The sequence below is a fragment of the Oryctolagus cuniculus genome, chromosome 4 (assembly GCF_051225735.1).
Source record: "Oryctolagus cuniculus isolate XC-2025 breed Fujian yellow rabbit chromosome 4, ASM5122573v1, whole genome shotgun sequence".
Taxonomy (NCBI): Eukaryota; Metazoa; Chordata; class Mammalia; order Lagomorpha; family Leporidae; genus Oryctolagus; species Oryctolagus cuniculus.
Window position 1 is genome coordinate 16,869,769 of NC_142870.1, and position 72,089 is coordinate 16,941,857.

The 72,089-nt window shown below is 40.2% G+C and overlaps 1 long non-coding RNA gene and 1 pseudogene across 4 annotated transcripts; one reads left to right on the forward strand and one right to left on the reverse strand.

Annotated features, from left to right (window-relative positions):
* Nucleotides 1-11,457: 11,457 nt before the first annotated feature.
* LOC149126921 (uncharacterized) lies at nt 11,458-43,743 on the forward strand. Of its 4 annotated transcripts, none has more exons than XR_016232068.1 (4): nt 11,458-11,618; nt 19,718-19,839; nt 25,319-25,450; nt 43,601-43,743. It is a non-coding gene; the product is annotated as an uncharacterized LOC149126921 (long non-coding RNA). The 4 variants fall into 4 exon arrangements; XR_016232069.1 differs by lacking the exon at nt 43,601-43,743 and adding an exon at nt 27,137-28,267; XR_016232066.1 differs by lacking the exon at nt 43,601-43,743 and adding an exon at nt 27,134-28,267 and having other exon boundaries at nt 11,461-11,618.
* Nucleotides 37,930-38,685, reverse strand: LOC108177911 (nucleophosmin pseudogene; annotated as a pseudogene).
* Nucleotides 43,744-72,089: the final 28,346 nt, after the last annotated feature.

The following is a 72,089-nucleotide window of genomic DNA, read 5'->3' on the forward strand; positions in this document are numbered from 1 at the left end:
AATTAGTTTTAGATCCTTGATCAAATATAAGTTGGCTGTAGATGTTTGGATTGATTTCTGGTGTTTCTATTCTGTTCGATTGGTCTATCCTCTGTTTCTGTACCAGTACCATGCTGTTTTGATAACAACTGCCCTATAGTATGTCCTGAAATCTGGTATTGTGATGCTTCCAGCTTTGTTTTTGTTGTACAAGATTGCTTTAGCTATTCGAGGTCTCCTGTGTCTCCATATGAATTTCAGCATCATTTTTTCCAGATCTGAGCAGAATGTCTTTGGTATCTTGATTGGGATTGCATTGAATCTATAAATTGCTTTTGGGAGAATGGGCATTTTGATGACATCGATTCTTCCAATCCATGAGCATGGAAGATTTTTCCATTTTGTGGCATCCTATTCTATTTCTTTCATTAAGGTCTTGTAATTATCATCATAGAGATCTTTGACATCCTTGGTTAAGTTTATTCCAAGGTATTTGATTGTTTTTGTGGCTATTGTGAATGGGATTGATCTTAGAAGTTCTTTCTCAGCTGTGGCATTTCCTGTGTATACAAAGGCTGTTGATTTTTGTGCACTGATTTTATATCCTGCTACTTTGCCAAACTCTTCTATGAGTTCCAATAGTGTCTTAGTAGAGTTCTTTGGATCCCCTAAATAAAGAATCATATCATCTGCAAAGAGGGATAGTTTGAGTTCTTCCTTCCCAATTTGTATCCCTTCAATTTCTTTTTCTTGCCTAATAGCTCTGGCTAAAACTTCCAGAACTATATTGAATAGCAATGGTGAGAGTGGGCATTCCTTTCTGGTATACCAGATCTCAGTGGAAATGCTTTCAACTTTTCCCCATTCAATAGGATGCTGGCCGATGGTTTTTCATAGATTGCTTTGATTGTATTGAGGAATGTTCCTTCTATACCCAATTTGCTTAGGGTTTTCATCATGAAAGGGTGTTGTATTTTATCAAATGCTTTCTCTGCATCTATTGAGATAATCATATGGTTTTCTTCTGCAGTTTGTTAATGTGATGAATCACATTGATTGATTTGCGAATGTTGAACCATTCTTGCACACCAGGGATAAATCCCACTTGGTCTGGGTGGATGATCTTTCTGATGTGTTGTTGCATTCTATTGGCCAGAATTTTATTGAGGAGTTTTGTGTCCATGTTCATCAGGGAAATTTTTCATTCCCACTTTTATGTTTTACTAAGATCAATTTTTAATTGACTTTATACACATATGATTAGCTCTATGTAGTTTGCTCTATGTTAAGTAAAGAGTTCAACAAATAGTATGAAAAAACAAACTGTTCCTCAATAGACAAGACAGGGCTGTTCAAGTCATTGCTTCTCAAGGTGTCAATTTCACTTGTACAGATTGCCTTTTAGGTGCTTTATTAGTTATCATAGGTCAGGGAAAAAATAAATTATTTGCCCCTTTGGGACTGACTGGCTTATTTCACTAAGTATAATGTTTTCCAGAGTCTTCCATTTTGTTGCAAATGACTGGTTTCATTTTTTTGTTACCATTGTGCAGCATCTCATGGTGTGCAATCCCAAAATTTCTTTATCTAGTCTTCAGTTAACATGCATTTGGGTTGATTCCATGTTGTGGGGAGCAACTCGGACTAGACTGTTACTCGAATTAAGACTTATTCTATGCATCTGCTCTCCCACAATATGGCGCTGTGAGAGGAGGAAACAGCTTCTACACAGCTGCCTCCAGTTCAACCAATAAACTGTAGGACCTGCTCCTGATTGGAGGAGAGCAGCGTACTTGGCGTGTGGGTAGCAGAGTTGGGATTGGTGGAAGAGGACTATAAAGGAGGAGAGAGACAACATGCACCAGGAATATCTATCTGAAGGAACACCTGAGCAGCCCCCGAGAGAGCCGGCCGGCGGTGTGCCGCTCCCCCGCGGAAGTGGGGAAAGTGGCAGGGGGAACCGCCCTTCCACGGAGGTAGAAGGGTCGGTAGCCAACCCGGGAAGAACCAGCAGCAAACCCGGGAAGGGCCGAGCAGACAAAAGAACAGCGCAGGGTCCTGTGTCGTTCCTCCACGAAGACGGGGAGTGACATAATGGTGCCGTGACTCGGATATGAAGCTTAGGAGGCATAATGGTGCCGTGACTCGGATAGGAAACCTAGGCAGGGTTTAGTGTCGTTCCTCCACAAAGAGGGGGAGCGACACCATGTCTTAGCTTTGTGAATTTTGAGAGAGGGGGAGAGAGGAGAAGGATTGATTTTCAGTCTGCTAGTCCACTTTCCAAATGCCTGCAATAGCTGTGGCTCAGCCAACTCAAAGTCAGAAGCCAGGAGTTCCATCCAGGTTTCCTACATGGGTGGCAAGAACTTAAGTACTTGAGCCATCATCTGTTGCTTCCCAGGAGCATTAACAGGAACCTGAATTGGAAGCAGTGTAGTCAGAATTTTGAATTGACAATCTGATACAGGATATAGGTGTACCAGGTAGTGGCTTAACCTCCTGAGCTCTCTCCCATTGCAGTGGTCTCTGTATGTATTGTGATGGTCCTGAATGAAGTCTTCCTTACTGTGTCTTTGTTTTTTTTTTTTGACAGGCAGAGTGGACAGTGAGAGAGAGAGACAGAGAGAAAGGTCTTCCTTTATGCTGTTGGTTCACCCTCCAATGGCTGCCACGGCTGGCGCGCTGCAGCCTGCGCATCGAGCTGATCTGAAGGCAGGAACCAGGTGCTTCTCCTGGTCTTTCATGGGGTGCATTGGGCCATCTTCCACTGCCTTCTCTGGCCACAGCAGAGAGCTGGCCTGGAAGAGGGGCAACCGGGACAGAATCAGGCGCCCCAACCGGGACTAGAACCAGGTGTGCCGGCGCCGCTAGGTGGAGGATTAGCCTATTGAGCCGCGGCGCCGGCCCTTACTGTGTCTTAACAAGTATCATCGAATACTTTTTTTCCCCTTACCAACACTTATTTAACTTTCATAACCATAGGTTGAGTTAGTATGCAGGTATCCCTAAATTGGCTCTCAGTTTCCATGATTCACAGGAAGGACTCTCAGGACTCAACCATAACACAGTTACAGTTTATCACAGTGAAATCATACAAAAACCAAGGCAGCAAATGGAAAAGGTGCTTGGGACTAAGCACAAAAGAAATAAGCCTCAAGCTTCCAAAAGTAACCCCCAGTGCAGTGCACAGGACATGCTTATGTTTCCTCCTGTAATGAACTGAGACAACACATAAGTGTTATCTACCAGAGAAGCTCAGATGTGCCTAAGAAACCAGTTTTTTTTTTTTTTATTTTTTTATCGGTGCCTTCCATGTATGTGTCTGACTGACCACGACTCTGAGGCTCCCCACCCGCAAAGGCAAGCAGGTGTTTACCATAAATCACAATGCTTGCACAACAGTCTGGACAAACTGGTACACATTGGCTCAAGGCTTTGAATGTGCAAAACACTCTTAATTCTTGGAACATTCTAACGGCTCAATTTCCAGGAACTGGCCAAGGGCCAGTCATGAAAACAAACCCTTCTTGGAAATGTGTACAATTGGAGCATTTCAGGCCTGCTCTGTTAACTCTTTCCTGCACAGGTAGATATTGCTTTACTCATTTTACATATGAGGAAGTAGAGGTTTAAAAGAAGTTGCGTTACCTACTTCAAATGTAGTGAAAAAAGGATAGAGGGAGAATCCACACCTTTCCTCTCTGTTTCAAAGCCTGCACTTACAACTACTATGAAATAGTAGATAGTGAATTCAGTGTGGACAGCTGCATGTGAGTAGCAGCATAGTCAATCAATGTGAAATGATCTGTTTTACACAATCGATCTGAATTGTTTCTCCTTTAGAGAGAGGAGAAAGTGTTTCTGAGACTCATACTACTAATTTATGGTGATTCATGAAAAAATATACATGGAATTAGAATGTATTTAAATAGGATTAATGTCTTATATTATTAATACAAAAACAGACAAGCAAATAGGCCAATAAGCAGCAAAAGAAACAATTATCAGCTACTTCCCAAATGCCTGTCACTTTCACAAATATATTGATAAACAGTATACTTTCTTTTTTTATTTAGCAAGTTTTTATTTAATAAATACAAATTTCATAGGTACAGCTTTAGGTTCTTACCCCTATACCTGCCCTCCCACCCCACCCTGTCCTACCTCCTACTCCCTCTCCCATCCCATTCTTTATTAAGATTCATTTTTAATTCTCTTTATATATGGAAGAACAACTCTATATTAAGTAAAGATTTCAACAGTTTGCACCCCCACAGACACACAAGTATAAAGTACTGTTTGAAGACAAATTTTACCATTAATTCTCATAGTACAACTCATTAAGGACAGAGGTCCTACATGGGGAGTAAGTGTACAGTGACTCCTGTTGTTGAGCGGCATGCTTTCAAAAATAATATTATAATACAACAGGAACAAAGGTATGTGGTGGCTCCTGAGATAGCTTGGGGACTGGGAAGGGGAGGAGAGTGAGCAATAGAAGAGAAACAATTGGATATTGCTCTTGACACAATACCTGAAAAACGGTTTTGAAAAGAATCTTAGAGTCTATGAACCAAAACCAGTTTAAAATAGTGTTTGCTATTTCCCCCATAGGGCTTAGGAAGCATGAAAACTACAATTTCCAGGTCATGCTAAGTAGTAGACACTTTTATTAGATGGAAATAAAGCAGATAATCAAGGGATATACTTGAAAAATATTTTGATAATTATTTTACATTTACAATTGTATCTTTTATATTAATTATTATTTTTTTTGATAGACAGAGACAGAGAAAGAGTGAAAGTGCTCTCCTATCCATTGGTTTACTCTCCAAATGCCTACAATGGCTGAAGGGTCTGACATCACGAGCCAGACTCTATCCAGGTCTTTAGATGTGGCAGGAACTCAGCTAGTTGAGGCATCATTGCTTCACATTACCAGACATCTGGAACCAAAGAGCTGGAGCCAAGTATGGAACCCAGGTACTTTGATATTCAATATGGATGTATTGCTGAGTAGGCCAAACGCTCCCTCCCTCCAGTGGGTTTACTTTTAAAATTAGTAGTTTGTTTTAGATTGATGAAATTTTCTGACAAAATTTTCTGCTTATACTTACACAGTGATTGTTGGATTCATTTCTTTTTTTACTTTCTATGTTCAGAAAATCTTGTTTAGAATTAAAGTTGTACTATAGAATGGTTTTCAAGGAATATGGAGAATGAAAGTCACATGTTTCCTAAGGTACAAGTGTCCTGTCAGCATCAACTTCAGAAGATTTTTCTTATGGAAGAAAAATAAGGGATGCTATTTTGCTCTTTACTAATTATTTAGCAGAGACAAAAAAGATGATTGAGAACTTAGCATTGTTCAGAGCGGTTATAGCATATAGAAATGGAATTATGAAATGCATATTCCACTTTAGAAGCACTTTTACTCAAGTTTTAGACAAAGGTGTAGGATGTGGAATTTCTCTTTGGCCACATAACATAAAATCAAAATCAAAATCTTTTGGGTCTCACTAGAGGTAATGTGTCTTAAGTGTGGATATTTCCTTTTCACCACCAACCCTTCACAACAGTAATTAAAAATTATAGACACTTATTTATTTTTTCTTGATGAATGCCACGAATTTTGTGTTCAGCAGCATCAAAGAAGCACTGATTTCAACTACTGAAGAATAATCTCTAATTCTTGCTGAAATGAATCTACAAATGAGTATGGTTACCATGGTTGTTCGTAGGTAGTGCAACACCTGCATGTTGCATCTTCTAATAATGGGTAATGAGACAAGCCAAAGACTGAGAATGTGAATATTTGTAACCCAAGCAGTGAGGATGGGAGAGTTAATGGCTCTGTATTAGCCGATATCCATTGCTTTAACTAAAATGCTTGAGAAGAGCAACTTAATAGGGAAGAGGATTATTTCAGTTCACAGTTTGGAGATTCACAGTCCAAGATAAGGTGGCCCCGTTAGTCTGGCATCTGGTGGTGGCTGGTGATGGAAGAATGTGTTTGGAGGAACACTCACATGGGGAGCCAGGAAGCAATGGCAAGCCTGGGAGCAGAGAAAGGCAAGCAGCATGCTCTGCTTCTATATCCAGGCCCTCTCATGAGAACGGCCTTCTGAGAGCATGTTGCAGTGTACTAAAGACCTCCCAATAGGCCCACCTGCAAGAAACCATAATTACATAAAGCCTTTTTAAAAATTATTATTTTTAAAAAGATTTATTTATAAGGCAGAATTATAGAGAGAGGGGGAGAAACAGATGAGAGTCAGAGGGAGAGGGAGGGAGGGAGAGAGAGAGTTCTAGAGAGAGAGAGAGGGAAAGCTCTTCCATCTGTTGGTTCACTCTCCAAAATGCTGCTGCAACAACTGGGGCTGGGCCAGGCTGAAGCCAGGAACTTGAAAATTCTACTGGGCCTTGCATATAGGTGCAGGTATCCAAGTACTTGGGCCATCTTCTGCTGCTTTCCTAGGGACATTAATAGGGAGCTGGATTGGAAGTGGAACAGCTGAGTCTTGAACTGGTGCCCATATGGGATGCTGGTGCCACAGACAGCAGCTTTATCCGCTATGCCACAATGCTGGCTACTAATGTCTTTTTTTTTAAAAATTATTTATTTATTTGAAAGTCAGAGTTACATACACAGAGAGAGGAGAGGCAGAGAGAGAGAGAGAGAGAGAGGTCTTCCATCCGCTGGTTCACTCCCCAGTTGGACGCAACGGCCGGAGCTGCACCTATCCGAAGCCAGAAGTCAGGAGCTTCCTCTAGGTCTCCCACATGGGTGCAGGGTCCCAAGGACTTGGGCCATCTTCCACCACTTTCCCAGACCATAGCAGAGAGCTGGATGGGAATTTGAGCAGCCGGGACTTGAACCGGCGCCCATATGCAATGCCAGCGCCCCAGGCGAGAGCATTAACCTGCTGCACCACAGTGCCAGCCCCCTAAAGGGGGCTTATTTAATCCATCAATCTATTAATTATTAATGAAAAGCTTTGGCTATACACATCTATATGAATTTGGGAAGCCAAATCTTATTCAAACCATAATAAACTTTTAGGTGGAACATGATGTTTTGGGGAAAGTTAATTCTTAATATAATGTTCAGTTCAGGACAACCTTCTCAATTTATGTCATAATGCAAGATCTTTTGTGCAATAGAACCTGTCCTCAATTCAGTGATTGATTTATTAGTTTCCTACTGCTATTACATTGGTGTTCCAAGAGCTCATGTATTCCAATGCTTTTGCTTCCGGCTCTGATTACAAATTGTTTACATCAATGGAAATTGAGACTCTGAATCAGAGAGGTGAAAAGGTAAGGCAGGCTCCAGGTAACAGGGACACACTCAGGACAGCTCCAAATTGTCACTTCCTCTCTCAAACCAGCCTTGTGATTGTATCACCCTTGGCAGAAACTACATCCTGAATCATTACTGTGCCTCTTTGTACTGACTCCAGAATGTTTGTCCTATAATGTGAGATCGTGTGCCATTTCCAGGGAAGGACACTTAAGTCCAGTCATGATAATAAAGCAGTGACTCCAATGAAATATGCCCAGTGTCTGGGCTGTGCTAGGCTGAGTTTATGATAGAAAAAAACCCTGGAAATAAAAAACCATATGCACAGTAATGGAGCTATTAAAGTCTGAGAGTGATGCATTGATACATTAAAGAAATTTTTCTTGAAAAATAATAAATTCCCTTTAACAGTTTATTAATAAATTAATCGCCGCTCCCTTTGCAAATATGATTTTTAAGCAAGCTGTTATGCCATGCACATTATATTTTTCAAAACCTGAACTGAACTGTGCTTTTTGTTTTCTGTCTTGTGCACAGATAGTAAAAATGACATAGAACTGAAATAGCTATGAGATATGAATCTCACAATAATTGGCACCTGGATGCCAGGACCTAGCTATCATTTGAAAGGTGTTAGTGTTCTGTCCTGTAATATTTAATCCTCAAGCTGCTGTTGTTTGAGTAGCTATTGCAATATATTTCATCCTTTCTTCTCCCACAAATTGATTCTTACTTATTTACTAATATCAGTAGTTGTGGGCTAATCAATCAATACAAAAGAAGTCAGAACGGAACACAAAAACATGTGTTCATGGATGGAACATTAGTCCTCTCTTTCCTTTGTGCTCCCTTCCTTTCATCCTTCTCTTTCTTTTCATTTTAAAATTTCTTTCCTTCTTCCCTCACTTCCCTCCTCTTTCCTTTTTTAGCATTTTAAAGGCATTTTCTGCTGTAAGTGTATGGATGCACAATACCCAGAATTTTTTGCTTTCAAATAAATATCAGAATTTGACTCCAGTTATTTTTGGTAAAGAAACAAAATGATGACTCTTACTGGGATAACACACAGCCTGGAGGTCCAGGCTATGACAAGGATTCAGAAAGGCGAAGTATGGCTAAGACCTCAGTGTAGGGGAGCCCCATTCTGACTGGGAGCCGGCAGATCTTCTGCCCTTTAGGCATGGGAGGTAGGACTTCTGCCTGCCACCTTTCCAGGGATTCTCTCCAAAGACGCAGAATATTTCCTGCCACTTGGTCAGAATCAAACATATTCACAACAATGGGTATCAAGGAAACCTTTGCTCCAAAGAACTAGGAACAGAGTGTATGGATCCTTGTAAACTGATTGGTCAAAGGAAATACATCTTTGAGGGTATGTAATTAGCTCTTCTTATCGTGAAGACTTAAAATCTTTGCTGCTTTGCGTTTTTGAAAGAATTGTTGCAGCTGAGTATGAGACACCCAGGGGCAAATCACAACCAAGACTTTGGTAATGGGAGATGCCTAAGACGGTACTATGTAATTAGCAGTTTAACTGGTTCTGAAGGATTCCTTAAGGGCAGCCACAGACCATGTTCATTAAAATCATGGTTAAAAATGAAGATTCCTTCTCTCTGTCTCTCTCTCTCACTGTCTAACTCTATCTGTCAAAAAAAAAAAAAAAAAAAGATTCTTGAGGGTCGCAGCAGGCATGCAGAATTAGAAAATGTGAGAACAGTTCCAGGAGTTAGCGATTTTACCAACCCTCAGATGAACTTTAAACTCCAGCAGTTTGGGAAACACAGGAATGTAAAGAATGCATTTCCAGCGGCTCACTAGGCTAATCCTCCGCCTGTGGTGCTGGTACTCCGGGGTTCCAGTTCTAGTCGGGGCGCCGTATTCTGTCCTGGTTGCTCCTCTGCCAGTCCAGCTCTCTGCTGTGGCCCGGGAAGGCAGTGGAGGATGGCCCAAGTGCTTGGGCCTGCACCCACATGGGAGATCAGGAGGAAGCACCTGGCTCCTGGCTTTGGATCAGCTTAGTGTGTGCCAGCCGTAGCGGCCATTTAGGGGATGAACCAAAGGAAAGAAGACCTTTCTCTCTGTTTCTCTCTCTCTCACTGTCTAACTCTACCTGTCAAAAAAAATGTATTTCCACTAAAATTGTCAAAGTACTTGTTATTCTCACTCATTTTCAGCCTTGCTTCTCTCTGCTTATAACTAACACCGTATGTATTTTTATTAAATGTCATGCCTACCTATTGTGAAGAAAGATGCTTTATAGCTTAATGAGTTTGAAGAATCAAAACAGGTTGTTTTAAGTGAGTGTGGCTTTTTATAGAGAGGTGGGTATTTGTAAGCTGTTGGATGCCTATTTGGGTTGGTCAAAGGTCGTTGAGCTTGATGGAAATTTCTACCGTAGGAGCAGGTGTACGGTTTCCGGAAGGAATGGGAACATTGTCCAACACATTGGTCCATGCTGAACTTGGCTCCACTGTTTCTGAGTTATGAGGAATTGACAGGCCAACCTCTCCATAAATTCAGTGGCCTGTGTTCTGTATGACATGCTTCATGTCCAATAACTTCTCCTTTTGGAAAAAATAGGAGGCTCTGATTTTTCTTTTCAAATGTGTTGTCCAGAATAGGGGCCACTATTGTGAGTAACCACCCAGTATGTCTTAGAGCCTGGGAAGTGTTAGAATCACTTGGATTTCCCACTTTCTGGTGGTAAATGAAGTGTTAAAATGAGGACTTCCAAGTCACTTTAGAGGAGGGAGTCAAGTCCCTGAAGTCAACTGTCCATGCACCTTACCTTGCAATCTCCAATGATGAGGGCAAATGAGTAAGCCTAACGTCCACCTGATTCCCTGCTGCTCTTCCCCTCCTTCCCCACTCACTGTCTCATGGGATTTGAACCTTGGGTCTTTAGGGTCAAGCACACCTGCACCCAAACCCTGTTTCCATTACCTGAGGCCTTCAGGGTGGATCAGGCTTTATAGGTCTTCTTAACATATACACGTTTTGCAATGTCTTTAAAAATGTATGTAAAAATGTATGACCATGCAAACATATTTCTAAGCATCATTTTCAGGAACTTGGAAGGGCCTGTGCTAGTGGGGGGTTTGCAGCTAAGCTTCAATATGCGTGCCTGTGGCCATGAATAAGCCAATTCATAATCCACATTACATATACATGTGTGTAACTATAAGTATATAAGTATACACAGATACTATGTACACACCACTCAGGGCCCGAGGGAATGGAAAAAGATACAAGTATTGGCTCAGAACAAGCTTTCAAAAACTTGAAGCTATTGTGGTTAAGACCAGCAGAAATTGGTTTAAATAAAAAAGTTCAATTATCAATTCAAATAAAACAGTTAAAAACAGACTACAATTCTTCACAAGAGCTCATCAAAAACAAAAATCATACATGTTATTCTAATAATAGAAAAGTAATCACTATAAAATTCTGAACATTTATTATGTAAGTGGTGCCAACACAGTGGTTAAGATCTTAGTGGATTAGGTCTGGGCTCACTTTCTGGCCCCATCACTGACTGGTGCAGGGTAAACTAGTTAACCCTGCTGTAATTCATTTCCCCTTAATTAAAGAAGTGGCGATAGTATGTTGCTGGTCACGTAGGACTGAGCATTGAGTAGGATAAAGTGTGCAAAGTACTTAGTGTATACCTGGGACATAATAAATGCCCAGTAAAAGGTAGTTGTTGACAATCCTACAAACATATTTTGATCAGCATCTGATCTCTCCTCAAAGCAATAATTTTTTTTCATGAGTGCCTCAAATAACAAGCACCTGAGAAGGAAGATCTTAAATCTTTGGTGTTAAAACAGCTGCACTAAAAACAATACAAAGATTTAAAAGAAGTATATCTCTTCAGTGAGGTTGCTTAGGGCCCTCTGTTATACTGCATTCTAGAGATATTGTAGTTATTTGTAAATTTGTTTTCCTTGTTTGATTATGAATGCCTAGAAAGCAGTTATACTAAGTTTTTTGGCCTTTTTACCTAGCATGTGGTGCAACTTGTAGAAAGCATATAATAACCATTTGTTGAATGACTGAATGATTAGATGAGCAAAGTTGTGTTTCTTGTTTTTAAGTAAAATATTCATTTATTTATTTGAGAGACAGCTCTCACTCATTGGCTCACACCCCTAATACTTGCAACAATTGGAGCTGTGCTAATCTGGGAGCACATGACTCAATGTAAGTCTCCCACTTGGATTTAAGCTTCCCACCTAGATGGCAGGGACCTAAGTACTTGAGCTATTACTACCGCCTTCTAGGGTGTGCATTGCAGGAAGCTGGAGACGAGAGCTGGAGTGAGGAAGTGAAGCAGGTACTCGGGTGTGGAATGCGGGTGTTGTGTCAAACCCCAGCTCTACACGCTTGTTTCTTCTAGTGTTTCTGTTATATTTTCAGGGAGGTTCTTCTCCACTCGGCTCTGATCTCCCATTTAGGCTCTGGGGGAATCTCCTCCTGGGGTTGCTCTGTCCGTGTTGAAGGGATGATACCGCTTATTCAGGAAGGACATCCTTGGAGTTTGAAGACCATGGTTATGCTGTGTTCTCCTCAGTCAAGGAGACTCGGCATTTGGAACACGCTTTGTCGTAACTCACTGGGGCTGAAGTTCACCGTCATAGTGAATATGTTAAATGTAACTGAGGAGATTATTCCTACATAGGTAGCATTTTGCAAGATTTACTTAATTACTCAGAGGACAGAGTAGTTTAGCATTTGGTTTTGGATCTGGTCCTTTCCTTGGTGATGATTTTTTTTTTTTAAGATTTATTTATTTATTTTGAAAGGTAGAGCTACAGAGAGGCAGAGAGAGAGGTCTTCTAGCTGCTGGTTCACTCCCCAGATGGCCGCCATGGCCGGAGCTATGCTGATCAGAAGCCAGGAGCCAGGAGTCTCTTCTGGGTCTCCCACCCAGGTGTAAGGGCCCAAGGACTTGGGCCATCTTCCACTGCTTTCCCAGGCCACAGTAGAGAGCTGGATCGGAAGTGAAGCAGCTGGGACTCAAACTGGCACTCATATGGGATGCCAACACTGCAGACCAGGGCTTTGGCCTACTGCCCCATAGCACTAATCCCTTTGATGGTGTTTCTTATTACTGTCAAAATACTTTCTGTCATTCACTTATTTTTTTTTTTTTACAGTATGTGGATGGCCTTAGTGAAGAGCATCTCAAACAGCTTAAAATCATTTAAAAAAGTTATTTACTTATTTGAATGGTTGAGTTACAGAGAGAGAGTCCAAATGGCCACAATGGCCAGGTCTGGGCCAGGTCAAAGCCCGGGGCCTGGAACTCTATCTGCGACTCTCACATGGGTAGCAGGGGCCCGCACATTGAGATTGTCTACTTTCCCAGGCACATTAGCAGGGAGCTGGATCAGAAGTGGAGCAGCCAGTTCTCAAATGGGCTCTCAGATATGGGATGCTGGCATCCCATATCTTTACCTTCTGTGCCACAATGCTGGCCCCAAACAGCTATCATTGTTTGTAGGAGTTGTCAACAGTAGTCCTCTCACTTCGCATTCTGGTGGAATGACACTGATATTTGGTCCTGGAAGGCATTAAAAATGGCTTTGACATGCTGGATGATGGCTCTGAGTGCCCTAGGTTGGATTCACATTCCAGCCAGGGAGATTGTTTCCTGATTCAAATGTTCCTCAGTGTTTTCACCATTTTTGAACTGTGTTCATTCCACTTTGCTTATTATAGTTTTTTTTTTTTTTAAATAGAGGGAACTAAAAGAACATAGGATTCTCTGCTAATATTTACAATTTTTTTTCCTACCAGGCTTTGTGAACATCACAGCCCTTTAAGGCTACACTTACAATTAGATCTGAAGTGTGTCTGATGAGTGTCAAAAGGCGGCGAGAGTGACTTCCATCTATGGGGTGTCTGGATTGCTCTGTTTGTGCTGAACTTTTCCACTTTCATGAGTTTAGAAAAACTCTAGGCCTGTGGAATCATTTAACATGTTTTGACCATTTAAAGCAAGCATGTTTCAGCATTAATGGACCATATTTCTGGGTGTCTTTTTCCTGTGTTAAAAGCCATAGGTTGCAATGTGTACCCTAGCTCTCTGCCTCTTTCTCCAACTGGGTCCCCTCTTCCCATTCGTACTTTCCTCTCTCATGGCTGCAGCCACCTGACCAGGACATACAGGTGAATCTAGGCTCTACTTTCTTGGAAATATTCTTAGGGTTTCCAGCTGTCTTGAGACTGAGGCATTTCCCAAGGACTATCAGGACTAAAATCAGGAAAATCCTAGGAGAATCATGGTGGTTGGTCACTCGTCACTCTACTTTTGTCCTTGCCAGGGAATCCTTAAGAATTCCTAGTTCAGTAGTTCCAGCGATTGGACATTAAATCTGTTTCATTGGACAGAAAGGTCTTGCTCAAATGAAGGTGCTTCAAAAAGTACATGGAAAATGCAATTAAAAGATAAATTTCTTTTGGCACAAAATAACCCACAGTGTTTTGCTGAGCTCTTTACTTAGTGTAGGATTAATCTTATGAGTATAAACTGAAAATAGATCTTTGTAAAAATTAAGAGTGCGAATATGAGAGGAAGGAGGGAGGAAGATGGGAATGTGGGCAGGCAGAGGGTAGGGTGGGAAGTCTTACTATGTTCCTAAATCTGTAGATATGAAATACATTAAATTTGTATACCTTAAATAAATATAAAAAAAGTGGAAGCTGGGTGTGGGTGATTGTGACCAATACACCATGATAATATGAGGTGTTAGTAATAGGTGAAGCTGAGTTGAAATATATCCGAACTCACATCACAATTTTTGTTTTGTATTTTTAAAACTATTCTGAAAATTAAAAATTTATTTAAAAAAATTGAAATCCATGCATATGAGGAGTCTTCAACAAGCTCACGGAAAATGTCTGTTATGAAAAAACCATGGGTAGATTTATTTTTTTTGAAGATTTCAAATTTACTCTCTAATTAGGTATATTTTATGTTTCAGTTTATATTTTATAATCTTAGATTAATTTTTTAAAGATTTAATTATTTATTTGAAAGTCAGAGTTACACAGAGAGAGAAGAGTCAAAGAGAGAGAGAATGAGAGAGAGAGGTTTTCCATTTGATGGTTTACTCCCCAATTGGCTGCAACGGTCACAGGTGTGCAGAACCAAAGCCAGGAGCCAGGAGCTTCTTCTGGGTCTCTCACATGGGTGCAGGGGCCCAAGGACTTGGGCCATCTTCTACTGCTCTCCCAGGCCTCATCAGAGAGCTGGATTGGAAGTGGAGCAGCCGGGTCTTGAACCAGTGCCCATATGGGATGCCGGAGTTTCAGGCCAGAGGGTTAACCTGCTGTGCCATAGCGCTGGCCCCCATGGATAGATTTCAAAATATTTTGCACCAAAATAAACTTATGCTTTTAAACTTTTTTATTTTATTTTTTAATGAATTTTTAACAGATTCAGTGTGATTTGTAGATACTAAGAACATAATGAATCTAAGAACATTATGTAAATCTAAGAACATAATGAAATTCTCTTCCTCCCTCCCTCCCTATCTTTTCTTTTTACTCTCCTTCCTTTTCCCTTTTTTCTGTCTCTCTTTTGTTAGTTTTTGAGATAATATATTTTAAATTTACATTACAATAAAAAGGCTTAGTGCTTCACTGAATAAGAAGTTTAACAAGTAAAAAGCAAAAAGACCCTAGTTCAGTGGGAATATAGACAATGGCTATAAACATTAAATAAATGGAAAGAAGATCATTTCACCCATATACAATAAATTTTAAAGTAATCACAGGTAATCAAAACTACAATAGTATAATATTCTTAACCACTTGTTTGACAAAGGTATAAAACAAGTTTTACAAAACTATATTTGCAGCAGTACTGATACACACAGACATTTTTTTTCTCTCTTTTTTGTTTGTTTTCAAAATTTTAGCTGACACATATAAGGGAGCACATGTGGTATTTGTCTTCCTGTGTCTGATTTATTTCACTCAATATGATGTCCCCTAGTTGAGCCATTTTGCTGCAATTGGCACAATTTCATTCTTATGAATAGCTGAATAATATTCCATTGTGTATATATACTGCATTTTCTTCATCTATTCATCTGACAATGGACACCTTTGTTGATTCCAAAATTTTTTGGCTATTGTAAACAGTGCAGCTATAAACATGGCGGTATAGGTATCTCTTTGATACATTGTGCTCAAGTCTTTTGGGTTTATACACAGTGGCGAGACTGCTGGATCACATGGCAAGTCCTAGTTTATAACAAAATCTCCTCACTGTTTTATTCTCACCCTATTTATGGTCTAGCATCTCCTTCCTAACTAACCTTTAATTCCCATTGTTATATAGATGTCCAAAGCACTGTTTACCTTTATTCAAGGGCTGTTCGTGTTTGCCCCTGACCAAGGGGTTTCATGGGCATGGGACTTGAAATGCCAAAACTGGGGAATTCCAGGCAAACTGGAATGGATGAAAAGTCCATTAATGTACTTGATGATATTGACTTATGAAAACATAGAAATGGAGAAATAGAGGATTATTGACCATCCAGGGTATCCCTTCCTTTATAAACAAAAGAAAGAAATACCAAAGGGATGACTCAGGCTTGGGTTTGCTTTATGTATTCGAATAGTTTTAGCATCAAATAGTTAACTTTCTAACCAGCACTGTTCAAATAATTTTTCTGGGGGAGGGGCAACCCAGTGGAGCCAGAATTTTTAGAATGAACTTGCTGTGTGATCTCAGGCAAAGTACTGATCTTTTGTTTTATCTGTAATCTTGATGGTAATAAAATTGTCTTCTAATTACATTTCGGGGATAAATGAGGATAAGTGAGATTAAGTGGTGTCTATAAAACCATTCTGCTTCTTGGAAGGATGCTATATAAATATGTCATTTGATTAACAATAACAAACCCAGGAACACTTTCCAAAGGGAACATAATGTCTCTTACAAGATACTGAGGAAATCTATGGTAGCCTCTGTCCACGCAAAAGTAGACCCCACCTTTAATCTGGTTAAGTATGTCTGGAGTGGCATGCTGGAATCTTCTTAGGACACAAGCTTACTTGATGGAGTCTGTTGGAGATGGTTGGCAGATCAGTTCACTTTTAGACATCTTCAATTCTTCAATTCTGACTTTTTTTTTATAGACAGTACCTTGTTTTCTACAGGTATGTAATAAATATCTGCTAAATAAGCTTTGCTGGTTTGTGTCCATTGAGTGACAGTGCTTCCAGTTCTTAGATTGTAGAGCACCGGGCCTACAGTAAACGAGGTAATGTAAGATATCAATATACATCTCCATAGTATTTGGATCCTTACTCATCTGGAAAATGCCCAACAGTAGGGAGATAACCTCACACCAAGATTAGTTTCCAACCCCGTTTTGTGTTTCGGTTTCTGAGATAGTTCTGTGGAAACAGAGATCTGAAAGAAATTATCAGAGTGCAGTGTGATATCCAAATCAATGATTTTATTCAATCATTTTTTCCCCTTTTAGAATTTCTAGGCTTGGACTCAGTGAACAATGACCCATTGAGTTGGCTAAGGGTTATCATCATGGGCTCAGAAACAAAAGCCCCAGAGCATTGGAGTTTTCCTGCTGAAAAACAACAACAGAAAAGCACAACTTTTGAATATAGAATTTTCAAAAGCCTTTGGATAGAAATTGTCAAGTTGGCAGTTTAACAAGCCGAACTCTGTTTGCACCAAAAGACTAAAAGTCCATGACAGCAAAGGCCTATAGCAATCACTCAACAGCATGAGCCCTGTTGCCCTGTTCACATTACAGTGCATTTGTCAAGGTCGATAGTCATCTCTCTCTTCTTGGAGGAATCAGCCTTTTCTTTCTTTCTTTTTTTTTTTTAAAGTTGACTTTTGTTTCCTAAGCCATGCCAACATTCCAACCACATGAGAGAGGCTGAACAGCTTTAAACCCCAAATTCAAAGTACTATTTGTACTGCAAACATGTTACAGTTGTCAACGAGCAGTACACAAACACATTAGGAGGGGGGGTGGAAATCGAATGGACGTTTATTTTTGGGGTTAGCTGCCAGGTGGAATGCTATATTTTAGAAGTCCATCCAAACTGTAATGGGCTTCCCAAAAGTTTGCATATGAAGTCATTATGGCACAAGGCTTTGTTGATGCTGATTACAGCAGCTCTGCTAGATAATTAAATAGAAACTTCACTAACAATTGGGGAAAGATTCCAGCTGGAATTCCTCAACTTTTTCACAGCAAAGCTCCTCTAACAATCCAACAATTATGAGGGCCCAGGGACGTTTATATATATAAAAGTGTGTTGTAACCAGTTTTATGGTGTGGCTCATTTTAAGGAAATAAACTAGAGAAATTCCTCACATATTTTATTCCACAAATGTTCTATAAAATTCTTACTGCAGGACCTTGCTTACAAAGTCCCTTATAATATATTTTTATAACACAAGCCAAGAAACCCAGTATTTTAAAAGCAAGGTGCTATTTTATAAGGTTTGTTATTTTAAATTGTGGGTATTTAATATTGTTCTTACAGTACATTTGCCAAACAATTAAAATAATTTTGCCTTGCTTAATTTGAGCTGATATCATTTGATAAATTCGTATTTGCTAAGGAAATGAAGAAAATATTTTCTTTATCCCAGATGGTAAATAAGATTCCTCCCCATGTACTGCTGTTGCTTTTTTTTTTTTTTTAAATAATTATTTTATTTTATTTGAAAGACAGAGTTACAGAGAGATGGAGAGAGAGAGAGAGAGAGAGAGAAAGAGAGAGAGAGGTCTTCCATCCACTGGTTTGCTCCCCAATTGGCTGCAACAGCAGGAGCTGTGCTGATCTAAAGCCAGGAGCCAGGAACTTCTTCCAGGTCTCCCACGTGCAGGGGCCCACGGACTTGGGCCATCTTCTACTGCTTTCCCAGGCCACAGCAGAGAGCTGGATCAGAAGAGGAGCTGCTAGGAATAGAGCGGTGCCCTTATGGGATGCCGGCGCTTCATGCCAGGGCTTTAACCTGCTGTGCCACAGCACCACCCCCACCCCATGTGCATCTAAACCTATTGGCTCTGCTATGATTTGAAGTAGGAAAATGTCTTTTCAGACTGTGGCTAAGTTGGTGATTGGAATTCTGTGGTAGGATGAAATGTCCATAAAAAAGCAACAGGGAATGTGATATCCTGTAAGGCAGACCACCCCTCTTCTTTGCATTTGTTGCTCATATTCACTCACTGAGTTACCTTAATGACTGTGTTTATCTCACTTTTTGGTTCTTTGTAGACATTACTACAGTGCATTTCCAATAACAAGCTCCATAGAGGTTGGCTGTATAAAGAACCAGAATAAATCACTAATGAATGATTCTCAGGAAATGGAGATAGGACAAGGTCTTAAAATACCTTCTAACGTGTAAAATGGTTTTAAATTATGCTTTAACTGGGATACATTTGGTTATAATAAAAATTGATTGAAGCTTGAGCCACTACTCTACCAACAAACAAATGTCTGGACTGTTTGTCTTACTATTAGAGGTTGGGAGAGGGATAGTGGAAATTCTTGGGAGGAATATTCATAGGTTTGCTGAAACTGGAAATTTGGCAGAAGATTTTGTTGATTTTTTTTAGACAAACATTTTAACCTCTTGCTTTGGGTACTTTGCCATTGAACTTTCATTTGGATTGTTAAGATAAAGGGTTGTAGTAGTCAAGAAGTATGAGTTTATAGACACAACTATTGTTCTTCCTCTTTTCAAGTTCCTCAGACTGTCATGGGGTAGCTGGGTCTGGGTTCTTTGATGGAAGCAAGGATGATATGTAGTTAAAGGAAAATAGAGAAGATTTATTTGCATGCAAAGCAAGAGTACACAGTCAAGAAGGAGTGTGGGCATATGTCAGCATGACTGTATTCAGTGAGGTTTGAGGCCATCTCTTACTATGATCTGGAGGCACAGGAGGTGATTTCTGGGGGAATGTGGGACTTAGTTGAATACTCAGAGAGGAAAGTTTGGGATAGGGTTTGAGCACTGCCCATTTCCTTGCCCTTTTTTGTAAATCTCAGAAGTGTCATACTGTCAGATACAGGTTAGATACAGAAGTGTCAGTCATGTAAATTTTATTATAATGACATTATAATGAGCTAAAGGCCATCATGAGGACTTGGTTAGCAGCCACATTGGTGATTTTTGGTCGGTACTGTTTTAAGTGATGGTTTCATGGAAGCTGTGGTTTTTCTGCTGCGTGGAAAGTAGGGTGATTTGGTGTAGTGCAAGCGGGGCTGCAGGGCAGGCAGGGCTTCAGCGAGGGGCTGGATTCCTCAGCTCCTCCTTGCAAGCCACTTCCCTACCTTCATCAAGACTAGGATTTATTGAGCATCTAGTATGAGGACTTTCATTTCATGGAGATTCCTGAATTTGTGCTATCATATCCATTTTTACAGATGAGGAAGTGGAGCCTCAGAGAGGTTGAATCTCTTGCCTAATCCTATACCCCAGCATAGTGGGGCATCATAGATTCACACCAAGGTTACTGGTTCCAGAACCTACACCCTCTCCCATGCAGGTAAAGACTAATGCTAGATGCTGGAATAGGTTTCAGAAGTTGCCAGGGAAACGAATGGGTGGGGTTGGGATGGGATGCTGATGGGTGGGATGGAGGGGGTGGGGAGAATCTTCCTTAGCTGATTGAGGCTCAAGGTAGACCAAAACTATAAAGGCACTTACCATTTCTTTACCATCTTCCTTAAGAATGTGAATACAAGGAAAACACTGGGTTTGTGGTGGCTTGAAAACAGGGAACATATTTGCAGGCAGTGAAAAGTGTTCAGACAAATGGGCTATCTTTGGAATTCAGCCTCTGATGTGTGTATTGGACAAGCCACTTTACTTGGGTATCTCAAATACAAGGTCAAGCAAAAACATATAGATTGCTTCAGATTACCTACATTTTAGCTTCCCCATATTTTTGTTACACAAAGAAAATCCACCATTGCAAACAGGCCAAAAATAAGTGTCAGAACTATAACAAATCAGAAGTTATGAGCTTGGACATCAGGATGAAATCTGGCAATTTTCTACTATGCTTAACTTATTACAAAAATGAGATAAAATGCCAACAGATTCTTGTCTGGGTTTTAGAAAAGCCCACATATGTCATTATCTATGATAAGTATCCTATCTACTTAACTTTCTGTATTCTACCCCTGAATTCATATCACTTTCAATAAATTGAAAGCCAGAATATTTCTGAAGGATTTAAAGATAAGAACTCATTGGTGAAAAACTTTATGCACCATTTTATGTATAATGTACATCTTGAGTCAGGGACATGGGATGATTTTTTAAAGAAGTCATTAGAGAATGAATGTGGAAAGCTAGAGGAACTATTGGGTAAACCCTCCACTGCCTGGAAGTTTGAGAAGCAAAAAAATTGCTCAAATATCCATATCTGAGTTAAGTTTTTTAAAGCTGTATGACTTACCTATTCCTCAGTCCAAAAAGTTAAAAGTCTTCATTAGTAAAGTATATAAAATACTTGTAAACAAATTAATGGCATAGATTTAAATGATGGAGGCTTTTGTTTAGCTAATAAACTACATGGTTTTCATTTCGTTTAGATGGTACATTTTGCCTCCACAACACAAAAGCCTTTGTGCGTCCTTACGTCATGGATATCCACAGTACCCATCTAGTTTTACTTGAGGCTTTTCTGTACCCTACTATTTTCTGTTTTTTTTTTTTTTTTTTTTTCTCTTGAGCAGTTACCAGAGCTTCAAGAATTCCTAGTTTCTTCAAGTATTCACTAACTGAGAACTAAAACATTAATGACTGATTATAGATAACCCACAGTTCTTAGGCTTGGCAATGGTAAGAAAAGGACAAGTAAGGAGACACATTTAGGATGACAAATATAGGTGATAGGTCAACATACCCAGGAGCAACTCTTAAATAAGAAAGAATGTACCTCTATAATTTTATCACTTTCGATCTTAAGGAATGGATCCTAGTGCCTTTCTGTATGGTCCAATCTACTTGACATGATTTGAGGAGGATTTGAAAAGAGTAGTTCTCTGCTTCAGTGTGGTAGCAATCAGTGGGAGACTCTCAGCTAATGCTGACAGAACTTTATGTGGAGCCCAATATAAGGTTGCAGAAAAACACAAAGGGGTTCAACTGCAGCAAACCCATCTCGATGACTTCTTACAACTGCCTGAGATTTTGGATTGTCTGAAAATTCCCAAGGAGAGATTGGGCAAAGAAAGGGAAGAAGGGAAAAGCCAAAGGTGGTTTGGAGGGAAGGAGGGTCTCAGGTTCTATCTAAACATCGGTCTGTTTTCCTGTCCATAAATACAGATGGTTCATCACCAAGGGAGACTTAACTTACTATTTGTGCAGCAATTTTACAAGGTGACATTAATTCCTTTTTAACATTGGACAAGTTCTAGCTTTGAGAAGAATCATGCTTAAGGCCACACAGCTATTAAAGGAGGAACTGGAGTTTGAGGCCCCTTATATATTTTTGATCTTTATACTGTCTCCTGACACAAATGCCCAAAAGATGCAAAAGGCAATTGAGAAAGGTTGTTGCTTCTTGCTGCTTTCAAGGAGGCATTTTCTTTATTCCATCAGACATCTTTTAACTACTTGGTGCAATTACTAGTCTGTTTTTTCTTTTTTAAAAGATTTATTTGAAAGGTAGAGTTACAGAGAGAGAGAGAGAGAGAGAGAGAGAGAGAGAGATTTTCCATTCATTGGTTCACTCCACAAATGGCTGCAATTACCAGGGTTGGGATAGGCTGAAGCCAGGAGCTTCATCTGGGTCTCCCATGTGGGTACAGGCACCCAAGGACTTGGGCCATCTTCTGCTGCTTTCCTAGGCACATTAGGAGGGAGTTGAATTAGAAGCAGAGCAGCCAGGACTTGAATTGGTGCCCTGGCATCACAGGTGGTGGCTTAACCCTCTGTACTACAATGCTCAAATTACTAATGTTAACAAGAGCTATAGGGGTCGGTGCTGAGGGTTAAATTCCTGGCCTGAAGTGTCAGCTTCCCATATGGGCACTGGTTCTAGTCCCAGCAGCTCCTCTTCTGATCCAGCTCTCTGCTATGACCCAAGTCCTAGGGCTCCTGCACCTGCATGGGAGACCCAGAAGAACCTCCTGGCTCCAGGCTTCAGATCTGCACAGCTCCAGCTGTTGCAGCCATCTGGGGAGTGAACCAGTGGATGGAAGACCTTTCTCTCTGTCTCTACCTCTCTCTGTAACTCTTTCAAATAAATAAAATAAATCTTTACAAAAAATAGGAGCTATAGTTTCTCTTCTTTAATAATGCCAATAAGGAGTATATTTCTCCAAGATGAATACTTAAGTTTACATTTTTCAATTGAAATGTAGAGGCTATAAATATCTAAATATTATCCCTAAAGAAGAAAAGTGTTTTCCCACTTTAATCCTCTTTGCCTAATTCCATATCTACTGTGTTGAGGTCATTTGTAATTTTTGTGATAAATGATTCTAAAATTTAAAAATATGCCAATAACTTTTTTTTTTTGACGGGCAGAGTTAGTGAGAGAGAGAGAGAGACAGAGAGAAAGGTCTTCCTTCCATTGGTTCACACCCCAAATTGTCGCTACGGCCAGTGCTGTGCCAATCCGAAGCCAGGAGCCAGGTGTTTCCTCCTGGTCTCCCATGTGGGTGCAGGGCCCAAGGACTTCGGCCATCCTCCACTGCCTTCCTGGGCCACAGCAGAGAGCTAGACTGGAGAGGAGCCACTGGGACAGAACCGGCGCCCCAACTGGGACTAGAACCCAGAGTGCCAGCGCCGCAGGTGGAGGATTAGCCTAGTGAGCCACGGCACTGGTGCCAATAACTTTTGAAATAGCTACTCTTTTCTCTGATTTTTCTAATTTAATGTATTCCCTATATTTATCTTTTTTATATTTAACTTTTAACTTTTTTGGAGTGTATCTTTGAGAAATTATTTCAAAAAAGATGAACAAAGAAGCTTTCTGAGCTTTTGCATGTATGAAAATGTCATTATATGTCTTTATTTGAGGCTTTAAATGTGACTGGGAATAGGATTATAGGTTCAATGTTATTTTTTTTTTTTTTTTGCATTTTTTTTTAACTTTTATTTAATGCATATAATTTTCCAAAGTACGACTTATGGATTACAATGGCTTCCCCCCATACCATCCCTCCCACCCACAACCCTCCCCTTTCCCACTCCCTCTCCCCTTCCATTCACATCATGATTCATTTTCGATTATCTTAATATACAGAAGGTTCAATGTTATTTTTTCTTTGGACTTTTGAGTGTAGTACTTCAATATCTTCTAGTATCTGGTATATCTGTTGAGATTACAGAGATTAAGCTCTTATTCATAAATTAATAATCCCATCCAGAAGGATTTAGGATTTTCAGATCTTATTTTTCATCAGGTAGTTTCAATTTCATTTGTATGTGTTTTGTAGTTCTTTTGTTCACTCAGTTTGGCAATGGATTATCTGTGCAAATGAAAAGATGCACGTATTTCTTGCTCTCTGGGGAAGTTTCTACAGTGATGTCTCTGCTATCTTCGTTTCCTATCGTCTGTGTTTCCCTCTGAGATAACTGTCGTACAGCTGCTGAGACTCCGTTTGTCTGCCCTTCCTTCATGCTTTCCATTTCACGCAGCATTTTGGAAGAATTGCTTAGCTTGATCTGGTATACCAATTCATGCTTTTGGTATGCGCACCTTATTTAGAAAACTTAAAAAAATTTCAGCAATAACATTTTTTAAAAGATTTATTTATTTATTTGAAAGTCAGAGTTACATAGAGAGAGAAGGAGAGGCAGAGAGAGAGAGAGAGAGGTCTTCCATCTGCTGGTTCACTCCCCAGATGGCTGCAATGGCTAGAGCTGCACTGATCTGAAGCCAGAAGCCAGGAGCTTCTTCTGAGTCTCTCACATGGGTACAGGGGCCCAGGGACTTGAACCATCTTCTACTGCTATCCCAGGCCATAACAGAAAGCTGGATTGGAAGTGGAGCAGCTGGGACTCAAATGGGTGCTCATATGGGATGCCTGTACTGCAGGTGGTGGCTTTATCTGCTACGTCACAGCACTGGCCCCTCTGCAATAACATTTTAAATTTCCAAACGCCTTATTTTTCCAAGTGGCAGCATCCCCTTGACTTCTTTCTGAAAATATCACTATTGTGTTTGTTTGCTAGGACAAAATATCACAGCTTGAGTAGCTTAAACAGAAATTTATTTTCTCCTAGTTCTGGAGAACTGAAGTCCATATCAAAGTGCTGGCAGGATGATTTCCTGAGGCCTCTCTTTGTGGTTTACAGATGGCCATCTTCATCCTGTCCCTTCTCATGTTCCATCCCTGTGTGTGTGTACATGCCTATGTCCCTTTGTAAACCCTATCCTTCAATCAGGTTTAATTAGGGCCCACACCAATCGATTTTACCTTAATTATGTCTTTTAAGATCCTACCTCAACATACAAGTTGGAGCTTCAAAGATGTGAATTTCAGAGGGTACCATTCTGTGCAAACAACCATATGTAAAATTTACTTCACAGACCTTCCTATGTTGGTTGTTCTAGTCATTCTGTTTTCTCAGATGTCAGTTATTCAATTGATTATATTTGCTACCATTCTTTAATTTTGTTACCATGCAAATGTTTGCTAATTTTTGGTTGCTTACTCATCTTTGCTCATCTTTGAGGATGCTGATGGTGGCAACTACAGTTCACACTCTGTAATGGTGTTGGAGGGATGGAGTATGGACTATCCTGTTGGGTGCCAGGTGCTAAGTAAGGTGAAGCCGTGTTCCTCCTTGGCCAGTTTTATTTGATCACTGACTGTGTCTCGGGCCCTGGAGCTGATCTAGTACTGTAGCCTGGTTGCCTGTGTCTCTCCTAGCAGCTGTTTAGTAGGTTGTAGGAGGGACTTAATTTACTTAGCATCTTTAAGGCTTCCTTCAGAACTTTGCTGTTATTTTGTGTATTAACTGTGGAACTTCCTGGACTGAATTATAGCCTTCTCCTGCAGGTATTTTAATAGGAGCTCTTTTGAGTTTTGTGACTCTGGAGATATGATTCTGACTGCCAGCCACTTTATTGTCTTTTAGAGACACTTCAAAATGTCTTCAGATGGTACACTTTCTTTCCTTCCAACATCATGGTGAGTTTATCTCTTTCTATGTCTTTTTTTTGGCTTTCATGAAATTTGGTATAGGAACACATAATAAAATTTTTTTTAATTTTTTTTTTTTATTTTTGACAGGCAGAGTGGACAGTGAGAGAGAGAGACAGAGAGAAAGGTCTTCCTTTTTGCCATTGGTTCACCCTCCAATGGCCACCGCGGCCAGTGCGCTGCGGCCGGCACACCGCGCTGATCCGATGGCAGGAGCCAGGTACTTATCCTGGTCTCCCATGCGGGTGCAGGGCCCAAGCACTTGGGCCATCCTCCACTGCACTCCCTGGCCACAGCAGAGAGCTGGCCTGGAAGAGGGGCAACCGGGACAGAATCCGGCGCCCCGACCGGGACCAGAACCCGGTGTGCTGGTGCCACTAGGCGGAGGATTAGCCTAGTGAGCTGCGGCGCCGACCAAAAAATTTTAAAAATATGTTTGTAATTACTCAAGAGATTTTCTATCCATACGAAATAAACCTAGCAATGCCATACATTATCACTCAATAATTCCAGATATTCAAATACTTTTAAGAATGTCATGAATATTTCTGACTACACTAAAGATAATGGTCTAATGCCCAAAAATGTTTATTTTATCTTCCTGAGAATTTTTCCTCCTACTGTTTTTATTCCCAGATCACTTCCTAAATATGTTTAACAGCCATGTAGATCAATAAGACACCTTAGGATTTATCTACTTTTTTGATGAGCCACATTATTAAAAATCACTATTAGTTAAGGGGAGAAAGTTTGAAGGAACAGATTAATTTTATTTTAGATGTATGATGCTTAAAGTGACTAAGTGGAATACATGAGGATACTTCAAAAAGTTCATGAAAAAATTGAATAAAAGGTAACATACATTTTCACAAACTTTTTAAATGTACCCCATTATACAGTCAGTTGAAAATGTGGTAGAAAACTTTTCTAGCTTCATCTTACCATTCCACTTACTTATAGAAATCCTGAGGGGCTGGTGCTGTAGTGCAATGGGTTAAAGCTCCAGCCTGCAGCACCAGCATCCCATACAGGCACGGTTCAAGTCCCAGCTGCTCCTCTTCCAATCTAGCTCTCTGCTCTGGCCTAGGAAAACAGTAGAATATGGCCCAACTCCTTAGGCTTCTGCACCCATGTGGGAGACCCAGAAGAAGTTCCTGGCTCCTGGCTTCAGATCAGCTCAGCTCTGACCATTGTGGTCATTTGGGGAGTGAACCAGAATGGAAGACCTCTCTCTGACTCTACCTCTCTCTGTAACTCTGTCTTTCAAATAGATAATAATAATAATGAAATCCTGCAATGTAATTGGTATCATTTTATATACCAGAATACAAAAAGATTAGCAACCCAATGGTACTTATGCTCAAGTAAATTACAACTTAGTATGAGAGTCAGAAACATGAAGAATCTTACTTATATAGAGTTATTATAAATGAGTGGAATGGTGAGGATAAGCCACTCCTACATCTCTACTCACTTTGTGGGTTTCCTTTGTGTTGGAATATGCCAAAGTACTGGACACACTTTTGGATTTTTTTTGTATGTTCTTGGCTGGATCATTGGAACATTGTTTAGTATGTATTGCACAACCTATCCTTTTCATGTTATGAGCCTTAATCTTGGGTTTAGTGAAAGTCTCTCCACATGACTTCCCTTCCACCTTTCCACCCACAGTAGCCTCCACAATGTTATTTGAACTCTGGAAAAGTGGCTCTTTAGAAGATGAGGTGTGAGAGATGTTACTTTCCATGAACAAGAAGCTATGATTACAAGAAGGAGCAGAAAAACACAGAGTGGAGAAGGAGGCACACTGACTGAGTCTCTGAAGGGAAATCACCGTGATGGAAATACTGTGGAGGAATGAGTGGTGATTCCAGTTTTGGTTTTGGCTGTGGATTATAGAGGCGTGACATATATGCTGGATGTTTTTCTATTAGTTATTGTGAATAGCCTTGACCCACTAAGGTTCAATGTTGCCTCGCTAGGAAGATGGATGAACATCAGCAGTTGACAGAAATGAGGTTTTGCACCAAAGGCCCTGCACAGCTTCCTTAGTAGTAACCATTCTGATACTAGTGGGACTGTCTTGGGGTTATTTTTTTTTTCAGTTCATATAGAGTTTATTCATCCTTTTTTATTTTTTATTTTTATTTAATGAGCATAAATTTCCAAAGTACAGCTTAAGGACCACAATAGCCTCCTCCCCCCCGTATCTTCCCTCCCACCCACAACGCTCCCCTCTCCCACTCCCTCTCCCCTTCCCCTTCACATCACGATTAATTTTCAATTATCTTTATATACAGAAGATCAATTTAGCATATGTTAAGTAAAGATTTTCATTTTTTATTTATATAAGGTGAACAAATTTCATGTATTTCATAAATACAGATTTAGGACCACAGTGATACTTCTCACCCTACTTTCCCTCCCATCCATGTTTCCACTCTCCCTCCTCATTCCTTTCTTTTTCTTTTAATTTTCATAATGATGTACTTTCAGTTTATTGTATAATCATAAGCTTAACTGTCCACTATAAAGAATGTTCTTTCTGATTTATTGAATGTAAATGGAGGCTTCTATGACTGTTGTTCTCTCAGTAATTTTAACAGTTTTGCCAGTCTCTGAATCTTCCTATTAAATGAGTTCTTGGTTGAAATGCTTACAGCAGCTTCTGCTTTGCTGGCTGAATCCTGTCTGACTAAAGGGCAGTGAGCTTAGCTTGAACCAGAACCCAATTTTTCTCTCAAATGTTATTTCTAGACAGTAAGTTCTCCTACTATCCCAGCAAACCTCGGTTGATGGAGAGTCATACTGGAGGAACTTTTCACAGCTATCTACTGCAAAAACAACAGAAAGTCTGGCTGTTTGAGTAAAAGATGGGAGGGGAAGGACAAGAAAAAAGTGAACTGCCAGAAGAAAAGCAATCATTGGCTATAATTTATTATCTTGCCCCATTTGCAATCACGTCATTGCATTTGTTCCCAAAGTTTCATAGGTATTTGATTTCATGAGATTTAGCTGGATTGGGATGGATCTTCTTTCCCCTCTAGTGTAGCAGTTGCTGTGATATGCTACCCAGATGTCTTTTCTGAACTAAGAGGCTTATTCCCCCAATTGTTGGAAATTTTGAAGGTTCATGGCCCTTGGCTAAGGACCCTCTCTGGGAATTGTTCTCTGCCAAAATAGAGCCTCTCTGCCAAGGCCAGACTTCTTTCTCAGGGACATCTCATATTCACCATTGTGAAAGTGGGATGAGGTTAAAGAGGAGGTATCTTTAACTAAATATGGAATACTCTAAAGGGCTCACACAGCTCCAGAGCTCTCTGTTGGGTGAACTGCATTCTTTGTGATGACTGCATTGCAGCTCAGCCTCTCCCTCTATAGGTGTTTTGGAGGGCAATCCTTAATGAAGATCCTCCACATTATCCCCATTTCACAGTGGGTTCCCAGGGAACTGACCTAGAGGTAGAACTTATTAGGACTCACAGAGGGTTGGATCTGGTGGGGCAATAAGAAGGTGACTTCAGGGATTTGGCAGAAATAATTTAGAAGATAGTGTTGTCATGTACTTAGATGGAGTAGGCTGGGGGCCTTCATTTGTTATACTAATTTTGAGATGCATTAGACAAGAGGAGCAACCCAGAATGAGATCTGATTCTGGAGTTCAGGGAGAGACAATGACTATAGACAGTAAGTACCTTTGGAAATCATATGATGTAAATGGCAAAGTTCTGAGCCAGTTAAGTCCACTTAAGCAGGAATCTCAGTTCAGTCCTGGCTTCCTCTGGCAGTTTCTAACAATCATACTTGAAGCACTGTCAAGGGTTCCTTATTTTGATATGGAAGCCCTATGAAACTAATACCACAAACTAAATAGCTTGAGAACAACAGAAGGTTCTTGTCTCACAGTTCTACAGTCTAGAAGTCTGCAATCAAGGTGTTGGCGAAGCCATGATCCCTCTGAAGCACTGGGGAGGATCCTTCTTGTCTGTTCCTTATTCTGTCGGGTCCAGGCCTTGTTTGTGATAGCACAACCTGAATCTTTGTTTCCTTCTTCGCATGATCATTTCCCCCTGTGTGTCTCTCTGCCCAGTCTTTTCTCTGTGCATGTCTAGTCTGTGTGTAAATTTCCTCTGTTCATAAGTGTACCAGTCATGGTGGCCAAGGATTCTACCCTACTGTAGTATGAGTTGATTTTTTTTAAAAATTTTTTTATTTATTTATTTATTTATTTATTTACTTTTCTCTTCCCACCTCTGCTGTCCCAGGGGGTTCTCATGGAACTTCTTTTTTTTTTTTAACTTTTATTTAATGAATATACGTTTCCAAAGTACGAATAATGGATTACTATGGCTTCCCCCCCATACCGTCCCTCCCACCCACAACCCTCCCCTTTCCCACTCCCTCTCCCCTTCCATTCACATCAAGATTCATTTTCGATTATCTTAATATACAGAAGATCAGCTTAGTATACATTAAGTAAGGATTTCAACAGTTTGCTCCCACACAGAAACATAAAGTGAAAAATAATAGATGATTTTTTTTAATGATGATGAAATCAGATCAGACCTATTGTCATGTTTAATCCCAGTGAGAGTCAAGTTGGGAGTTGATAGTTTCTTTTCTTTCTTTCTTTCTTTTTTTTTTTTTTTTTTTTTTTTTTTTTTTTTTTTTTTTTTTTACAGAGGATCAGTTTAGTATGCATTAAGTAAAGATTTCAACAGTTTGCACCCCCATAGAAACACAAAGTGAAATATATTATTTGAGTACTCGTTATAGCATTAAATCTCAATGCACAGCACATTAAGGACAGAGATCCTACATGAGGAGTAAGTGCACAGTGACTCCTGTTGTTGACTTTACCAATTGACACTCCTGTCTATGGCATCAGTAATCTCCCTATGCACCAGTCATGAGTTTCCAAGGCTATGGAAGCCCCTTGAGTTCTCCGATTCTTATCTTGTTTAGACAAGGTCATAGTCAAAGTGGAGGTTCTCTCCTCCCTTCAGAGAAAGGTACCTCCTTCTTTGAAGACCTGTTCTTTCCACTGAGATCTCACTCACAGAGATCTTTTGCCAGAGTGTCTTGGCTTTCCATGCCTGAAATACTCTCATGGGCTTTTCAGCCAGATCTGAATGCCTTTAGTGCTGATTCTGAGGCCAGAGTGCTATTTAGGGCATCTGCCATTCTATGAGTCTGCTGAGTATCTCACTTCCCATGTTGGATCACTCTCCCCTTTATTTATTCTATCGGTTAGTGTTAGCAGGTACTAGACTTGCTTATGTGCTCCCTTTGACTCTTAGTCCTTTCATTATGATCAATTGCGAACTGAAATTGATCACTTGGACTAGTGAGATGGCATTGGTACATGCCACCTTGATGGGATTAAATTGGAGTCCCCTGGTATGTTTCTAACTCTACCATTTGGGGCAAGTCAGCTTGAGCATGTCCCAAATTATATATCTCTTCCCTCTCTTATTCCTACTCTTATGTTTAACAGGGATCACATTTCAGTTAAATTTCAACACTTAAGAATAACTGTGTATTAATTACAGAATTAAATCAGTCATATTAAGTAGAACAGACAAAAAAACTACTAAGAGGGATAATGTATTAAGTTGTTCATTAACAGTCAGGGCTATGCTGATCAAGTATTTATTTTTTTTTACCGTCCCTCCCACCCACAACCCTCCCCTTTCCCACTCCCTCTCCCCTTCCATTCACATCAAGATTCATTTTTGATTATCTTAATATACAGAAGATCAGCTAAGTATACATTAAGTAAGGATTTCAACAGTTTGCTCCCACACAGAAACATAAAGTGAAAAATAATAGATGATTTTTTTTAATGATGATGAAATCAGATCAGACCTATTGTCATGTTTAATCCCAGTGAGAGTCAAGTTGGGAATTGATAATTTCTTTCTTTCTTTTTTTTTTTTTTTTTACAAAAGATCAGTTTAGTATGCATTAAGTCCACAACAATACTATTTCTAAACAAGGTCACATTCTGGGTTACTGGGGGTTTGGACTTCATCATATCTTTTTTTTGAGGGAAGACAATTCAACTGGGAATAGCCTGCTAAAAGTATCTTCTACCAAGTATTCTGAGTTAAAAGTATATCATTAAGTTACAGTCATGTTGCATATGGCATGTGACATTTTACATGCTCAAAGATGTCAAATTCATTAAATCAGTGCATTGTATAGCCTATCTGAATAAATAAATAGAGCCCATAATAATCCATTTTGACAAATTTCCCTTGAAAGTCAACACATATATTTCTCATGCCCAACAAGACAGTCATTATGACAGCATTATGGAAGCACTGGAGATGAAATTCCTGGAAAACATGTTCACATGATATCAATACGGTACTTTACCAAAATTGTGGATAATAGTTGAACAGCTGACTCATGTTTCTGGAGTTTTGGAAAACAGACACTACGCCACAGTGCATACTGTTGCACATACTCAAAAACAAGTGAGAGAGAAAAGAGCTCCCCAAACTGCTGAAGAACCACAGTAGGCAGAAACAATGTACCACTGAGTTCTTGGACAACTTCATTTTCAACTTTCTGTCAAGGTTTTGCTTGTTTAGCTGTCACTTCAGTTTTCATGGTTGTACAAGCTTAAAGCATGTAGCACCTATAAATACACTAGTTTCAGAGGAAAAGCAGAACTTTACAACAATGTAAAGTCTCAGGGAAGTCTCTATGGAGATAGTACCCAGCTTTGAGATGTGGGGACTCTGAGACTGGTACTGCATTTTTTTTAACTTTTATTTAATGAATATAAATTTCCAAAGTACGACTTATGGATTACAATGGCTTCCCCCCCATACCGTCCCTCCCACCCACAACCCTCCCCTTTCCCACTCCCTCTCCCCTTCCATTCACATCAAGATTCATTTTCGATTAAAAATGTGATCTTCTGTATATTAAGATAAAGAGATTTTATTCATTTATTTAAGATGTAGAGAGAGAGAGAAAGGTCTTCCATCTGCTTGTTCATTCCCCAAATGGCCACAATGGCTGGAGCTGGGCCAATTGGAAACCAGGAGCCAGAAGCTACTTCCGGGTCTCCCATGTGGGTGCAGGAGTCCAAGCACTTGGGCCATCTTCCACTGCTTTCCCAGGGCATACGTAGAGAGTTGGATTGGAAGAGGAGCAGCTGGGACATGAACCAGCGCCCAAATGGGATGCCAGTGCCACAGGTGGAGGCTTAGCCTGCTACACCTAAGCACAGGCCCCTGAGGTTGCATTGTTTGAGAAGCAACTTAGTTGATGGCAGCCTCCAGGTTCCTGACAAGTTGATACGGTTGAAGGCAATTAGGAAAAGCTCATGCTCATTAGTTTATCTTTTTATGCAAGGTAGTAAGCTAAATTTTGTCATGTAATAGCTAATAATGTAATTCGGGAACCTAAATGATACTGGGTTTTATGGGCAGGTGGTGGGAAGGAAAAATGTAGAAGGGAGCTAGCACTGTTGTGAACTTGGCATTAGAGTTATTATTCAAGCTCAGAATTCGGAAACACAAATAGGATTTCATTGGTCCGCAGCATGGAACAGTAATAAAATAGGCTTAGAAGTCAACTTAGTTGAGAATGAACATTTACCTTTGTTCTACATCATTTAAATGCCCTGAGAAATTGTTCAGTTCTTGATGCTTCAGCTTTCTTGCTTCTGCAAGTGAGGAACAATGAAAATTATTATGTAGCATTGCAATGAAGAGCACTGGAATCTTTCTGTTAACAGCTGGAAAAAAACTAGCTGTCCTTATCTTTGTTTTGAATTACAAAATGTTCATGTTTTATTTTGCACTTTTTCCTATTCTTTCTTTTTAATGGAACACCATTAACTAAACTTATGTGGTACAAATGTACCATATGGTAATTCTTGGTCTGGTCTGAATTGCAAAATCAAGTAAATTTGCCTGTGCCTCCTGATTCTAGAAGACATGGCAAAAAACAAAGCTTGCTTATGAGAAGATAGCATTTATCTTTTGGAGACAAAGCTAATAAATACCACATGCTAATTTAACAAGATCATTTAAAATGTTGACTTCATTCTTTAGAACACTTGTTCTTCATTACTTGATTCCAAAACAATTTTCAGTTTTGATTTTTTCCTAAGGAATACACTGTGTTCATTTTGGGAGAACTTCTGTTAACAGCACAATATTGGCAGTGACAATTTTATCAAGGGCAAAAATTATGGCTTATGAGTATGCATAATTTCATGCTCATGAAAGACAATTCTGGTCTTGCTCTGTAACTCCCATTCCTCCATAACCAGGGTCCCCAAGAAATGCAGATGAATGATTCACATGTGACCATATGAGAAGAAGATATAGTGATGGAGATAGGAAGAATGGGGTAGGGAAAGGAAAACCTATGTAGGTGGGAATGAGGAGTGATGGGAAAGAAGAGAATTTTGAGAAGCAGCTGAGTAGAGGCATCTGAGAGAGGCAGTGATGAGAGATAATTTTGAAGATGTTTTCCTGGGCATTAAGGATGTGTTTCTTTCTTTGGCTAAGGATGTGTCTCTTTCTGTAAGAGGCTGAACGAAAACCTTGCAAGTTCTCTCTATTATTTTTTTGGCTGCCAAACTATGATTCTTTGATTGCAGCACTAGACTGAAATTGGATCACATTAGTCTCCAGGACTTATTTGGGTTTCACAACTTGGTTGAATGCAGTACAATAAAAACTTTTTTATTACTTTGAAAAATCTGGTGATGTATACAAATACCATTTATAAAAATTATATAACTGTAAAAGATTTATTCATTTATTTGAAAAACAATGACACAAAGAGTGAAAGAGACAGAGAAAGGGAAAGATCTTCCATCTGTTGCGTCACTCCTCAAATGGCTGGAATATTTAGGATGGGTCAGGCCAAAGCCAGAAGCCAGGAACTCTGCCTGAGTCCCCCACACGGCAGGGAGGAACTCAATTACTAGAGCCACCACCTACTGCCTCCCAGGCACATAAGCTGATAGCTCGATGGAAGTAGAATAGCCGGGACTTCAACTAGCACTCCAATGTGGATGCAGGTGTCCCAAGCAGTGGCTTAACCCTCTGTACCATAATGCTAAAACTTCTATCATTTTGGATGATGATAAACTTGTGATCCAAGACAATTTTGTTCCAAAGCCTGAGATTTAAGGATATGTATGCCAGTCCCATTGAGTTACTGTCAATATATATATTCAGATGAGTTGTTTAGAAAATAATATGGAACATGAGAAAATGAAGGAAATAAAATTTTCAGACTTCTGTTTCTGAGACCTTCTGGGAAACAAGCTATTTTCTGTTGTGGAGCTACATTGGTATTTTGAAATGGGCATATTGATGAGGCCGGTCATGTGTACCTTCAGGAGCAACTTCTTGGGTGCATGACTTGGGAAGTCCCATGGAAGCACATACTTAGAAGGTACCACATGATTATGTTAATGCTCTTCTGTCACCGCTATGAAAGTTGTAAGAATTTTTTCACACAAGGCCCTGTATTTTCATTTTCACTAGGCCCTACAGATAGATAGCCCTACATGTACCAATGCCATCTCACTAGTCAAAGTGATCAGTTTCAGTTCACAATTGATCATAATGATAGGATTAAGTGTCAAAGGGATCACATAAACAAGACTAGTGTCTGCTAATACTAATTGATATAATTAAAAAGGAGAGAATGATCCAACATGGGAAGCAGGATACACAGCAGACTCTTAGAATGGCAGATGTCCTAAACAGCACTCTGGCCTCAGAATCAGCCCTTAAGGCAATTGGATCTTGCTGAAGAGCCCATGACAGTATTTCAGGCATGGAAAGCCAAGACACTCTGGCAAAAAAAAAAAGTCTAAATGAAAGCTCTCTGTGAGTGAGATCCCAGTGGAAAGAAGGAGCCGTCAAAGAAGGAGGTCCCTTTCTCTGAAGGGAGGAGAGAACTTCCACTTTGACCATGGCCTTGTCTAAATAAGATCAGAGTTGGTGAAATCAGAAGGCTTCCATAGCCTTGGCAACTCATGACAAGAGCGTAGGGTGATTACTGACTTCACAATTAAGAGTGTCAATTGTTAAATCAACAACAGGAGTCACTGTGCACTTACTCCCCATGTAGGATCTCTGTCCTTAATGTATTGTACTATGTGAATTAATGGTATAACTAGTACTCAAACAGTACTTTATACTTTTTGTTTCTGTGTGGGTGCAGTCTGTTGAAATCTTTACTTAGTATATACTAAATCAATCTTCTGTATATAAAGATAATTGAAAATGAATCTTGATGAAGAATGGGATGGGACAGGGAGGGGGGATGGGATGGTTGCTGGTGGGAGGGTGGTTATGGGGGGAAAAGCCGCTATAATCCAAAAGTTCTACTTTGGAAATTTATTTTTATTAAATAAATGTTAAAAAAATAGTAACCCTAGGCATAGATGATACAAATAGATATCTACTACATAGTCTTTTTAAATCAGTCCCAAGACTAATTTATTTAAATTAAGGTTTTTTTGAATAGGCAATATATTCCCCTGCTTCAAAATGCTAAAATTATTAAGCAGTTGGTAAGAAGATTTTTCTTTTTAATTCTCTGCTCCCTATTTCTAATACCTTCCCTCTGGTGTTATAATTTCTTGTGTTATAATCTTCCAAAGTTTCTTTAAGCCTACAAAAGAAATATACTTGTAGATATACTTGTAGAATCTTATTTCTCTTCTTTTTATTTTATGCAAGATGTAACAACACACACTATTCTTTTTTTTGACAGATAGAGTTAAACAATGAGAGAGAGAGAGAGAGAGAGAGAGGTCTTCCTTTTTCTGTTGGTTTGCCCCCCAAGTGGCTGCTAAGGCCAGCGTGCTGCACCCGCCGTGCTGTGCCAATCCAAAGCCAGGAGCCAGGTGCTTCCTCTTGGTCTCCCATGCGGGTGCAGGGCCCAAGGACCTGGGCTATCCTCCACTGCACTCCTGGGCAACAGCAGAGAGCTGGACTGGAAGAGGAGCAAGTGAGACAGAATCCGGTGCCCCAACTGGGACTAGAACCTGGGGTGCAGGCACTGCAGGCAGAGGATTAGCCTAGTGAGCCACGGTGCTGGCCAACACACACTATTCTATGCTTAAATTTTCCATCTAATATTTCAAAATTATATATATGTTTAATTTCAATAGGTGTGTCAAATTGGCCTCTAAGATAGATTAATTTATACCAATGTGTGATGTGTGAGCTCCTCAGTTTCCCTTAACCTCACCAATGTGTTTCAAAACTTCTTGGTTTTTGGTTTGCTAATCCAATAGTGATGTTCTGATTTGTGTTTCTTCTATTATGAGTGGAGTTGAACATTGGTTCACATCTTTAATAACAATTAATTTGAATCATATGAAATTCCCAGTTTTCATACATTTTTGACATACAAAGGCTACAATTTCAAATGAAACAACCTAATATAACACTCTTTTTCTGTACTATCTCTTTGTATAATTTATCCATATTGTTTTGGTCTTTTCCTAATTGATTTCTTGGTGATCTTTTTGTGTAAGGGAGATTAGCCTTTTTAAATATGTTTCACATTTTTTACTCATTTTCCTTCGATTTGCTTTTGAGATTTGTGCAGAAGTTTTATGTCATCAAATTTTTCCTTATATAGTTTATTGATTTTTAAAAAGATATATTTATTTATTTGAAAGGCAGAGTTACAGACAAAGCAAGGGAGAAAGAGATCTTCCATCTTCTAGTTCACTCCTCAAATGGCTGCAACTGCCAGAGCTGGGCTGATCCAAGGCCAGGAGCCAGGAGCTTCCTCTGGGTCTCCCATGTGGATTCAGGGGCCCGAGAACTTGGGCCATCCTTCTCTGCTTTCCCAGGCCATTAGCAGGGAGCTGGATCAGAAGTGGAGCAGTCAGGACTTTAACTGGCCTCCATATGGGATGCTGGTGCTGCAGGTGGCAGCTTTACTGGCTATACTACAGCATCTAGCCCAATTTATTGATTTTAAATTGAAGTAAGAAGATCATCTCCGGCCCAAAATTACAAAGGGAGTTCTTTATTACTCCCAGATTTTGAATTGGATGCATTGGAATCCAGTAATTCCAGGGCCAACCGCATGGGTGGGTGACTGGGGCAGTCATGGAAGCCCATGCTTACAAGGGGACCCATTATTATCTTAATGCTCTGCTGTTGCAATCTTGAATGTCACAAGACTTTTATTTATCATTGAAACATTTCTTAAGCAGCTAAGGAGATACGAAGATGATTAAAATGTGGTTAAAGAGACGAGGCATAGGCATGTGTAATAGAGAGCAATGTGACATGTTCACTGAATCACAGCAAGGGAAAGGAAAGTGCTTTAGTCAAGAAATTGCTTCCAGTCTGGGAGGGGGTGTGGATGACAAATCAGGAAGGAGTACGGAGACTAAAACAGAAGACTTCGGTGTGGATTGGTGGTGATACTCATTATGGTCAATATTTTGCTCATTTTCCTCTCTCACTCTTTGAGGTTAATTTACCACTAGAGCCCAAGACTGCTTCTATTTTTGCTTTAATATCTATAGGACTAAGTCCCTTTGGTGTTTTGGAACTTTTAACTTTTTGATCTTGGTTATGATTTTGTCTTTTTCATTCTGGTTTGATTTTTGTGCATTTTTGGCTGGGGTATCTCATATAGATTTCTTTACTGGAGTTTTTTCTTCAGTTTCTTCATCACCAAAATCTTCATCGTCATCATCTTCATTATGATCATTATCATCTTCTTTGTCATCTTCCCCAACAGGAAGTTTTATTTTTTTCTGTGGCAACTTGCTGCCACCTTCAGGAGTAGGTCACTTTCCAGATATACTAATAGCTTCACATCTCCCTTTTCATCTTCTGACTTGGCATCTTCCTCCATAGCTACTAAGTGCTGCCCACTATTTTGCATAGGCCCTGAACCACATTTCAAACTGAAGACTTTAGGCAATGTTATTTCTGAGCCCCCAAGGGAAACAGTTGATTGTACATACATTTTCAAAGTTGACAGTTTTGCTGTAGTTGGCCCTCCCTCATGATTCATTGCCTCTGCTCCAACAATGTGCAGTTCATCCTTTGCACCAATATCTAGACTGACCATTCTTAAGATGACTGGTGCTCATTTCAACATGGTCCACTTTCAAGTGATAATCTGTTAGCCTGTAGTTCACAATCAAAAAGATAGTTCTAGGGCCTGAGGGAGCTTATGTCCATGTCCATCGAATCTTCCTTGGGAAGGTAGAATACACTTAGCTGGGAGAGAATGCAGAGATAAATGCCCAGTGCTGCAAAGAACAGCCACCACAGGCTTGAATCTCACCAGGACAGTCATAAGAGTTTTGAAACAAAGGGTTCTTCTCTGTTTAAAAGAGGACATTTGTGATTTAATTTTTTAACTATAAAAATCTTTGGCCCATTTGTGTTTTTTTTTTCTGACTTTTATTTATTTTTTATTTATTTATTTATTTTTTTTATTTTTATTTTTTTTTTGACAGGCAGAGTGGACAGTGAGAGAGAGAGACAGACAGAAAGGTCTTCCTTTGCCGTTGGTTCACCCTCCAATGGCCGCCACGGCGGGTGCGCTGCGGCCGGCGCAGCAGGCTGATCCGATGGCAGGAGCCAGGAGCCAGGTGCTTTTCCTGGTCTCCCATGGGGTGCAGGGCCCAAGCACCTGGGCCATCCTCCACTGCACTCCCTGGCCACAGCAGAGAGCTGGCCTGGAAGAGGGGCAACCGGGACAGAATCCGGCGCCCCGACCGGGACTAGAACCCGGTGTGCCGGCGCCGCTAGGTGGAGGATTAGCCTAGTGAGCCGCTGCGCCGGCCTGACTTTTATTTAATGAATATAAATTTCCAAAGTACAGCTTATGGATTACAATGACTTCCCCCCCCCCACCCCATAACTTCCCTCCCACCCGCAGCCCTCCCCTTTGCCGCTCCCTCTCCCCTTCCATTCACATCAAGATTCATTTTCAATTCTCTTTATATACAGAAGATCAGTTTAGCTTATATTAAGTAAAGATTTCAACAGTTTGCACCCACATAGAAACACAAAGTGAAAAATACTGTTTGAGTACTAGTTATAGCATTAAATCACACTGTACAGCACATTAAGGACAGAGATCCTACATGAGAAGTAAGTGCACAGTGACTCCTGTTGTTGACTTAACAAATTGACACTCTTGTTTATGGCATCAGTAATCACCGTAGGCTCTTGTCATGAGTTTCCAAGGCTATGGAAGCCTTTTGAGTTCACCGACTCTGATCATATTTAGACAAGGTCGTAGTAAGAGTGGAAGTTCTCTCCTCCCTGCAGAGAAAGGTACCTCCTTCTCTGATGACTTGTTTTTTCCACTGGGATCTCACTTGCGGAGATCTTTCATTTAGGGTTTTTTTTTTTTTTTTTTTTTTTGCCAGAATGCCTGAAATACTCTCATGGGCTTTTTAGCCGGATCCGTATGCCTTAAGGGTCTTTGGCCCATTTGTAATTTGTCTCACTTAAAAAATGTGAATTATGGATCCAATTTTATTTTTTTTAAATATGTGTCTATTTATTTAAATGTCAGAGAGAGGGAGAGACAGCTCTTCCTTCCGCTGGTTCAATCCTCAAATGGCTGCAATGGTTGAGGGTAGGCCAGGCCAAAACCAGGAGCCTGGAACTCCATCAGAGTCTTCCATGTGGGCAGCAGGGCCCAAAAAAGAGAGACTGCTGGCTAGGTAGATCAGGACAATGAGTCCCTCCCCACCATCTGGAGTTTCAGGGAGCTGAGGAAAGTCAAGCAGCTGAGTTCTGTGAAAGATGTTGGTGTTATGTGCTAGTCCTTTTAATCAAGGTTTTTGTGTGCTGCTGTAACTGATCTAGGTACTGAGAATTTTATGCATCTTGGGGGAACTTTTCATGTGTTTTCTGTTGTGTCTATCAAGTTTGATTGGAACTTTCACCCAATTAACCAATAAAATGTATCCCTCTCCTGGGCCAATAATGAGAGCTCCCCTTTTACAGCCTATGAAAACCCCTGGATAATCAGCTCTCAATGGCTCTCCACTCCAGGGACCCCTTTTGGCGCAACTGGAAGTTTTTCACTTTTGCTTTCTCTAACTTATTTCAATAAACTACTTCAGTTTTACACACTTGGATGTCCATTCTTCCTTCTCTATTCTTCATGGATGAGAGACATGAACCTGATGGAGAAAAAGAATTGTAATAGTCGCAGACTCCTTCAGCTCAAAGCACTTGGGTCATCTTTGGCTGCTTTCCCAGGCCATAGCAGGGAGCTGGATTGGAAGTGGAGCAGCTGGTACTCGAGCCCAGCTCTGATATGGGCTTAACATGTTGAGCCACAATGCCAGCCTTCTGCTTTTTAAATTTATCTTATTTTAATCTTTCTAATTGTCTGCCTAGTTTTTCTGAAACCATTAATTCAATAGGACCTTTCCGTTCATTGGTTTGATACGCCATCTGGATCATATGGTGACTACCTGCAAGGAGGTGGATTTATTTAGAGACTTTGATTTCTCTCTTTTTTTTAATATTTATTTATTCATTTGAAAAGCAGTTACAGAGAGGCAGAGGCAGAGAGAGAGAGAGAAGATCTTCCATCTGCTGGTTCACTCCCCAAATGGGTGCAATGGCCGGAGCTGTGCTGATCTGAAGCCGGGAGCCAGGAGCTTCTTCTGGGTTTCCCATGTGGGTGCAGGGGCCCAAGGACTTGGGCTGCTTTCCCAGGCCATAGCAGAGACCTGGATCATAAGTGGAGCAGCCAGGCCTCAAACCAGTGCCCATATGGGGTGCTAACACTGCATACCAGGGCTTTAACCCACTGAGCCACAGCGCTGGCCCCCTGTTTCTCTCTCTCTCTCTCTCTCTTTTTTTTTTTCTGTTGTATCTCTTCATGTGCTGGTATCATATGCTTTAGCTACTGAGATCGACTCTGACCCACAACAACATCTCACAAGAGAGAAAATACGTGTCAGCAAAGGCAATCTGTCATCTTAACTTTATGATAGTTTCAATAAGGACATAAAAGTCAAGTGTAAACAGTTTTGTGCCAAGGGTATTTGTGATAGAAGCTGACTTGCAGTAGTAGAAAGTAGAAAAGAGAATGGAGTGAGATTGTGAACAGGCCTTTTCACCTTGGCTAGGTTATGCTGTTGAGTTCCTTGCTTGAACATGAGTCTAGATATTGCTGTGAAGATATTTTTTAGATTTAATTGACTTTTACAATTAGTTGATTTTCAGTAAAGCAGATCACTCTCCATAACAGGGGGTGGGGTGGGGTGGGGGGAGGACCTCACCCAATCAGTTGAAGGTCTTAAGACCAAAGTCTCAGTTTTGCTAGAGCAGATCCACTGCTGCTTCAAGAAATCCTGCTGGAGTTTCCAGTCAGCCTATCCTGTCCTATGGATTTGGGACTCAAGGCTGTCACATCAACTGTGACCTGGATATCCCTCTTGCTGGCTTGCCTATGTATTTCAGAAATGCCAGCCCCCCACAACTGCTCAAGTCCTTTCTTTTTTTTTAAAATTTTTTTTTGACAGGCAGAGTGGACAGTGAGAGAGAGAGCAGAGAGAAAGGTCTTCCTTTTGCTGTTGGTTCACCCTCCAATGGCTGTCACAGTTGGCGCACTGCGGTCAGCACACTGCGCTGATCAGAAGGCAGGAGCCAGGTGCTTCTCCTGGTCTCCCATGGGGTGCAGGGCCCAAGGACTTGGGCCATCCTCCACTGCACTCCCGGGCCACAGCAGAGAGCTGGCCTGGAAGAGGGGCAACCGGGACAGAATCCGGCGCCCCGACCGGGACTAGAACCTGGTGTGCCAGCGCCGCAAGGCGGAGGATTAGCCCAGTGAGCCGCAGCTCCAGCCTTCAAGTCCTTTCTTAAAGTAAATCTGCCTCCCTCTCCACCTGCTCTTTTGCTTCTCCATCTAAATATAGAGCCTATTTATTATGTTTCTCTGGATAATACTGAGGGAACTAGGTGAAAACTACGATTAGTTTTTTTTTAACCTTATGTTTCCTTTTTTTTTTTTAAACCTTACATTTCCTTCTTAGTATCATGTTCTTCTGTGTGAGTAATTCATGCATGTCTAGAGAGTACATCCTGTGTGTAGGGTATTGCTGCCAGAATTTGCCTTGGGCACTAGTATGGGGCTGGTGCCTCCCTTTTTTTTTTTCTCCTGGCAACTGTTCCTAATCTGGCACACGTATCTGTCTGCTCTACACATATTTCTATATACCCTTTGTGTCTATTCTTCTCATTGTGTTGCCTTATTTTTACTGGGAGAGAGTCTATATGAGGTGAGTGAAAGGTTAGTCAATAAAGAGCCACAGTTCATTTTACTTAGGATACCTATTTATTCTTTTTTTTTTTTTTTTTTTTTTTTTTTTTTTTTTATACTTTTAAAGCATGAGATAGTTAGCAAACAGCATGAATTTGAAGGCATTGAAAACTGGACTTTTCTAAAAGAAAATTTACCCAGAAATTGACAATAATACTCTATTTTTTTAAATACAGGGATTATTTAGCACTTTTCAAATCTTTAGAGGCCTCAGAATCCTTTAATACACATATATGAATCAATCAACCAATCTATCTATCCATTCATCCATCCATCCACACACACACACACGAGGTACTTCAAAAAGTTTTTGGTAAATAGAATTAGAATATGAGTTTATTTTGGTGTAATTTTTTGAAATACATGCACAACTTTTTTCATCAAATGTATTTTCCATGTGTTTTGGAGACTTCTTTATGGCTGTGAATAAACAGGGTTTAGAGTTTCAATGTAGAGGCACAGAGCAGGATCAGTCAAATCAGGATACACACAGGGGAGGGACTGAGTGTATCCTGAACAGAACTTATGTGTTCTTTCCTTGCTTGCATTATGTTAAAATAGAAAAATATTACATTAAGTCTTTGCTTTTAACTGAACTTTTCAGTGGTTGGGTTAGTTGTTCTGTCACAACACTAAGCAGTCCAAGTTGTGTAGTTTGAGAATTTCACACGTATGTCAGAATAAGATGGCTCACTCTGGTGTTTATATAAACATCATTGCTTTAAAACAAAGGAGCCTACTTGGAGGCAAGAGGCAAATAATTCAGACTTGGTGACCCTGTTTTGATCTTCCAATCAATTGTAGGTCTGGGCCAATGGATACCACCATAGGAGTTTTGCTGTCTTGGAAAGTACAATCGCACATGAACTGTCACAGCATATGCTAAAACAAGATTGGCAAAGCTATCATGTAAGTCTCTGAATGTACACCAAAAGACTCAAGTGTTCTTGGAAAATGCTATTACTTAGAGAAATCAAAAAGTGGGCATCCAGCTGTTTCCTTGAAGCTGGACATTTTCCTCCTTGAATCACATAAAAATAAATCATAAAATATTCAAAATTTTGTCATACCCAGCTTTATACTTGATCACAAACAACGTATAAAGATAGTGCTCAATAGAGATATAGTCAGAGGATTTAAAGGTGAACAAATAATATTTTATATTCACATAAGGAGCAGTCTTTCAAATTTCACAGGACTTTCCAAACCTTCAAGAATTAAATACTTATTTAGTTGTCAAAATACTGCAGGGGGTTTAGAATTACTGTTTTATATGAAGAAACCGAGTTTAGTGGCTACCACAGTTTTTCAAAGTCTATGAATCTGTGAGGTTGTCTACAGCGTTATGAATGAGGTGATGGTTAAGGGAGGTCAATGCAGAAAGAGATAAAAGCAAAGGTTCTCTGAGTCTAAAATGTCTGAGTTTTAGAAGGCAAGTTCTTGACCACGTCATCTTTCCCAACTCCAAGCCTAGGGAGTGGCTGTGAAAACTGGACATTTTCATGGAGTGTATCATACATTTTGACTCCTACCAGCTGTGTGTTTATGTATAATCTTAGGACAGCACTCAAATTAGGGTTCTATCAGGCAGTCAGAGCATCTTGAAGGATCTTCAGGAAAGCACAGCCATCTCAAATTTTACCGGGTGATGGACAGGGATGCTTCTTGCTGGAGCTGTGACATCTCCAAGATCAGTCACATCTCTAGCTTTCAAAGTAGGAGCAATGAGAGATGCAGTGGACAGTTAGAATTTTAACACAGCCTATGGCACAAAGCCACCTACAGAATATTAGTTATGTCAGATATTACCACAGCTTCTACTGCACGATTCCTTCTCTGACCACCGTCACTATTGTTCTTAATCTGGGGGTTGGTTGACAACCCTACCCCTGCCATTGTTTTTCCTGCCTAGGGCCCCAAAAGGTATAGGGTGAGGATTAAAAGGAAAAAATGTGGGTGGCCCTATACCTCTTGTTTTAATTTCCACTTAGGTTCTGAATTTCAAAATTTATTGCTATCAAATAGAATAATGATAATAAAAATAAATATAAATAATTGGTATAATTTATCTAGTCATTAGTATGGGCTAACACAGAGTGACTGGTGAACATATAGCATCCAGTGTTGCTCTCAGTTCTCTGGAGTGGATAGTTGTATTGTCCCCATTTCACAGATGCGGAAACCGAAACACAGATAATTTAAATTGTCCAATATCAAAAAGCTACTAAGTGAAAGATGTAAAGCTCCAAAGTTCAATGATCTTTTGTTTATATTCTGCTTATTTTGGATTTAATCTAGAACAGGTTAAGAGTTATGGAGATAGAGCCGGCGCCGTGGCTCAATAGGCTAATCCTCCACCTTGCGGCGCCGGCACACCGGGTTCTAGTCCCGGTCGGGGCGCCGGATTCTGTCCCGGTTGCCCCTCTTCCAGGCCAGCTCTCTGCTATGGCCAGGGAGTGCAGTGGAGGATGGCCCAGGTGCTTGGGCCCTGCACCCCATGGGAGACCAGGAAAAGCACCTGGATCCTGGCTCCTGCCATCGGATCAGCGCGGTGCGCCGGCTGCAGCGGCGGCCATTGGAGGGTGAACCAACGGCAAAAGGAAGACCTTTCTCTCTGTCTCTCTCTCACTGTCCACTCTGCCTGTCAAAAAAAAAAAAAAAAAAAAAAAAAAAAAAGAGTTATGGAGATAATGATTTTAAACTATGGCCTAAAATTATATATTTCAAAGAGCAAATAATACCACACTATCTCACTATGTGTGTGTGTGTGTGCACGCACATTTGTGCTTGTGAGTTTATTGTTCTTCACCTTTCTAAATGTTAAAATTACTTAGAAATATAAGTAGTTTATCATCAATGTACTATAAATGCTATCATTAAAAGAATAATCTGATGTGGCAATAAAAAATTGTGTCCCCAGTGGTTTGTCCCCGAACCATTGTTTTGGGGACTTGGAAGCTTGGCCCTGCTGTGGTGATAATGGGAGTTGGTAAACTTTTAAGAAGAGAAACCTAGGGGGAGATCTTTAGGTCATTGGGAGTTCTTACCTCAGGAGGGATTAGCAGTTCTTGTGGGATCCCTGAGTCGGTTCTCATGAGGCTAAGTTATAAATGCCTGATTTGTGCTCCCAATTTCTGCCTGATGACATAAACTCTTCCTCTTGCACATTATCCCACCATTCTGATCCCATCCATCGTGAGATTTTCACTAGAGCCAAGCTGATACCAAGGCCATGCCCTCGAACCGCTGGAACTGTGAGCTGATAAACCTTATAAAGTCATTCATCTCAGAGTATTACACTGCAGTAGTGAAAGATGGACTAATACAATACCCAACACCCAACAGTCAACCCAAAGCCCAACCTGAGGTTCACAAATTCAGGGACGTTCTGTGATGTGTGTGCAGAGAAGCCCTGGCAGTGGATGGCTACTGCTTGATGAGCAAAGGAGAGGCAGTTCCAAGCAGGTACAGCAGGATGGTTTGGGGATGCTTGAGATGGCTTCCAGCAAGACAGGATTACTGGCTTTGCTGACAGATTTTCCGGCAAAAATTAAGCCCAAGAGGAGGCTTCAGGCAGAAATCAAGGAGTATTTGGTAGAATACCAAATAGCCATATGGATAGAAATCAATGGACTTTTCTTTTAATTTTAGCCATATGGATAGAAATCAATGGACTTTTCTTTTAATTTTAGCCATATGGATAGAAATCAATGGACTTTTCTTTTAATTTCAGAGGAAGAGAAAGGAAAAGAGATGGAGTGAAGAGGGAGAGGGAGGTAAAGGAAGAAGAGGAGAGGGGAGGGGAAGGAGAAAGATACAGAGAGGGAGGGAGGGAGGGAGGGAGGAGGGAGGGAGGGAGGGAGAGAGAGAAAGAGAGAGAGAGAGAGATTGCTTGTATCCATTGACTCAATCCCCAAATGTTTAACAACCAAGGCTGGGCCAGGCTGTAGCCAGGAGGGGGAAACTCAATTTGAATTGCTCACAAGGGTAGGTGGGACTCATAGTTGAGCCTTCCTCTGCAACCTCCTAGGGTGTGCCTTAGCAGGAAGCTGGAAGTCGGAATGGAGTTAAATCTTAAAGCCAGGCTTGATCCGGGATGAGGTTCTCCCAAGTGACATCTTAACTGCAGGGCTAAATGCTTCCCCCAGAAATCTTGATTGATTATATCAGTTCCAAGTGCAGCTGCTCCTACACTTACCATATGGTGACATCTCAACATACTCATCACAAATTGAAAATGCATCGAATTCACCTCACCTACTGCACATCCTAGTTCAGTAACACAACACACTATAGAGTTGTTTTACTACACGGTTGCAGGGTGATTGGGAGCTGTGGTTGCTGCTGCCGCCAAGTATCACGAGAGAGGATGGCCCCTAGGAAAAGATCAAAACTCAAAATGGAATGTGCCATTTCTACAGAGTGTGTATTATTTTTACCATATTGTAATGTCAAAAAATTGCAAGTTGAACTATCATAAATTGGGGACCATCTGTTCTCTGTTTAGCCTTTCAGTAGCTCCTTTTCCTCCCATACATCACAGAATTCCCACTTTCTCTCTCTCTCTCTTTTTCACTTTTGACCAACAACAGGCAGTAACATTTTATTATCAACCTATCATCACCTATTTTACACTAGCCAGTTTTCTTTGCTATGATGAAATTGTGTTCTATTCTCCTGTGTCTATTTTTAGCTTTTAGCTTTCACTCAAGTTTTTCCCCCTACCCTTTAATATTCAGAATTGGATTTTTAAGCCTCTACATTCCTACTTTTGTCTTTTAAAACTTACATTTATAGATTCTTTCTTGCTGACTTCCTAGCCTGGTACCATCACTCATCTCCTGACCTTCCTTGGTCCCTTAAGAACAAGGGTACAAGGTACATTCAACAATGACGATGGCCATTGATGTAGGTGAAGAGTTAATGTTTGCAGATAATTGTGGATGATTTCTGTAAGATGCTCATTAAACATGCATATGTCAATCTTGAAGACAGTTTACCAACTCCTCAGCTCTACTATGAGAAAGACATATTTTTAGTCCTAGAAATTGTCAGAAGGATCAACCAATGACCTTAGGTTATACTTAGGTGCAACTAGAAAAACTATGGATAAGCCCAAAATATAAATAGGTAAAATAATGAACCTAGGAAAAACTTAAACCCTTAGCTCAAGCTTACTAGTGCATCAATATTAATCTTCACATCCAAGGGAATAATCAACAAACCTTTAAACTGTCAAACTGTTGATCATTTCCTTAATTCAGATTTCTAATATCTTCATCATACACAGACAAAGCTTTCAACATCACTAGGATAACTAATTTTGGTCACAATCCTGAATGTTACAAATCCTGAGGCAAACTTCTTACTTGATCAGCTTCTCAGTTGCTGAAAGTATGTCCTAAATGCACTGAAAATAGTTTGCATTTATCGAACACTGGGCTGCTTTTCATGCATTTTACAGATTTTAATGCATTTTTTTTTTAAATTTTGACAGGTAGAATTATAGACAGTAAGAGAGAGAGACAGAGAGAAAGGTCTTCTTCCATTGTTTCACTCCCCAAATGGCTGCTACAGCCAGCGCTGTGCCGGCCTGAAGCAAGGAGCCAGGAGCTTCTTCCCAGTCTCCCTAGTGGGTGCAGGTGCCCAAGCACTTGGGCCATCCTCCACTGCCCTCCCGGGCCACAGCAGACAGTTGGGCTGGAAGAGGAGCAACTGGGACTAGAACCTGGCACCCATATGGGATGCTGGCGCTGCAGGTGGAGGATTAACCAAGTAAGCCATGGCACCGGCCCCAGATTTTAATATATTTTATGATTAGAATATTTGTCTGTGGTAGATACTTACATATGCGAATGGCAAGTACTTGTGGAATATTTGATGTTGTGTTTTTCCCCAAGTGCATCTTTTTGTGTACCTCTTGCCTGCTCATCCAGTCAATACTCGCCGAGTGCTTTATTGTGCATGGTCATCGTGTGAGGTGTTGCTGATGAAATGACAGAAAGACAACGTCCTTGCTCTTCATGAATTTGCAGCCGACTGGTTTGGAACTGGAAAGGCAGGCCCACAGCTCATGGTCAGCTGGTCAGAAAGGCCATGAAGTAGCACAAATTCTGGGCAAGAAGGACCTTATATTTTGGCTGTGGAATCTTCAGGCCACCTTCTCAACCAATTTAAACTTCAAATTTCTCCTCTATTAAGGGGGAAGTCAATTTTATTTTTCAAGGATTTATAATGGGAAGCCATCATTATCAGAGTTTCTCTCTCTCTCTCTCTCTCTCTCTTTCTCTTTAAAGATTTATTTATTTGTTTGAAAGTCAGAGTTACACAGAGAGAGGAGAGGCAGGACTTCTTCTGGGTCTCCCACGAGGGTGCAGGGGCCCAAGGACCTAGGCCATCTTCTACTGCTTTCCCAGGCCATAGCAGAGAGCAGCCGGGTCTCTAACTGGCGCCCACATGAGATGCCTGTGCTTCAGGCCAGGGCATTAACCTGCTGTGCCACAGTGCCAGCTCCAGTGTCCTTTCTTTCTCAATGTATTCCAAACATCTTGAAAACAAAGTAGATGAGAAATAATGAAATAAATTCAACAAAGATACTATTCTCCCCTCCTAGTGTGTTATTCACTCTCTGCCCAAAGGTTCATTTGAGCTTACCATGTACCTTAAAGTTGTAAGTAGATATATTTGGATATATGTATTCCAGGAAAAGTCAGAACCTAACTCTTTGACACATGACAGTGTTGGAGTAACAGGTGGCTTTCAGTGAGTCCCGTTTTTAGACTATTCAGCTCCAGAATTCTATCAATTCACATTTAACAGAGCTGTCTCCTGAGCAAACTGCAGAATCCATGCTTGTTTCTCCAGCCCCATATGATACAGAATCCCCAGTAACCTAGGGGAAAAACCACCTTCACAGAGGCAGACATGAGATAGAGGCTTCTGGTGGCCATCCAATTGTTATTCAGCAATTCCTTGTCGACTCTTTAGTCAGTGTGTAATTTAAAACAGACATCTTCATGCATTATTCAGTTGAACCAAACCTGTGCCACAATGTGTGGATACCACATTTTCTAAAGGGAATTTGCTGCCTTTGGTTACTTGTATAGTTCCTTCCCCCAAATTCCCAAATAGTGAGTAACAAGATTATCTGCTGATCCAAATGACAATTTTATTAATGTCTCCATTCACTTGTATTGGCATTGTTGTTTGAAGTGTTCACATAGCTTCCAAATACCTCACATGAAGGGCAGCTCATGAACATTCCTGTTGAGTTTACTATGTTGTCCCAACAGGGCCTGACATTTGAGTTTTTCTGATTACAGATATCCATATTTAGGCAAAACTCTGGTTGCTTTGTGTTCTATGTTAGAAAGAGGAATTTTGGTTGACTAATCTTTCCATTTAGGTATCTTTAGTGAAAAACTTTTGAAATGAAATTTTTGATATGCAAATTACCTTTGGAGACAGTGAGTAGCAGTGAAGTATTTATGTTGTTAATTGGATAGTATCCTATACTGTTGTAGACTAATGAATTTACGTGCATTCTCTCTCTCTCTCTATATGTGTGTGTGTGTGTGTATGTGTGTATATATATATATATATAAAAAATATGAAATTTAGATGCCTGGGTCATTTCTAAGCATGTTATTTTCTTTCCTGAAGGAGAAAAAAGGACAAAAAAAAAAAAAGAAAATGGAGGTAGAATAAATTATATTAGTTTCCCAGGGCTGCTGTAATAAATGACCACAAACTAGATGTCTTTAAACAACAGAAATTTATTCTCTCAAAGTTCTGGAGGCCAGAAATCTGAAGTCAAGGTGTCAAGGGGTCAGCAGGGGCACATTCTCTCTAGAGGTTCCATGGAGATACCTTCCTTGCTCTTCTAGCTTCTGTTGGTTTCAGGTGTCCCTGGCCTCATAGGTGCATCAATTCCTGTCTCTGCTGCTGTCTCCATATGACTGTCTTTTCCTTTTCCCTGTGCTTTCTCTCCTTTTCTGTATCTCCTCCAGATTTTTCACTGGACTTAAGTCCTGCCTGGATCACCAGGATATGGTTCAAGATCCTTAGCTGAATTACAATGGCAGAGACCCTTTTTCCAAATAAGTTCACACCCACAGCTTTTCAGAGTTTGGATATGATATTTTCAGTGGTCACCATTAAACCCACACTATATGCTGATTTTATGAATAATCATTTCACTTTGGGAGTATGTAAACTATTTTATAAAAACTGTTTATTTTTATCAATCCTAAAACCTCTGAATTCACTAAAATAAACATACTTGACAGAATCCAGAAGTTGTTTTTTCTTTATAAGTTCAGTAAAATAAAAATAATTTATCCTGGGGATATTTACACACACAGCTTGAAATTGGCAAAGCTCCTTTTGTGAGCAGATGCATTTCGTTTTAGGTAGTTGTTGGAATTAACCAGTCACTTCCCCAAGAGTTAAAAGTTGAACTCTGTATTTGCAATTCAGAGGTAGTCACCACTAGATGGCAGTCTTGGTTCATGAGAAAGTACCAATGTCTTGACTAATGGAAGTCATTGCTTAGAGACTATCACTTAATAAAGCAAATTTTGCTTCCTCCCACGTACAAGAAAACAGTTAAAATATTAAGATATATATATATATATATGCTTGTATACTCTGTAAAAAGAGAAATAAGACACTGAATATAAGCAAAAATGCAAGGACAATAGGATTTCCATGCATTGTTTTTGTTTTGAATTGAGGCTGTCATAAATCCATGTTGCTTTGCTTGTACTAACTCTTCTTTGGGGCAGTAGTTCTCTGCCTTGCACACACCTTGGAATCCTCGTGGGGAGCTTTAAGGGTTCCTGGAGCCTAAGTGCCCATAAGAAAATTTGATTTGCCTGGGCATTCTCATCAAATTCTGAAAAGATCCAGAGACAAAAGACAGTTGGGTTCCTAGAAAGATAGAAGAAGCTATGGTCTTGGGTAAACAGAGAGAGTGAGATGGAAGAAAGATACAGTACAGAGGGGATGGGGGTTGGCAAATAGCACTACCACTGAGAAAGTAGAAGCCACATTGCAGAGAATTGGCCACATTACCTTAGGGACAAAATTTCAACAAACAGCTACTATTTGGTAGGACCATTTCATAATTTGGAACTTCCTATAGTGTTCATGCTTCTCTTACTGTCTTAATTATCCACCCAGAAAAACCTCATGACTTGAGACAGACTGTGGGACTCTGGTTCCTACAAGCACAAAGTCATGGCACAGAGGACCTTCCAATGCATGGGATACAGAGTCCGTGAGTTTCTCCCTATTAGTCTCACCCTTCCCATCTGTGAGGACTCAAGGCACATTATGGGCAGTAGATTGGCCCATCATCCTATTGTTGCTTAACACTGTTAGCAACTGACTCATAGTCAGCTCAGGCACTGCTAAGTCCTCAAGCAGAAGACACTAGAGCAGCAGGTCTTAACTTTGACCTTGACTGGCAGAAAATTATATTTCTATTAGAACTTTCCTAAAAATAATTGCCTATTCATGGAAAGCCATGACACGGTGGCAAAAAACAATCTAAATGAAAGATCCTGGTGAACAAGACCCCAGCAGAAGGATCAGGCCATCAAGGAGAGAGGCGCCTTTCTCTGAAGGAGGAAGGAACCTCCACTGTGATATGGCCTTGACTAAACAAGTTCAGAGTTGGTGAACTCAAGGGGCTTCCATAGCCTAGACAGCTCATAGCAAGAGTCTCGGGTGATTGCTGACATCATAAATAAGAGTGCCAATTGTTAAATCAACAACGGGAGTCACTGAGTTCATGCTCCCCAGGTAGGATCTCTGTCCTTAATGTGTTTAACTATGAAATCAAAAACAACACTACTAGTAGAACAATACCCTATACCTTGTGCGGTTGTGTGAGTGCAGCCTGTTGAAATCCCTGCTTAGTATATACTAAGTTGATCTTCAGTATATGAACGTAATTGAAAATGAAACGTGATGAAGGGCGGGATGGGAGAGGGAGTGAGTGAGGGGAAGGCCACGGGAGGGAGGGAGGTTGGGGGGGGGAAGCCACAACAATACAAAAGTTGCATTTATATTCTACTTAAAACTATTGGTTGAACTCTGTAATTAATACACAATTACTCTTAGGTGTTTAATTAATGCTATAACTAGTACTCAAATAGTATTTTACACTTTGTGTTTCTGTGTGGGAGCAAAATGTGGAAATCTTTACTTAATATATGCTAAATTGATCTTCTGTATATAAAGATAATTGAAAATTAATCTTGATGTGAAGGGGAAGGGAAGAGGGAGTGGGAGAGGGGAGCATTGTGGGTGGGAGGGAAGTTACGGGGGGGAGGAAGCTATTGTAATCCATAAGCTGTACTTTGGAAATTTATACTCATTAAATAAAAAAAAAAGAAACACATCTGTGAATGTGAAAAAAAAATAATTGCCTATATTTATTTATTTGAAGCAAAGAGAAGCAGAGAACTCCTGGCCACTAGTTCTCTCTCTAAATACCTACAACAGCTAGGAACGGGCTGGGACCAAAATTAGGACTTGTGAAGCCAATCCAGGTCTTGCACCTGGATGGCAGCAACCCAATTATCTGAGCTATCACTGCTGCCTCCCAGGGTCTATATTAGCAGGAAGCTGGAGTCAGGGGCCAGAGCTGGGCATCAGCTCTGATGTAGGCATCTTAACCACAAGGCCAAATGCCCACACCATATGTTTCTTTTGAATATTGACTTTCATAAGATTCTATCAAATAGAATATTCTAGGAAAAATCTCTTGTTCTTGGTATTACTAAAGGCAAAATGGCCCATTTTTTTATTCAACATAGTATTTTCTGGTTTAGGAAGACAAATACAACACAATTGTGCAGCAACACTTAATGCATACATACATACATGTGAGCATGTATCTATTGAAGCTAGCTTGTTTCGTATTACTTGTCATCATTTGTGCATTCAACATTTCCTTCAGCACTTTATAACTTATGTGTTTAATCTCCATTAAGTAACACCATTTGACAAGAAGCCAAATTATTTGCTCAGTTTGCATGCTAAAGGGTTCTTTATTGCATTTCTTCCCAATATGAGTTTTCTGATGGGAACGCCACAGTTGGTTGACCTCTCTACAATGAAACAGGTGCTGGTCTGTCCACAGTATCACGATCCTAAAGTTGACTGAGGGATGAGCAATCACACTAGATGTTCTTTATCCAGGACACTGAGTTTACTGATGTGAGAATCCTCCCATGTCCAACAAATACTGCTCTCTGATTAGCAGGTCTCTCCATCGGGGCTTCCCCGGATTCCTCCAAGAGCTTTCCTCCTACAGATGAAGACTTCCAGCCTATTTTCCTGTTTCCGGAATTATTTCTGTTTAGATTTTTTTCTCATGCACACTAAGGATGAAGCTTGAAGTCTCCTCCACAGTGATTACAGACCTCTGGTTGCTCAATGACAGGAATTTGTTCCTTTCACAAAGTCATGCTGAATCAGGTCTGGGCATTGGCTATTGCTCCAGAAACAACACAGGGATGGCAAAATCTTCACCGTGGGAATTTCTTCCAGATGGTCTCAAGAGATTTCCAGTTTCAAGAGGTTTCCGGTTTTCTTCAAGCTATCTAGAATTTGTTTCTGTTTGAGACAGTTTAAATGAGATCCTGCCTGAAGTCATGGAGGGCAAATAAGCCATTTTTCAAGGTCTCATCTCTCTTCAAGGCTTTCAACCTTACTAGTCTTTGATATGTTGAATCCCTTTAAATTATTTCCCAAGCCTTGGAAAGTGCCAGGAAAAGCATCAGATTGCAAATAAGGAATGAAATTGTTTACCCACAAAAAAAAGTCTCCACCAAACATCAATAAATTAGCACCTTTCAGCGGCAGAAATCTTTAGTCCTTCAAGCTTGGTTTAAGCTTCCTTGATCTCAGGGGAAGCTTTCATGAAAAACGCAGTCTCCGAACAGCTGGTCTACCTGGAATTTTTCGTTTCCTGTGTGTGTGTGTGTAAAGGCTGTTGTTCTCCTTAAAACAACTCTGCACACCACAGAGGGGTGTTGAGGGCAGGGGGTTGGGGTGGGTGCAGAATGAGTCGATTTCTCTGGAAGCCCAGGGTGGGCTGGCATCTGGAAACGTGCCACACCGTGTGGTGGTTGTTTTAGACAACCATCTAAGATGTGGGCCTGGCTGCGGAGCATGGTGCTAGCCCAGGACGCTCCTCCTAGGACCCTCCTCCTAGGACTCTCTTTCATTGAAAGAGAAGACAGATTGTTCAGCTTCCCTCATGCAACCCCTCCACTTTTCTTTGTATGCGGTGTGTGTGTGGGGGGAGGTTTGGTGGCTGCCTTATCTGCCTTACCTTGGGATTGCAATGAGGAAGGTGACTTGGTCTAAGTCAAGAAGGGCAATGCCCTCAAGCTCAAAATGGATGGTGGATTTTATTCACTCCTTGTCTAGAATGGGTCACTTTTATATGGGAATGGAGGAGAACCAGAGTCTATAAGACATTGTCAATTTTGATTGCATAATGAGATTCCTTTTAAAAATTAAAATAAAAAATTTGGGGGCTGGCACTGTTGTGGAGTTAATTAAGCTGCAGTTTGCAGTGCTGGAATTCTGTATGGGTGCCAGTTAGATCCCTGGCTGCTCCACTTCAGATGCAGCTCCTTGCTAATGCATCTGGGAAAGTAGTGGAATATGGCCCAAGTGCTTTGGCCCCTGTACCCATGTGGGAGACCAGGAAGAAGCTATTGGCTCCTGGCTTTGGCCTGGTGCAGCCCTGGCCATTGTGGCCATTTGGGGAGTGAACAGCAGATGGAAGATCTCTCTTTCTCTTTCTACCTTTCAAATAAATAAAATCTTATTTTTTTTAAATAAAAAAATCTTTAAAAAAATTATGCCTAGATTCTATTCACACAATTTGGTTTAATGATGTGGGGTGTAGTCTGAGAGTCGGGATTTTAAGAAAGCAACTGAGGTAATAGTAACGTGTAGCCAAAGTTGAGACCAAAGAACAGTCACAATGTCCAGAACAAAGGATCAGCAAAACATCTACACCTGCACATCTGTGGCAGTCTGCAAGATGCCTGACACGTGCAGGTTCATGTATTTCAATTCTCTCTCAATAATACAAAACAATTTTTTTAAACTTTTATTTAATAAATATAAATTTCCAAAGTACAGTTTATGGATTACAATGGCTTACATCACTTCTCTCCGACTCCCACCCCTCCCATCTCCCACCCCCTCTCCCATTCCATTCACATCAAGATTCATTTTCAATTATCTTTATATACAGAAGATCAATTTAGTATACATTAAGTAAAGATTTCATCAGTTTGCACCCACACAGAAACAGTGTAAAATACTGTTTCAGTTCTAGTTAAAGCATTACTTCACATTGGACAACACATTAAGGACAGAGATCCCACATGAGGAGTAAGTGCACAGTGACTCCTGTTGTTGACTTAACAATTTGACACTCTTGTTTATGGTGTCAGTAATCTCCCTAGGCTCTAGTCATGAGTTGTCAAGGCTGTGGAAGCCTTTGAGTTCGCTGACTTTGATCTTATTCAGACAGGGTCATAGTTAAAGTGGAAGTTCTCTCCTTCCTTCAGAGAAAGGTACCTCCTTCTTTGATGGCCCAATTCTTTTTTTTTTTTGCTTTTGTTATTCTTTTTTTTAAACTTTTATTTAATGAATATAAATTTCCAAAGTACAGCTTATGGATTACAATGGCTCCCCACCCCCATAACTTCCCTCCCACCCGCAGCCCTCCCCTTTGCCGCTCCCTCTCCCCTTCCATTCACATCAAGATTCATTTTCAATTCTCTTTATATACAGAAGATCAGTTTAGCATACATTAAGTAAAGATTTCAACAGTTTGCTCCCACACAGAAACACAAAATGAAAAATACTGTTTGAGTACTAGTTATAGCATTAAATCTCAATGTATAGCACACTAAGGACAAAGATCCTACATGAGGAGTAAGTGCACAGTGACTCCTGTTGTTGACTTAACAAATTGACACTCTTGTTTATGGTGTCAGTAATCACCCTAGGCTCTTGTCATGAGCTGCCAAGGCTATGGAAGCCCCCTGAATTCACCGACACTGATCATATTTAGACAAGGCCATGGTCAAAGTGGAAGTTCTCTCCTCCCTTCAGAGAAAGGTACCTCCTTCTTTGATGACCCGTTCTTTCCACTGGGATCTCACTTGCGGAGATCTTTCATTTAGTTTTTTTTTTTCCCCAGAGTGTCTTGGCTTTCCATGCCTGAAATACTCTCATGGGCTTTTCAGCTGGATCCGCATGCCTTAAGGGCTGATTCTGAGGCCAGAGTGCTGTTTGGGACATCTGCCATTCTATGGGTCTGCTGTGTATCTCACTTCCCATGTTGGATCATTCTCTCACTAGTATTTGGAGACACTATTTTGTTTGTGTGATCCCTTTGACTCTTAGTCCTATCATTATGATCAATTGTGAACAGAAATTGATCACTCGGACTAGTGAGATGGTATTGGTACATGCCACCTCGATGGGATTGAATTGGAATCCCCTGGTATGTTTCTAACTCTACCGTTTGAGGTAAGTCAGCTTGAGCATGTCCCGAATTGCACATCTCTTCCCTCTCTTATTCCCACTCTTATATTTAACAGCAATCACTTTTCAGTTAAGTTTCAGCACTTAAGAAGAATTGTGTATTGATTACAGTATTCAACCAAAAGTATTAAGTAGAACAAACAAAAAAATACTAAGAGGGATAACATATTAAGCTGCTCATCAACAGTCAGGGTGAGGGCTGATCAAGTCACCATTTCTCATAGTGTTCATTTCACTTTAACAGGTTTCCTTTTTGGTGCTCAGTTAGTTGTCACCTGTCAGGGAGAACAAGTGGTATTTGTCCCTTTGGGATTGGCTTATTTCACTCAGCATAATGTTTTCCAAATTCCTAACAGGGATCATTTTTCAGTTAAAATTAAAACACCTAAGAACAATTGTGTGTTAATTACAGAGTTCAACCAATGGAACTAGAACAAAAAAAAATACTAAAATGGATAAAGTATTACATTGTACATCAATCGTCAGGACAAGAGCTGATCAAGTCACTGTTTCTCATAGTGTCCATTTCACTTCAACAAGTTTCCCCTTTGGTGCTCAGTAAGTTGTCACTGATCAGGGAGAACATATGATATTTGTCCCTTTGGGACTGGCTTAATTCACTCAGCATGATGTTTTCCAAATTCCTCCATCTTGTTGCAAATGACCAGGTTTCGTTGTTTTTGACTGCTGTATAGTATTCGATAGAGTACATGTCCCATAATTTCTTTATCTAGTCTACCGTTGATGGGCATTTGGATTGGTTCCAGGTCTTAGCTATTGTGAATTGAGCTGCAATAAACATTAATGTGCAGACAGCTTGTTTGTTTGCCAATTTAATTTCCTTTGGGTAAATTCCAAAGAGTGGGATGGCTGGGTTGAATGGTAGGGTTATATTCAGGTTTCTGAGGGATCTCCAGACTGACGTCCATAGTGGCTTAACCAATATGCATTCCCACCAACAGTGGGTTAGTGTCCCTTTTTCCCCACATCCTCACCAGCATCTGTTGTTGGTAGATTTCTGCATGTGAGCCATTCTAACCGGGGTGAGGTGAAACCTCATTGTGGTTTTGATTTGCATTTCCCTGATGGCTAGTGATCTTGAACATTTTTTCATGTGTCTGTTGGCCATTTGGATTTCCTCTTTTGAAAAATGTCTATTGAGGTCCTTGGCCCATCTCTTAAGTGGGTTATTTGTTTTGATGTTGTGGAGTTTCTTGATCTCTTTGTAGATTCTGGTTATCAACCCTTTATCAGTTGCATAGTCTGCAAATATATTTTCCCATTCTGTCGGTTGCCTCTTCACTTTCCTGACTGTTTCTTTTGCAGTACAGAAACTTCTCAATTTGATGCAATCCGAAATGTCAATTTTGGCTTTGACTGCCTGTGCTTCTGGGGTGTTTTCCAAGAAGTCATTGCCTGTGCCAATATCTTGCAGGGTTTTTCCAATGCTCTCTAATAATTTGATGGTGTCAGGTCGTAGATTTAAGTCTACATGTTGAGTGGATTTTTGTGTAAGGTGTAAGGTAGGGGTCTTACTTCATGATTCTGCACGTGGAAATCCAATTTTCCCAGCACCATTTATTGAATAGACTGTCCTTACTCCAGGGATTGGTTTTGGATCCTTGATCAAATATAAGTTGGCTGTAGATGTTTGGATTGATTTCTGGTGTTTCAATTCTATTCCATTGGTCTATCCGTCCGTTTCTGTACCAGTACCATGCTGTTTTGATTACAACTGCCCTGTAGTATGTCCTGAAATCTGGTATTGTGATGCCTCCGGCTTTGTTTTTGTTGTACAAGATTGCTTTAGCTATTCGAGGTCTCTTGTGCCTCCATATGAATTTCAGCATCATTTTTTCCAGATCTGAGAAGAATATCTTTGGTATCTTGATTGGTATTGCATTGAATCTATAAATTACTTTTGGGAGAATGGACATTTTGATGATATTGATTCTTCCAATCCATGAGCATGGAAGATTTTTCCATTTTATGGCATCCTATTCTATTTCTTTCTTTAAGGTTTTGTAATTCTCATCGTAGAGATCTTTAACGTCCTTGGTTAAGTTTATTCCAAGGTATTTGATTGTTTTTGTAGCTATTGTGAATGGGATTGATCTTAGAAGTTCTTCCTCAGCCGTGGTATTGCCTGTGTATACAAAGGCTGTTGATTTTTGTGCACTGATTTTATACCTTGCTACTTTGCCAAAATCTTCTATGAGTTCCAATAGTCTCTTAGTAGAGTTCTTTGGGTCCCCTAAATAAAGAATCATATCATCTGCAAAGAGGGATAGTTTGAGTTCTTCCTTCCCAATTTGTATCCCTTTAATTTCTTTTTCTTGCCTAATAGCTCTGGCTAAAACTTTCAGAACTCTATTGAATAGCAGTGGTGAGAGTGGGCATCCCTGTCTGCTACCAGATCTCAGTGGAAATGTACTGGGATCTCACTCACAGAGATCTTTCATTTAGTTTTTTTTTTTTTTTTCCAGAGTGTCTTGGCTTTCCATGCCTGAAATACTCTCATGGGCTCTTCAGCCAGATCCAAATGCCTTAAGGGCTGATTCTGAGGCCAGAGTGCTGTTTAGGACATCTGCCATTCTATGATTCTGCTGTGTATCCCGCTTCCCATGTTGGATCTTTCTATCAGTTAGTATTAGCAGACACTAGTCTTGTTTGTATGATCCCTTTGACTTTTAGTCCTATCAGTGTGATCAATTGTGAACTGAAACTGATCACTTGGACTAGTGAAATGGCATTACTACATACAACCTTGATGGGATTGAATTGGAATCCCCTGGAACATTTCTAACTCCACCATTTGGGGCAAGCCCGACTGTGCATGTCCCAAATTGTACATCTCCTCTCTCTCTCATTCCCACATTATATCCAACAGGGATCACTCTTCAGCTAAATCCAAACACCCAAGAATAATTTTGTTTTAGCTGCAGAGATCAACCAATAGTATTAACTAGAACAAAAAAAAAATAAAGTATTAAATTGTACATCAATAGTCAGGACAATGGCTGATCTAGTCACTGTTTTCATAGTGTCCATTTCACTTCAACAGGTTTCCTTTTTGGTGCTTGGTTAATTGTCACTGATCAGGGAGAACATATGATATTTGTCCCTTTGGGACTGGCTTAATTCACTCAGCATGATGTTTTCCAAATTCCTCCATTTTGTTGCAAATGACCGGATTTCATTGTTTATAAAACAATTTTTTTCTTTTCCTTTTTTAAAAATTTATTTAATAAATATAAATTTCCAAAGTACAGTTTATGGATTACAATGGCTCCACCCCATAACTTCCCTCCCACTCACACCCCTCCCATCTCCCACTCCCTTTCCCATTCCGTTCACATCAAGATTCATTTTCAATTATCTTTATATACAGAAGATCCATTTAGTATATATGAAGTAAAGATTTCATCAGTTTGCACTCACAAGAAACACAAAGTGTAAAATACTGTTTCAGTACTAGTTATAGCATTACTTCATGTTGGACAACACATTAAGGACAGATTCCACATGGGGAGTAAGTGCACAGTGACTTCTGTTGTTGACTTAACAGTTTGACACTCTTGTTTATGGCATCAGTAATCTCCCTAGGCTCTAGTCATGAGTTGCCAAGGCTATGGAAGCCTTTTGAGTTCGCTGACTTCGATCTTACTCAGACAGGGTCATAGCCAAAGTGGAAGTTCTCTCCTCCCTTCAGAGAAAGGTACCTCCTTCTTTGATGTTTTAATAACAACAATATCCCCCAGCCCCTCCACCTAGCCAAGTAACAATTTGATGTGTGATGGAATTGGGAGAGTGATTTAGAAAAATATTCTGTTTATTGCAGGTGTTATTCATCAGGATGGAATCATATTTCCAAATTTTATTTTGTAACCTGGCATTAGTCCAATGTTTAACAACAACAATAATAAAAAAGTCTTCCTATGGGGATTGTTTTAGTCTTTCGTGGATAGGATATCATTGAAGCCTTTTCAGAGTAGGAAGTTAATGATGTTAGTCTAATCTGGGTCCAAGCCCTGCTGCTAGTTGCTGGGAGCTGTCCTTTACTAGTCCCAAGCAGGGTCATGTCTGCTGGGGCTCATATCGATGCAGCAGGTTTTGAAGACCTGCTGGTTTAGAGTCTGAAACCAATAGATGTGGACTTGCTTATGAGACTTCAAGCAACACTCAGAACCTTTAAGTGTCATGGAAGAATCCATTCCAGAAAGAATTTACTTCCTCTTACCCCAAAGCATTCATTAGTGAGCAATCCAAATCTTCACTATGAATTTGTAGAGGATAGGAGTATGATTTTACACATCAGTAAAGTGGCATAGCATTTCATAAATATCAATTCTTGTGTCCCCCATCATTGAACAGTTGTTGCTGTTGATTTCTCAACAATGTTGCAGTGGATTCGTTTCTGAGAGGAGCAGTGTGGTGGGGGCAAGAGGCGCGGAGTCAGCACACAGACCCCGGGAGTCGGGTGAAAGTAGGCTTGAGGCGAGCAGCCCGCAGACTCGTTTATTTCAGTTGGTACAACATCTTATATAGCCAAGACCAGCCAATCTGGTCAAGGGGCGGTCTATGCCCCAACCAATCACAGCCTGTTGCCAGGCAGTTTCAAATCCATCCAATCACAGCCTGTTGCCAGGCAGGCTCCATTGCCAGGTGAGTTTCAAAGCCATTCCTGAGTAACTGACACTCGCTTGCCAGTGGCCACCTTGGCATGGCCTTCTCATTCCATCACAAACGGTGGTTCATATTCTTGGCTTTTCCTTGCTTGTGTGAATATTCCTAGGTTTCAGTTGAGCAATTATCTCTCTCTCCTTGTCTCAGCAACTCACAGCCAAACTTTCATTCTCAGTCCCTTATCAAGCAGGCATGCAGAAAAATAAAAATATTGTCTCCTACAATTTAGAAAACAAAAACTTTGCTGATATTGCAAATAAAAACTTATTTGAAATCATCATTATCTGAAATTCAAATTGAAATACACATTTGTGTTTTACTTAACCACCCCATGTGTCATCTTCAGAAGCTGAACAGTTGAATTGATATATCATAATCTTTTTTTTTTTTTTTGACAGGCAGAGTTAGACAGTGAGAGAGAGAGACAGAGAGAAAGGTCTTCCTTTGCCATTGGTTCACCCTCCAATGGCTGCTGCGGCCGGCGCACTGCGCTGATCCGATGGCAGGAGCCAGGTACTTATCCTGGTCTCCCATGAGGTGCAGGGCCCAAGTACTTGGGCCATCCTCCACTGCACTCGAGGGCCACAGCAGAGAGCTGGCCTGGAAGAGGGGCAACCGGGACAGAATCGGCACCCCAGCCGGGGCTAGAACCCGATGTGCCGGCGCCGCAAGGCGGAGGATTAGCCTAGTGAGCCGTGGCGCCGGCCAGATATATCATAATCTTATATATTTATCAAGCTCAACATTCTTGGTATATGTATATATTATGAATGATTCAATGAAGATAGCTAACATATGCATCAATTCACATATTTTGTTCTGGACACTAAAAGTTACTCTCAGCCATCTTGAAGTATGCATGACATTTTTATTAACCATAGTCCTCATGGTGTGCAATAATCTCAGTATCTTATTCCTCATATCCAATGGTCAACTGAACCCTTCAATGAATACCTTGTTATCCTTCTGCAATTCTCTATCCGCCCCAGCCTCTGCTAATCACTGCTCTACTTCCTATTTCTATGAGTTTGACCTTTTGAGATTCCACAAACACATGAGATCATGTATGGGGGTTACTCAAATAACTAAAAATAGAGCTATTAGATGACACAAAAATTCCAGTTCTGAATATATATACAGAGGAATTGACCTCAAAATGTTGGGGCTAGTGTTGTGTTATAGCAGGTAAAGCTTCTACCTGTGACTCTAGCATCTCAAATGGGTGCTGGTTTATGTCCCAGGTGCTCCACTTCTAATCTGGCTCCCTGCTATTATGGCTGGGAAAGCAGTGTAAGATGGCCCAAGTGCTTGGGGCCCTGCCACCCACATGGGAAACCAGGAAGAAGCTCCTGGCTCATGGCTTCAGCCTGGCTCAGGCCTAGCTGTTGGGGTCATTTAGCAAGGTAATCAGTGGATGGAAGATCTCTGTCTCTCCTTTCTCTGTAAACCTGCTTTTCAAATGAATGAATAAATAAATCTTTAAAAAATAATAAAAAAACTGTAAATACCACTGAGATCTAAAAGTAGTAAAAAATAACTCAGAATGTTGATGAATTGTCTAAAGCCAATGTTCATTGCAATATTAATCACAATAGCCAAGAGAGATATGGAAACAACCTAAGTGTCAATCAACAGATAAATGCATAAAGAAAACATGGTATATATACATAGTGTAATACTTTTCAGCCTAAAATGGGGGAAATCTAGACTTGTCTAAAAGTAATATGGATCATGGTTGGAATTCTGGAAAAAAGAGAAAGAGAACATTAGCGAAAAACTAGTGAAATCTGAACAGAATGAGGAGATTAGTTAATAGCAATATACTAATGTTGGTTCCTTAGTTTTGATAAATATACCATGGAAATAAAGGAGTTTACAATAGGGGAAACTAGGTGTGTGTGGAGTTTATGGAAACTATCTTTGCAGATTTTCGGTAAGGATAAAAATGATCTTAAATTAAAAAGAAGTTTATTGAAAAAAGAAAAAAGAAAACATTTTTGTGGCATTTGTGACAACGTGGATGACCTTGGAGGACATTGTTAATTAAAATAAGCCAAGCACAGGTTTTGCTTTTCAACAGTTACATGTTCAGTTTACATAAATTAGAGTTTAATATCTTATTTGTCCTCCACTGAGCTCTACTGGAAATTGGTCATCTCCAGGCTGACCCCGCTGTTTTAGGAAGTGGAACATGCCACGAGGGATATTCACCCTGTACATTAACCGAATCCTTTCTCTGCTTAGCTTCTTCTACCATTGGTTCTCAGCTTCCCTTTCTGGCTTGACCTCATTCTTCTGAATTTCTGCATATGTTTGGATACATCTAATGGTACCAAAGTTAAATTACAAAATTCAGTTAGAAAACTCTGGGTATTTTATTTATATACATTCAATGTTTGGATATTCAATATCAGTTTTGAGCTCACTGTTTTCAGTGTTTAGTAATGGATATGTAGTAAACTGTAGAAAAATTCTAAACATGTTTTGGGGCCACATCTGCTTCTGGAATTGTCTGTGGAATGGAAATTGTAATCATTAGACATGGCAACTTATTTTTCAGACTTGTGTTCAGACTTTTGGCAGAGTTGCAAGAAAGATTTTGAGCTTGAGATTTTCATCAGCTTTTCTTGGGGAAGAGGACTTCTGGTTCAGAATTTGTTAAGTGATATTCTGTAAAATTCTTATGAGGGCTTAACATAAGTGTATTTACCATCAGTAAGTTAGATTATATTATCAGTTACAGTTATTTTAGAGAATGCATTGAATTTCTGCAAGGATCCTATTGATTGGATTTTGGAAGCAAAGAAACTTATGCTGATCAGTTACAATGTCATTTCTGGTTAAGGAGGTGGATATTTGGCCAATGTGGAAAACCCAACAAATGGATGTTTAGATTTCTACCAAAATGTGTAAAAATATTTCTTACAAAAAAGCATAAAGAATCTTTTTGCCTCTATGCTGATATGCTGTGACTAACCACAGAAGAAAATGCTTCGATAGCCATGTGGCAGAACCATATCACCTCTGAGGATAAAGGGCTGGTGGGCTGTTTCTTGTGGAGCCAATAGGATGGCATCATAGCCTTGGTGGATTTCATGGTTTGGCCTGGTCTTCTGTCTTGCACACTCTTAAACTGGGTTTTGGCAGAACACTGAGAGCAAATCTGTCTATCAACAGCAGACTTGTTAAATAAGCCCATGAATTTGATAAAGAAACCAGAATGACTCTACCTACCTTTCCAACCTCTCACAACTTCACTTCCATTGTTCTTTCTGTTCTAGTTCCATGAATTTTCTTTCAATTCTTGAATGTTCTGAGCTCCTTAATTCCTGTGTATGTACTGATATGCTGTTCCCTTCTCCAAGGATATTCTATACTGTCAACCTCCACTTCCCATCACACACACACACACACACACACACACACACACACACACACGTTGGTAGCCTTCCAGCTTTCATCTTAAACGTTACTTCCCCAGGAAAGCCTTAGTGGATGAGTTACCTGCCCTTGGCTCCAGTTTTTGTTAGGCTCCCATGCTCCATAACTGTTCCTGGGTATAGCTTTTGTAACTTTTATATTCATTCAATGTCTGCCTCTGCTGCTAGGTAACCTCTCTGAGGGCAGACACAACCTGATACTTGATCACTACATAGTGGCCATGGAACCAATTGTGGAAAATCATATCTCAGTTTTAGGAAGAGCCTCCATTTTATGCTAATCATCAGTGAACATCTCTCTTGATGTTTCTCAAGAAAGATTGATATTTTAAGTCTTATTGCTGAGATGTGCTCATTCAATGATTTCTTCTCATGTGCAGAGGGATGAAGTGATGTAAGTTATCTGACCTGTGGTTATTTTCTGGCCTCTGGGGGTGAATGCTGTCTATCATGGGTTGCCTCCTGCCCTGGACTAGCTCAGGTCAGGGCAGCTTGGCATATTCTAGCTAATGTGATTGCACATTATACCATTTATTGATTGAATGTCTGTTGAACTTATTTAGAAAAGTATTCCTAGAAGGATTTTTAGTGACTTCTCATTAGAGCCTCTCCTTTCCAGGATGAGAAACCTTGCCTGGATCAGTTTCATCATACTTTCTACAGCTCATTCTTCCTTAAATATATTTAGTTTGGTGGGAATATCATGGGCTAGGAAGGATCCCAGGGCTGTGAGATCTCAGTTTCATTGTTAATACATGCATGATCATAGACAAGTCATCTAACCTTCTGAATCTCAGTTTCTGTTTCTGTAAAATATGATAACATTAACATTCAACAGAACTGTGAGGTTTGAAGAGGTGGTCTGAGCCAAAACCTTAGTGCAATCCCTGGCACATCCGAAGCATTCATTAAATTGTTACAAAAATGGAATCAATAATAACTGGCACAAGTTTGTAGTGATGATCAGGTAAGAGAACACATGTAGATGCCAAGCTCTGTGTCTGACTTATGTAGCTGTTCAATAAAACTATGTTCTCTTTCCTTCTGTTTGTATTTCCACTTCTAACAGTGGTGTATCTTGGAGCAGGCTTCCTTGTTGCTTGGATAATTCTGAAAACATAACACATATTCTTCTTTTTCAAATTATTTCTTTTCCTTCCACTGGTAAGTGATCATTACTGTACTCATATTATAATGACCAGCCTGTAACCCATACCCTGTGATTTTTATCCATTTCCTCATCTTTTCCACTGTCATATATTCCTTGTAATGGTCTTGGTCTTGTGTGATTATAAGTTATTTTATTTGTGGGACTCATCTTTGTTATTTAGATCTCTGTAATCCCAATGACAATGAAGGATACTCTTTGATTTTTTTTCCTGTCTCTTCTGTCATGCAATTATGTGTTTACTCCTCAATTTTTAAACATGTTAGACTGAAATTTCTTTATGATTGATTTCTACATGAATGTTCATAGCAGTTTTATGTGTAATAACTCCAAAATAGAACACTTGTACATCCATTGGTAGGTAAATGGATAAACAAAATGTGGTATATCCATATAAGGGGCTATCACTCAATAATCAAAATGATCAAATACATGTAATAACATGGATAAATTCTGAAATCATTATTCTGAATACACACTGTGCCATCTTATTTACATAAAAGTATATAAAGTGAAAACTTTTGTATAGTGACGGAAAGCAGACCATTATGTGCTTGGAGATTAAGGGAGTGGAGAGAAGAATTGATTGCAAAGGATGCAGAGAAACTTTTCATGGTGGACTGTGAAGAAATGTTCAACATCTTGATCAAGTTGTCTCAGTCAATGCATATGTACGTCAAAACTCACCCATGGCCAGTGCCGTGGCTCAATAGGCTAATCTTCCTCCTGCGCTGCTGGCACCCCAGTTCTAGTCCTGGTTGGGGCGCTGGATTCTGTCCTGGTTGCTCCTCTTCCAGTCCAGCTCTCTGCTGTGGCCCGGGAGGGCAGTGGAGGATGGCCCAAGTGCTTGGGCCCTGCACCTGCATGGGAGACCAGGAGGAAACATCTGGCTCCTGGCTTCAGATCAGCACAGTGCGCCGGCTGCAACACGCCTTCCATAGCGGCCACTTGGGAGATAAACCAACGGAAAAAGCAAGACCTTCTCTCTGTCTGTCTGTCTGTCTGTCTCTCTCTCTCTAACTCTGCCTGTCAAAAAAAAAAAAACCTCATCCAATGATACATTTTAAATATGCACTGTTATTGTTGTAAAAATTATTGTTTCATAAATCAGTAAAGGTGTTTAATAAAATCACTCAAAAATAGCAAAAAATAGTAAAGAATAAGATAGCTATTGGAGCAATCAGGAGAAAAGTATGAAGAGATTGAAATTGGGTATTAATGATTGGAAATAGAAAAGGTTATTTTTGAGAACCACTTTGAAAGAAGCATTGACGGTGACAAAGACACCAGCGGGGAGAGGAGGGATGCCAAGGGCTCCGAGTCCACACATCGGTGCTGGAAGCGGAGGTGAGCTCAGTAACCGGAGACATTGGCGGGGAAATGGCAGACAGAATTTTAGAGGGACGCGGGTTTTGAAGCGGGAAAGTACAACAGACTACAGGAGAGAAGGAAAAATAAATAAATAAATAAATAAAAAGGTGGGGGCATACTGGTACAGACAAGTTCCACTCTCCGCCAACCTTGCAAAGGCCAGCAAGAGACAAAGAGCTGGGATATACATAATAAAAGGGGAGAGTTAGGCCTACAATTCAGTAGCCTAGGCAACCCAGTGGGAGTCCGCAGGAGAAACGGAGCCTGCACAGACTCTTTGGGTAGAAGCCAGCGGAACCTAAATACCATCCATTCTGCTCAGCCTTGCAGTATTACTTACCTCCTGAACAAAAAAATAAAATAAAATAAAATAAAATAAAATAAATAAATGAATAAATAAATAGAGATTTACCACGCATAACCTGAGGGTGTCACCTTTGCACACCTGTAACCCTGAAGAACCAAGCAGAGCTCTCAGGCCACACCCATCTCAAGCCTCCAAGGCTCCTCCAACAGCAGGCAGTCCACTTAACACGGACATAGTATAATTAAAAAAAAAAAAAACCTCACAGTGAGGGAAACAGAATTAACCATGCCAAGCAATAAACACAGAAATCAAGGGAACAAGATCAACGATGACACTATGATGCCTCCAAATAAACAAAACACCCCAAGCCAAGATTATGAAGATGATGAGATAGAAGAAATGCAAGATACGGATTTCAAAAAATTTATGATAAGAACATTTATAAGTTTTCAAAAGCAAATCCTTGAACTACAGAAATCCTTATTGGACAGGATTGAAAATCTCTCTCGTGAAAATGAAATTTTAAGGAAGAATCAAAATGAAACGCAGAAACTAATAGAGCAGGAAAGTGTGATAGTGAAGAGAAATCAAAATGAAATGAAGAGCTCAATAGATCAAATGACAAACACATTAGAGAGCCTTACAAACAGAATGGGTGAAGCAGAAGAGAGAATTTCGGACTTAGAAGACAGAGAACAGCAAAGGATACAGTCAGACCAAAGAAAAGAAGAGGAAATTAGAAATCTAAAACATATTGTTGGGAATCTACAGGATACTATTAAAAAACCAACATTCGGGTTCTAGGAATTCCTGAAGGCATGGAGAGAGAGAAAGGATTAGAAGGCCTTTTTAGTGAGATACTAGCAGAGAACTTTCTGGGTCTGGAGAAGGACAGAAACATCCTAGACCAGGAAGCTCATAGAACCCCAAGTAAACATGACCAAAAGAGATCCTCACCACGACACATTGTAATTAAACTCACTACAGTGAAACTTAAAGAAAAGATCCTAAAATGTGCAAGAGAGAAATGTCAGATTACTCTCAGAGGATCTCCAATCAGACTCACAGCAGACTTCTCATCAGAAACACTACAAGCTAGGAGGGAATGGCGAGACATAGCACAGGTGCTAAGAGAGAAAAACTGCCAGCCCAGAATATTATATCCTGCAAAGCTATCATTTGTGAATGAAGGTGAAATAAAGACCTTTCACAGCAAACAGAAATTGAAAGACTTTGTCGCCACTTGTCCAGCCCTGCAAAAGATACTTAAAGATGTGCTACACACAGAAACACGGTCATCAATATGAAAGAAGGTAAAGGAAGGAAACCTCACAGCAAAAGATCACAGGGAATTCAAAGCATATATTAGAACTTATCTTTGGCAAATGGCAGGGCAAAGTTACCACTTATCATTAGTCACATTGAACGTTAATGGCCTGAACTGTCCAGTTAAAAGACACCGATTGGCGGATTGGGTTAAGGAACAAAACCCATCTATTTGCTGCTTGCAAGAAACACATCTTTCCAACAAAGATCCATACAGACTGAAAGTGAAAGGCTGGAAAAAGATATACCATGTCAACAGAAAAGAAAAAAGAGCAGGCGTAGCCATCTTAATATCAGACAACATAAACTTTACCACAAAAACTGTTAAGAGAGACAAAGAGGAGCACTATATCATGATTAAGGGTTCAATTCAACAGGAAGATGTAACTATTATAAATGTATATGCACCTTATTACAGGGCACCGGTCTATTTAAAAGATATGTTAAGGGACTTAAAGGGAGACTTAGATTCCAATACAATAGTACTGGGGGACTTCAATACTCCACTCTCAGAAATAGATAGATCATCCAGACAGAAGATCAACAAGGAAACAGCAGATTTAATTGACACTATTGCCCAAATGGATCTAACCGATATCTACAGAACTTTCAATCCTACAGCTGAAGATTTTACATTCTTCTCAGCAGTGCATGGAACCTTCTCTAGGATAGACCACATACTAGGCCATAAAGCAAGTCTCAGCAAATTCAAAAGAATTAGAATCATACCATGCAGGTTCTCAGACCACAGTGGAATGAAGCTGGAAATTAGTAACTCAGGAAACCCCAGAAAGTATGCAAACACATGGAGACTGAACAACATGCTCCTGAATGAACACTGGGTCATTCAAGAAATTAAAAGAGAAATCAAAAACTTTCTGGAAGTAAATGAGGATAACAGCACAACATACCAAAACTTATGGGATGCAGCAAAAGCAGTGTTAAGAGGAAAGTTTATATCAATAGGTGCCTACATCAAGAAATTGGAAAGGCACCAAATAGATGAGCTTTCAATTCACCTCAAGGACCTAGAAAAACTGCAGCAAACCAGACCCAAATCTAGTAGGAGAAGAGAAATAATTAAAATCAGAGAAGAAATCAACAGGATTGAATCCAAAAAAAATTACAAAAAATCAGCCAAGCGAAGAGCTGGTTTTTTGAAAAAATAAACAAAATTGACACCCCATTGGCCCAACTAACTAAAAAAAGAAGAGGAAAGACCCAAATCAAAAAATGAGAGATGAAAAAGGAAACGTAACAACAGACACCACAGAAATAAAAAGAATCATCAGAAATTACTACAAGGACTTGTATGCCAGCAAACAAGAAAATCTATCAAAAATGGATAGATTCCTGGACACATGCAATCTACCAAAATTGAACCAGGAAGACATAGAAAACCTAAATAGACCCATAACTGAAACAGAAATTGAAACAGTAATAAAGGCCCTCCCAACAAAGAAAAGCCCAGGACCAGATGGATTCACTGTTGAATTCTACCAGACATTTAAAGAAGAACTGATTCCATTTCTTCTCAAACTATTCAGAACAATCGAAGAAGAGGGAGTCCTCCCAAATTCTTTCTATGAAGCCAGCATCACCTTAATCCCTAAGCCAGAGAAAGATGCAGCACTGAAAGAAAATTACAGACCAATATCCCTGATGAATATAGACGCAAAAATCCTCAACAAAATTCTCGCCAATAGAATGCAACAACACATCAGAAAGATCATCCACCCAGACCAATTGGGATTTATCCCTGGTATGCAGGGATGGTTTAATGTGCACAAAACAATCAATGTGATACACCACATTAACAGACTGCAGAAGAAAAACCATATGATTATCTCAATAGACGCCGAGAAAGCATTTGATAAAATACAACACCCGTTCATGATGAAAACTCTAAGCAAACTGGGTTTGGAAGGAACATTCCTCAATACAATCAAAGCAATCTATGAAAAACCCACAGCCAACATCCTGTTGAATGGGGAAAAGTTGGAAGCATTTCCACTGAGATCCGGTACCAGACAGGGATGCCCACTCTCACCACTTCTACTTAACATAGTTTTGGAAGTTTTAGCCAGCACCATCAGACAAGAAAAAGAAATTAATGGGATACAAATTGAGAAGGAAGAAGTCAAACTATCCTTCTGTGCAGATGATATAATTCTTTATTTAGGGGACCCAAAGAACTCTACTAAGAGACTATTGGAACTCATAGAGGAGTTTGGCAAAGTGGCAGGATATAAAATCAATGCACAAAAATCAACAGCCTTTGTATACACAGACAATGCCATGGCTGAGAAAGAACTGCTAAGATCAATCCCATTCACAATAGCTACAAAAACAATCAAATACCTTGGAATAAACTTAACCAAGGATGTTAAAGATCTCTATGAT